The 72,089-nt window shown below is 42.8% G+C and overlaps 1 protein-coding gene and 2 pseudogenes across 2 annotated transcripts; 1 reads left to right on the top strand and 2 right to left on the bottom strand.

Annotated features, from left to right (window-relative positions):
* The first annotated feature begins 226 nt into the window (after nt 1-226).
* On the top strand, nt 227-3,341 carry LOC147429288 (pentatricopeptide repeat-containing protein At3g09040, mitochondrial-like; annotated as a pseudogene).
* Nucleotides 3,342-13,242: 9,901 nt separating this feature from the next.
* On the bottom strand, nt 13,243-27,055 carry LOC147429289 (EID1-like F-box protein 2). Of its 2 annotated transcripts, XM_086495424.1 has the most exons (5): nt 26,560-27,055; nt 26,359-26,450; nt 25,618-25,720; nt 25,307-25,377; nt 24,363-24,485 (listed from the first exon to the last, which is right to left on the bottom strand). In XM_086495424.1, exons 1-5 carry the CDS (start codon nt 26,938-26,940, stop codon nt 24,368-24,370), a joined length of 765 nt encoding a protein of 254 aa, XP_086351550.1. In that variant the 5' UTR covers nt 26,941-27,055; the 3' UTR covers nt 24,363-24,367. The 2 variants fall into 2 exon arrangements, with proteins under 2 accessions (XP_086351549.1, XP_086351550.1); XM_086495423.1 differs by lacking the exons at nt 24,363-24,485; nt 25,618-25,720; nt 26,359-26,450; nt 26,560-27,055 and adding an exon at nt 13,243-14,730 and having other exon boundaries at nt 25,307-25,607.
* On the bottom strand, nt 22,670-24,059 carry LOC147429290 (EID1-like F-box protein 2 pseudogene; annotated as a pseudogene).
* Nucleotides 27,056-72,089: the final 45,034 nt, after the last annotated feature.

Raw genomic sequence — 72,089 nt, forward strand, 5'->3', positions numbered from 1 at the left:
AGAAACTTTGGAAGCTTTCCCAATTGGGGTTAAAGAGGGATTTCCCAGTTCCTTTCCCTCAAATAAAGAGTGGAAAATTAAGGGAAAGACTCTTTTCAACGTGGGGATAAAAATCACCTCTTGGGAAAATTTTCCCTTTTGTGGGGTCAAAAAACGGTCATTCTTCCCATGAGGGAAAATTTTTAGTCTAAAGGGGGAATAAAGGGGGAATATGAGAGTAAACTTTTCCTCTGTGGTATGCCGTTCGCAGTGATTATGTCGGCTGCTCTGCGGGGTGGAGCATTACAGAGCGCACTTTCTCTTGCAGCCCAACCTTAAACGACACTAGATGCATTGCAAACACTCTGCCAGGCCTAAACTCTGCAGTGCCTATGGAGTCTCGCCTCTGCAGCACGGCAACAAGAGAGAGAGAGAGAGAGAGGCCTGTAGCACAATGCTAGGAAGACAAATAGGGCTCTGTCGAGCTACCTTGCAAGGCTCCACAGAGACAAAGAGAGAGAGAGAGAGAGAGAGAGAGAGAGATACGGCATGCCAAGCCACGCGTGCGACACCCTTCCTTTTTCCTCACACCGTGCACCATTCCCTTTTCCGTTTCAAACTAATTCCACCATTTTTTTAATTTGCTCCAGCTGGGTACCCCCTCTCAATCACCTCGTATCATCGATCATCTCCTTGATCGATGGCGAGAGCGGCCTATTTCCTCTCTTCAACAGCAAGGCCTTGATCCGACGTTGATGTCACCTCCGACCACAGCCAGTATCCTCAATCACCTTGTATCGTTCTAGAGACTTGGATATCGATCATCGCTTCGTAACAAGCGATGGCGAGATTGGCCTACTTCCTCTCTTCAGCAGCAAGGCCTTGTAATTACCATCCTCTCACTACCAGCTCTTCTGGAAGAAGCAGAATGGTTTCTGCTGTTGAAATGAAACCCTTTCTTTACAGGATCTTTTGCACTTACGCTTCTTCTGCAAGTCCTTTCAGAAGTTCTGCATTGCCCCCAGAAGCTGCTACGCACACATTATTTCACTCACCCGACTTGTTGGATAGACAAACTTCAAATTATTCCTGCCCAGAAACCTCTCTTGTGAGGATGATGATTATGGTCATGTTCATACTGTTTCATGGATGCAGATTTGCGAATCACGGCACCATCAGAGATTAATACATTGAGAGCAAGATCCTTCAGATGCCTTCTTCATCCATTGCGGATGTGGGAAAAGGGGTTGTTTTGGGCCAATACTCAGCAAAGGGATGTATGCGCGTCTTGCACTATTTGCAAAAGAGAGTGATGCCAACCCGTACATGACCAAAGAAAATCATGAGGCTGAGGATTCCCAATAAGTCGGCATCTGGTTATGAATCTCCATGTAATTCTCTCATAATAGGTTATGTCAAGAACAAGATGTTCCAGGAGGCGATCTTCTCATACGCGGCGGTGAGAAAAGATGAGTCTCATTTCCTTAGTGAACTTACTTTTATGGCGCTATTCATGGCTTGCACTCTCACTAAGGACTTGGAAATTGGTCTCCAGATCCATGCTGACACCATAAAAAGAGGTTTGCTGGAAACAAACATTTTCATTGGATGCGCGTTACTTCACATGTATGCCAAAATTGGCTTGCTTGCAGAGGTTATTGTAAACCTTTCAGATCGTAATTCAGTGTCCTGGAACACACTTATTGCAGGTTATGTTGAACATGGGCATGCTGAAAAAGCACTTCATTGCTTTGAACAAATGCAGATGTTGGGTGTAACTCCAAATGCAGTAATGTTTGTTTGTACAATTAAAGTGTATGGGAGCCATAGACAAGGGCAAAGAGATACATGCTGAAGTTGCCAGACATGGGTGTGGACAAAATCTCTTTGTTGGGAACACCTTGATTGACATGTATGCTAAATGTGGCATACTTGTAAATGCAAAAGAGGTGTTTGACAATCTTCCAAATAGAGACAGTCTCCTGGAATGCACTGATTGCAGGTTATGCTGAACATGGGCTTCATGAGGTAGCCTTGAGCTTTCTCAAGCAAATGAAAATGGAGGGTATTCTGTTATATATTTTAACTTATGCTTGTGCTTTGAAAGCATGTACTGCCTCAGGATCCATGCATAAGTGTGAAGAAATTCATTGTGATGTTGCAAAAAGAGGCTTAGAGAATGACCTTCATGTTGGCAGCATCTTGTTCATATGTATGCCTGGTGTAATTTCCTTTCAAAAGTGCAGGAAGTAATTGCTTCCAACTCAGGACATGATTTCCTGGAATGTTCTTATAGGAGGATATGCAGAACATGAATGTGGCCAGGAAGCTTTGGATCGCTTTGAACAAATGTAGCTGGAAAATGTCCTGCCTTACACCGTTACGTTTGCAGCGTCTTGAAAGCTTCTGCAATAATAAGAGCCATACACGGGGGCCAAGAATTTCATTCTAAAATCGCCAGGAAAGCATGGAGCAAGAGTGTTATATTGGCAGTTCCTTAGTTGATATGTATGCCAAGTGTGGCTTTTTGTCAAAAGCCCAGGAGCTCGTTGACAAAATTTCTGTTCGCAGCACGGCTGTATGGAGTGCACTTATTGGTGGATATGTTGAGTATGGCTTTGGTGAAAAGGCACTAGATTGTTTCCGGCAGATGCAAAGGCAGGGCATTTCTTCAAATGCAATCACATATGTTTGCATCTTGAAAGCTTCTGGCAGCACTGGTGACAGTGACAAGGTCCATGCAGACCTTGCAAGACAAGGTCTGGAAAGCGATATTCGTGGATATGTACGGCAAATGCTGCCTTCTAGCCAAAGGGCAAGAAGTTCTTGACAAGCTTCAAACCAGAAATGCAGTTACTTTGAATGCTCTAATTGCTGGGTATGCACAAGTCGGAGAGACTCAAAGTGCATTTTCCTGCTTTGACAGAGGGAGAAAATCCCAATAAAATTACATTCCTAAATCTCCTTTCTGCTTGCTGACATGCATGTCAATTAGAGAGGGTTCAAACACTCTCTGAGTGCATGAGTAAGGAATATGGCATTGGTGCGATCACGGGGCACATTACCTGCATCATTGATCTGCTTCACGGCACAGGGAATGAAACCGGCCCGTATGGTGGTAGACTTTAGCTTTCACCCGAATCTTTACTTGATAAACTTTACTTGAACTTTACGACACAGAGAAACTTTCTGAATAAACTTGTGACTTGAATTAACACTTCAAACAAAGCATGGCTTGTTAGCTCGAGTGCTTCCAAGTAGACAGCGACACCCTGTAGGCCCCAAAGATTGGCGCCCCTTTCGGTATTTCTTTATTCTTATTAAACTTGGGAGAAAACCTGCAAATTTTTAAGAGCTGAAAATGACCAACTCTAGCCCGATTTCGACAGCATAATCGCAGTAGAAGGCTCCACAAACAAAATCCCAGTGCAAAAGGTGACTTTCCAAGCGGATTCGGGCACTTTCCCAACCTGGCAAAAATATATAGCACATTGAATTCTATGTTTTTTACCCTTAAAATGCATTGGAACATATGTAAAGTGATCTCATAGCTTTCTGAAGCATTAGGGATCAATTAGGGTCAAACCCTAAACTTGCAAAAATACACAGCATGCTGTAATTCATTGTTACGGGCTCCATTTCGCTTGTCGGTCAGCAAGCGCTCTAACTCTCGCACCTGTAGGGCTATAGACGAGATTTCTCACGAGAAATCTCTCCAAATTTACATGTGCATGCGGGGGATTAGTAATTAGCTAACATAGTACCTATGCAAAAGGCTCTTGCCTCGACAAATGCGTATGAATCCACACAACTGTACATACATATGAAAAGCCCTCGACTGGGGCATCACGTTTGTGTATTCAAAGGGAGAGAGATATAAGAGAGTGGAATCATCGTGCTACAAAAGACAAGGGAGAAGGTAAGCTTTCTATTAGAGCTGCAATCCTCACACACTAGAGTTCACTTATGTGGAAAATCAGCCTCTACTCTCAATTTGGGCGCTCCCTCTTCATGCAAGTTTGGAAATTCGACCTGGTGCCATCATGCGTCCACTTTGCCTCTTTTAAGTTAATTTCCGAGTATCCACAACTTGTAAGTCTTGTGTGGGGCCTAAATGACTTCAAACTGAGCCTAGACACTCTTTTACTGCTCGGATTTCAGTGCCGACTGGCCCGACCATCTCGTGGTGACCTGCTCTTCATAGTTGCGGGTGAATCTCTCGACCATCGGCCGTTTCACACTGGCACGCAATGTGCGGCATTTGTGACTTCAAAAAGAGGGTCCCAAAAATCAAATAAAAATCAAGGGAAAGAAAGAAACCACTAAGGTTAGTGGTTGCCATAGCCGCGTGACATACCCCCCTCTTGAAATCGCAAACGTCCTCCATTGCATGCCAGATATACATGCCGTTGATGATTTACTGTGATTAGCATCCTTTTATCATCACATGTATCCGCAAGAACGATCATATAACATAGATACAAATGACGTAATGAAACCTTTATACTTTTGTCATTTCTATCTCTACAATAGAAGTGAACATTATACCTTTAGCATTTGTATAGCAGTGTACACTTTTGTTGCACTTAATCCGTATGTACATTTGATGTGCTAGCTCCATTATTACCCCTCTTTCGAACACGTTGAGTTGGGGTATACATAGGTTGTAAACCAAAGGCCTCAAGGTAAAGCTACAGTACATTCGATGACTCTAGCAATTCACACTCTTCCATCCAATTTGCATCCATAGGTGGATAGTTCCTGAACTTCACCAAATACCGTCGTGCAACTTTTTCCTTAACTTTTCTTTCCATATGTGCCAAAACTACTCAAGTACCAAGGTCTCATCAGGTTCCTCAACATTGGTCGATCCTCATCTGACACATCTACCACGAAGGGTCTTAGAAGACTTAGGTGAAACACATTATGAATATTAGGTTGCAGCAAGCTATGGGCAATCCTGCTTTGCAAGCCGAAGTTACTCAACAACTTCTTGCTTATGGGATTTCCCTTCTTCTACAAGAGGAGAGAGACTTAGGAGGTCTCTTGATGGGACTCCCAAAAAAAGACTCTCTCCCATAAGAGAGGAGGAATCCAAAGAACGAGAAAGTCTTCCAGGTATCGAACAATATCAGCCTATAAGCAACATCATTGATCTTGTTAAGTACTTGAAAAGGCCCATAGTAACGCATGCTGAGTTTGAGAAATAACATTTCCTTGCCCTTCATCTTCTTGAACCTTGCCTTTTCAAACAGTAAGAGTACCCAATGACCCGGTGAAAACAACAATTCACGTTAATGACGATCAGTAGCCCTTTTCTGCTTTGCCTAAGTCTCTTCCAAGGCAAGCTTGATTTTCTTGTACATTTCATCCATATTCTCAACATTTCGATCTGCTTCGAAAATTTTGTTCTTTGTGTGCAAAATGGGAGGAACCTTTTTGCCACCCTCAACAATCTCAAAAGGTGCCTTGTCTGTTGACGAATGCACCGTATTGTTGTACGCATCCTCAAGCATGGGTAGATATTGTTCCCACTTGCCCTTATAATCTGACACACAACATTTCAACAGATCTAAAACAATAGAATTAGCCTCTTGTGACTGTCCATCAGTTTGTGGATGAAACGAGGAGGAAAACTTGAGCGTGGTGCCCATGTTTTCAAATAAGCCTCTCCAAAAAAGGCTCGTCATACAAGGATCATGATCATTGACAATAGACTGTGGCATACCATGGTACTTGAATACATTGTACATAAACAATTGTGCCATCTGATCAAATTTTATCTTCTTCCTGACAAGAATAAAATGGGTCTGCTTGTTGAACTTGCAACTAATGGTCCATATACCATCATTCCATGTTGGCGTTCTTGGAAGGTTAAAGATAAAATCCACAAGAATACTTTCCCATGGCTTATCTGTTGGAATAGGCAGTGGTTGTAACAACCTTGTTGCCTTTTGCATGTCAAACTTGACCTTTTGGCAAATCATGCATGCTCGCACAAAGGCATCCACATAGTAGGCCAATAAACGAATATCAGGACCGCTTTCATTGTCGCATCTATATCACGATGCCCTGCATACAGTGGGACATGGCTTTCTACCATAACTTTATGTCGCAATTGCCTAGTGACACATAGTCTGCGATGCATCATCATAAAACCATCCTTGAGGAGGTTTTGCTCATGACGTTGCCCATCTTGCAACTGTTCAAAGATCTTTACAAAATCTTCATCAGTAGCATATTGTTCCTTCATATCATCAAGCTCATGATGATGAGGAATTGACACAATTGAAATTTATAGCTTTCTTGATAATGCATCAACCACAACATGCAGAATTTGAAAGTGGAACATAGAGAGAATGTTTGCCCATCGCATATGCTTTTCAGATAACATTGACTGTGTTAAGAAGTATTGCAAGGTCTAATGATCTGTCTGTACAACAAAATCGGCACCAACAGGTAGTGTTTCCAACTCGAAAGCGCAAGAATCACAGCAAATAACTCTTTCTCATAGATTTGCATAGTCTTTTTGGCCCTTGCAAGATTCTGCTCTCGTAAGCTACTACCTAATCATCTTGCATTAACACTGCCCCTATACTATTGCCACACGCATCACATTGGACCACAAATGACTTCCTAAGATCTCGTAAGACAATTATTGGATCCGAAGTCATTTTTTCCTTTTAAGAGATTAAAAGTTGAAATCTCTTTTTGTGTCCACTTGAAAGTGATCTCTTTCTTTTGCAAAGCATGTAGGGGTGAAGCAATCTTGACAAAGTTCCTCATAAACCTTATGTAGTAAGAACATAGGCCAAAGAAGCTACAAACATCATGCACACTCTTCAAATCTGGCCATGTCCCGATTGCTTCAACCTTGACAGGATTCATTCAGACACCATCCTTTATCACTATGTGGCCAAGAAAGTGGATCTCTTCCAAGAAGAATTCACTTTTCTTAGGATTGACAAGCAACCTATGACTGCGTAGCTCTTCAAACACAATGGTCAAGTGCTGCCTATGCTCCTCTTCATTATTCGAATAGACTATCATGTCATCAAAGAATCTATCATCAAACTTTTGATGTGCGCGGAAAATCAATTCTCATGCCCGACCTAGGATGGAGTTTATGCCATGATCCAGACTGCATCTAGAGGTACCTAGCAAGTAGAGCTACCCCTGAATGTATATAAATGAAAACATACTCAAAAAATGACCTAAGTAGAGGGGGAATATATGTGTACACTACAAGAATATATGTGCACACACACACACACACACACACACACACACACAGAGAGAGAGAGAGAGAGAGAGAGAGAGTAGTAAAGGGTAAAAGAGTGTATAGATGACACAAGAGAATCACAAAAAAGAATCTTTCAACGTCTCAACTAAATAAAAGAAGCAAACTAACAAAAAAAGAATTTTTTTTTCAAAACTAAACCAAGTGTTTGTTTAACTTAATAGAAGTTGGAAATGACCTTTAAAACATCATAGCATTGTACAACAAACATTCTAAAGTAGAAATAAATTTATGTACTAGATAAAAGGATGGATTTTACCCTACTAGCTGCCCTTGAAAGATAGCGAAATGTGTGAAGGTTGGAACCCATGCAGTTGATCATTCAGTGCTTGTGGACACAAAAGATACTAGAGCTTATTTGTGCATGTGTTGCATGTATGCTAATGCAGGAATATGCAAACAAAACAGAAGCAATGAGAGTGCATAATCAAGCAGGCATGGCTAATTATTTGTGATTCTCAAAAAAATTCCGAGTGAGAGGCTCATGATTGCTTTCAGGAGAGGGAGAGAGAGACATTTCAACCCCTTTTCGCATAGATAACATGTTGACAAGCATGAAAGCGTGAGCACGTGGAGATAATTCAAAACATGATTGCTATTCAACAACAGAATGTCAACATAATGTTAAAAAAAGCTAGGTTGGCGAATGATGAGTTTATCCGTTGTCATGTCATAATTTATGTGATATAACACGATGGGCAACCATTGTTTGGAATGCGTTACATTTCTCCCACTTCTAGTGCTCTCAACATCGACTTGTTGATTTACAAAGCTGTGGGATAGAAGGACAGCTCCGAGTGATGTGCAAAACGGACTACTTTGCTGAGCGAAAATGTAGCTTCTATTTGTGCCTGTATCAAGAGAGGACCCCTTTTGGCCAGTTTTTCCCATCAAATTTGCGAAACAAACAACATTTAGTGGGGCTCACCAAAAGTTGGGAATTGTGGGCTTTGCCTTATGTTGGTGTGTATCTCCTCTATCCTACCGGGATGCATATGAACCATGTGGCAACATGTGGAAAAGGAACTCAAGGGTGTGGGTACCCATGGCGGTCATTACTAGAAGGACTCATCTAGAGTTAGTTAATGGACTCCTAAAGTGGCCTGAAAGGTCACCTACGAGTTTGCAACTTGCACGGGCTGTTTTGGAGCCTTTGTATGATGTCATCAATGATGCCTGATGAGATGCCTAAGCCAACTCTATATAATGAGCCTTTAATACACACTTTCAGGTTAAATCAATTATTCTAATTTTGCACCTGCATTCTACTCTATCTCTATTGTGTAATTAACTTTGCCATTGGCATGTTAACACCATGAATGCCAGGCTTAACGATCCACCCTAACTCTACAAGTGGTATCAGAGCCTTGGTGAGATTAGCATTCTCTAATTAATCTCCCTAATTGCACATCTCTGATTAGCACTTTAATTGTGGTCTAATCCGTCAAGTTTGGGCACAATCTTGACCATTCCATAGAGCCACTACCCTTCTTGACGGATTCGGCATGATTAGTGCATGATCACATTTAATTAGGATTACTTGCACTTGAATTTTAGTGTGTGCCAACACTTGCATTAATTTGGATTCTTTATTGATTTCTTAACTTTTAGCTCTTCAATTGCTTCATCCTCGTAAACCTCTTGCTTGCATTATCTGTGTGTGGAGGTAGTTCTCTCCAAGCTCTCTATGACGAGCCCTAAGCCCCTTAATCCGACACCAATCCCACTTAATTTTATTTCTAAAAATAGGTGTGAAGCTCTGCCTGGAATAAATTATATTGCATTTATTCGGAGCATAAATCAAGCAAGGCTTATGGACTTGTTGGCTAGCTCAAATTGAGAAGGTACTCCCTGGCTCTGCGAGGTCGTGGGGTGGATTGTCCAATTTTAGCAATCGAGGAACGTGGGCGGATTTGAGGACTTGAGTAAATTGTGGCTTGTAGCGCTGACGAGTCCGCAAGGCTTCATTCACACGCGTCAACCCTTTTGTGAGTTGCTACCCGGTGCCCAGCATCTTGCCCCGCCTGCCCGCGTTGCCGATTACCTACACGTGCTACCGATGGTGATAGGCCCCTTGCCCACGTCCCGCTGCTCAAAGCCTCAACCCCACTAGGGGTGCAACATAAGAGCAAAGCCCCAAGCCATTGCAAGGTGCAGTTCTTGCACTGCAGCAGTAGCCAAGGTTTGCTCGAGCATTCAAAAGACTCAGAAGTTTTCAAAGCAATCCCAAGAGCCCCGATTACATAAAAGACCAAGGTTTTCAAATTCAAGTACTCAAAGGCATCCTCGAGCTTCAATAAAAAGGTCTCAAAGAAGGAATTGCCTAGCAAAAGCTTCGGCTCGAAGAGGGATTTAAAGCAATTTTTTCAAAGATTCAAAAGTGGCAAGCAAAGTTTTAAACACAATCTGTCTCATTAAAACGTTGTAATTCTAAAGTTAAGTTTTGTACTCATGGTATATTACAAAGCAATGTATATCTACACATCCATCATCATGGAAGCCCACAATTCTCAACAACCTTCCCCTTGGGGTTTGGAGTCTGGACTATGACAAAAGAAAAAAGCTACGCCGAACTAAGCTAACCATCATCCCCAATCAAGAGGACCATCTCCAATCCAAGAAACAATTGATAATAAACACTCCAACCCAAGAGCACAACTCCGGTCCAGGAGTGTGTCGCTCTAGTCCAAGAGTCTGCAAAAAACTTTCATTGCCACGACTTCATTGTTTGTCCTCCTCCACTCCTACTTCTTCGTCTTCTGACTTTGCTACCCGCACCATCTTGGTGCTGTTGCTGCCTTGGTCGATGCTGTAGTTTGCTCAAGAGCTTTATTGAATGAAAATGAAAGCTAAGTAACACTAATGCAAAATAGAAAAGTGATGCTAATTATCCTACCTTGAAAGGAGATCTCTCTTTTGCTCTCCCATTGGGCCTTGGAGCGACTCCATACAAGTATATAAACTCCGTCCTATGTTGGTATGTATCTCTTCTATCCTACTGGAATGCATATGTGGCACAAAACCATGTGGTAGCATGTGGAAAAGGTACTCAAGGGTGTGGGTACCCATGGGGGTCATTACTAGAGGGTGTGGACTGACCTAGAGTTAGTTAATGGACTCTTAAAAGTGGCCTGAGAGGTCACCCACGAGTTTGCAACTTGCATGGACTGATTTGGAGACTTTGTATGCTGTCATCAGTGATTCCAGATGAGATGTCTAAGCCAGCTCTAAATAATGAACCCTTTGTACACACTTTCAGGTTAAATCAATCAATCTAGTTTTGCACCTACGTTGTACTCAATCTCTATTATGTAATTAACTTCGTCATTGGCATGTTAGCACCATGAATGCTAGTCTTAACGATCCACCCTACCTCTACAACATGATGTGTATATGTAACCATCTACAAGAGCATGGGCAAGTTACTACATATGTATGATACGTCATTCTGGTTACACCCGCACCGGGTTGAACCCAAAACCTTGGACCAAATACATCCATTCTTCTTGAGAAATTGATGTTCGTCCAACAATCACTGACCACACTGGCAAAGATCAAAGCCAAACATAAAGGGGTGTGGCGCATAGTCATACAAACCATCTTGTTCTTAGCCAGTACACCAAACATGTAGTAAAACGGTAGACAATGCTCTTCACAGATGGCAAAAGAGATTGTTTCATAAAAAATAAAATGTAGTCATAATATCATACAATAAATGTGTCATGCACGGTCAATTTCCCAAGGTGGTACTTCTAACTGAAGTACAAAAGGGCAGGTCTCTCAAGATAGTCGAAGAGCATGCTGTGCAAATGCCAAGAAGACCCCACATGCCATATACACAACACAAGGCTGATTTTGTAGCTCAATACCCCCATCATTCCACAATATCATTAAAACATGCTGATAGAGAGAAGAAGAGGCAAGGCAACAACAATGAAGCAATCAAGGGCAAACAGAATAGTTTATGTTTTCATTGTGTGTGTGTGTGTCTCTGTGTGTGTGTTTTGTGTGTGAAGCTCTGCCTGGAATAGGTTATATTGCATTTATTCGGAGCATAAATCAAGCAAGGCTTATGGACTTGTTGGCTAGCTCAAATTGAGAAGGTATTCCCTGGCTCTGTGAGGTCGTGGGGTCAATTGTTCAATTTTAGCGATCGAGGAACGTGGGCGGATTTGAGGACTTGAGTAAATTGTGGCTTGTAGCGCTGACGGGTCCGCAAGGCTTCATTCACACGCGTCAACCCTTTTGTGAGCCGCTACCTGATGCTCAGCATCTTGCCTCCGCCTGCCCCCGATGCCGATTACCTACACGCGCTACCGATGGTGATAGGCCCTTTCCCACATCCCGCTGCTCAAAGCCTCGACCCCACTAGGGGTGCAACATAAGAGCAAAGCCCCAAGCCCTTGCAAGGTGCAGTTCTTGTGCTACAGTAGTAGCCAAGGTTTGCTCGAGCATTCAAAAGGCTCACAAGTTTTCTAAGCAATCCCAAGAGCCCCGATTACAAAACTCACCAAGGTTTTCAAATTCAAGCACTCAAAGGCATCCTCGAGCTTCAATAAAAAGGTCTCAAAGAAGGAATTTCCCAGCAAAAGCTTCAGCTCGAAGAGAGATTTAAAGCAATTTTTTCAAAGATTCAAAAGTGGCAAGCAAAGTTTTAAACGCAATCTCTCTGATTAAAACGTTGTAATTCTAAAGTTAAATTTTTTACTCATGGCATATTACAAAGCAATGTATATCTACACATACATCATCATGTGCGTCTATACAGAGTTTAGATATTTGCCTTCTCATAAAAACCAAGCGCTAAGACCGCTTAAAGGCACAATGGGAGAGCAAAAGAGAGATCTCCTTTCAAGGGGAGGAGAATTAGCATCACTTTTCTATTTTGCATTAGTGTTACTTAGCTTTTCATTTTCATTCAATAAAGCTCTTGAGCAAACTAGGGCATCGACCATGGCAGCAACAACACCAAGATGGTGCGGGTAGAAAAGTTTGAAGACGAAGAAGTAGGAGTGGAGGAGGACAAACAATGAAGTTGTGGCAATGAAAGTTTTTTGCAGACTCTTGGGACTAGAGATGTGTGTTGGACTCCTGGAGTGGAGTTGTGCTCTTAAGTTGGAGTGTTTATCATTAGTTGTCTCTTGGATTGGAGATGGTCCTCTTTATTGGGGATGATGGTCAGCTTAGTTTGGTGTAGCTATTTTCTTTTGTCATAGTCGAGACTCCAAACCCAAAGGGGAAGGTTGTTGAGAATTGTGTGCTTTGTGCTGTGTTGGTGTGTATCTCTTCTATCCTACTGGCATGCATATGTGGCACAAAACCATGTGTTAGCATGTGGAAAAGGCACTTAAGGGTGTGGGTACCCATGGGGGTCATTACTAGAGAGTGTGGACTGACCTAGAGTTAGTTAATGGACTCTTAAAAGTGGCCTGAGAAGTCACCCATGAGTTTGTAACTTGCATGGGCTGATTTGGAGCCTTTGTATGGTGTCATCAGTGATGCCAGATGAGATGTGTAAGTCAGCTCTATATAATGAACCCTTTGTACACACTTTCAGGTTAAATCAATCAATCTAGTTTTGCACCTACATTCTACTCTATCTCTATTATGTAATTAACTTCGTCATTGGCATGTTACATTGTTAACACCATGAATGCTAGTCTTCAAAATCCACCCTAACTCTACAACATGATGTGTATGTGTAACCATCTACAAGAGCGTGGACAAGTTTTTACATATGTATGATACGTCATTCCGGTTACATTGGCACCGGGTTGAACCCAAAACCGTGGGCTAAATAAATCCACCCTTCTTGAGAAATTGATGTTCTTCCAACAATCACTGACCACACTGACCAAGCTCTAAGCCAAACATAAAGGGGTGTGGTGCACAATCATACAAACTATCTTGTTCTCAGCCAATACACCAAACATGCAGTAGAACGGTAGACAATGCTCTTCACAAACGCCAAAAGAGATTGTTTCATAAACCACCGAATGCAGAGTCATAATATCATACATTAAATGTGTCATGCACGGTCAATTTCCCAAGGGAACTGAAGTACAAAAGGGCAGGTCTCTCAAGATAGTCGAAGAGCATGTTGTGCAAATGCCAAGAAGACCCCACATGCCATATACACAACACAAGGCTGCTTCTGTAGTTCAATACCCCCATCATTCCACAATATCATAAAAACATGCTGATAGAGAGAAGAAGAGGCAAGGCAACAACAATGAAGCAAACAAGCAGAAAACAAAAAAGATACTATGTAGTTAGTGTAGTATATGGAAAGAACACGAAAAAAACCAATAGCTTAGAAAAGGGCAGAATCGAGAAGCTTCTGCTTATCATCGCCAGATTCTTCTGATTCCGTGAGGTGTAGCAACGCGCATCTGCCTATCACATGGCCATTCAGGCAAACAGAATAGTCTATTGTTTCATTGTAAGCAGCCAACCTTGTACTTGCACTCTTGGGAGTCATCTGCGCACACTTCATGTTCCATACCCCTACTTTGCAATACGGACAGTACTCCCCCTCGCTTATGGGCACTCTCTTTATAATGAGAAGCTTCTTGGTTTCAGATTTGTCAAAGCTGCTGAATACTCCTCGGAACAAACCGACGTCCTCTGGAGTATTAGCATGTTCACATGGATCAGACACATACAGAATATCACTTCGACACTTTGGTATCAGAAAAAAACGACCTGATGTGCGCGAAAATCTGGTCTCGCGCACAGAATGACCGGCAACTGCCTGCATTGGGTGGTTGGAGGATAAAGCCGATTGTAAGCAGCGCGCACGAGATCGACAGAACTCGCGCCAAAGATGGCGATCTGAAATCGCCCTGGTCTTCTTGCATAAACATGACAACAAACAGATGGAAAAAGGGTTCCAATTGGCGTGTTTAGCAACTAATGAAAGCACACGTTCATCACACAGATCTGTGTAACAACCTTCCAAGCGAACCCTCTTCAAACCTCCAGACGCTTTACCATTGCTGCAGCCAATGCAATTATCTATCACAGGGGCCTCCATGTAGGTCTTCTTATTACCGCCATTGCAGTGATAAACAGCATTAGGGGCCTTATCCACTAAAAAATCTTGGAATATTTCTGCGATATTATGCTCCTCTCCTCTTTGCGCCAGACACGGCATAGGCACTACATCCTCCACCATTTTCATACAACACAAAGTTTGAATTCTTCTGGCTAGTGTATAAACTTCCAACCTTTTGATCTTGAGAAAAAAACTGCCAACTTTTGAAAAGCACCAACTTTTGGTGTACAATGTCATGTACACAAGGCAAGCCAAATGCAATAACCAAAGATGTTGAATTCTGATGCCAATCCTCAAAAGATATAAAATAAGGGTCGATTCTGACAGAATAAGGCCATGGCTGCTACAATTCACGGAAACTCCCACATATCAGTTCACACTAAAATATAGATACCTGCAACAACAAGAAAATATCCTTTAAGTGCTCTGCCTGGAAAGAACTCCACAGAAACACCAAGTCTACATGCACACTTTATACTATAGCAGATGGAGGCTCAATAAACAAGTCGATGATACACGCAGGCTCCGTACAAAAGCATAGATTCACTGCATAGACCTTAAAAGCAAGTTCTGAGTCATTTATGGCACATTCATCATGAATTACAACAAAGTATCTTAAGCCCACCAGTAATCCATCAGTAGATTTGTACCTAAAATAGTTAAACCTACAAAACATACTTCGCAAATATTCGTACATAGAAAAACCACAATTATACTCCTAAACGAAAGCATTTTGCACCATTAAACATTTTGCATCATATATCACGCTTCAAAAAACCCAAAAAGGATAATTTGTTATAGCAACATGAATCCACAAACGATTCATGAATCCTCAGAAACCCTAAACAAAGCAGTTTGCATCAAATCATGAGCAAAACCCCAAAAGAATGGTTTCTACTGTGGAAATGAAACCCTTTCTTTACAGGATCTTTTGCACTTACGCTTCTTCTGCACGTCCTTTCAGAAGTTCTGCATTGCCCCGAGAAGCTGCTACGCACACATTATTTCACTCACCATGCAGCTTGTTGGAGACCAACTTCAAATTATTCCTGCCCAAAAACTTCTCTTGTGAGGATGATGATTATGGTCATGTTCATACTGTTTCATGGATGCAGATTTGCGAATCACGGCATCATCAGAGATTAATACATTGAGAGCAAGATCCTTCAGATGCCTTCTTCATCCATTGCGGATGTTAGCCATATGGGAAAAGGGGTTGTTTTGGGCCAATACTCAGCAGAGTCTTGCACTTTTGCAAAAGAGAGACGCCAACCCGTACATGACCAGGAAAAATCATGAGGCTGAGGATTTCCGATAAGTCGGCATCTGGTTATGACTCTCCATGTAATTCTCTCATAATAGGTTATGTCGAGAACAAGATGTTCTAGGAGGCGATCATCTCATACGCAACAATGAGAAAAGATTTCCTTAGTGAACTTACTTTTATGGCGCTATTCATAGCTTGCACTCTCACTAAGGACCTAGAAATTGGTCTCCAGATCCATGCTCTCCATGTAATTCTCTCATAATAGGTTATGTCGAGCACAAGATGTTCGAGGAGGCGATCTTCTCATATGCAACAGTGAGAAAAGATGAGTCTCATTTCCTTCGTGAACTTACTTTTATGGAGACTTGGAAATTGGTCTCCAAATCGATGCTGACACCATAAAAAGAGGTTTGCTGGAAACAAACATTTTCATTGGATGCGCGTTACTTCACATGTATGCCAAAATTGGCTTGCTTGCACAGGTTTTTGTAAACCTTCCAGATCGTAATTCAGTGTCCTGGAACACACTTATTGCAGGTTATGTTGAACAAGGGCATGCTGAAAAAGCACTTCATTGCTTTGAACAAATGCGGATGTTGGGTGTAACTCCAAATGCAGTAACGTTTGTTTGTACAATAAAAGCATGTTGTTGTACATGCTGAAGTTGCCAGGCATGGGTTTGGACAAAATCTCTTTGCTGTGAACACCTTGATTGACGTGGCATACTTGTAAAAGCAAAAGAGGCGTTTGACAATCTTCCAAATAGAGAGACAGTCTCCTGGAATGAACTGATTGCAGGTTATGCTGAAGCCTTGTGTTTCATGAGGTAGCCTTGAGCTCTCTCAAGCAAATGAAAACAGAGGGTATTCTGTTAAACAGAGGCTTTGAAAGTATGTGCTGCCTCAGGATCCATGCATAAGTGTGAAGAAATTCATTGTGATGTTGGTAGCATCTTGGTCATGTGTATGCCTAGTGTAACTTCCTTTCAAAAATTGCTTCCAACTCGGGACACAATTTCCTGGAATGCTCTTACAGGAGGATATGCAGAACATGAATGTGGCCAGGCCTTACACCGTTATGTTTGCAGCCGTCTTGAAAGCTTCTGCAATAATAAGAGCCAAAGACAGGGGCCAAGCTAAAATTGCCAGGAAAGCGTGGAGCAAGAGTGTTATATTGGCAGTTCCTTGGTTGATATGTATGCCAAGTGTGGCTTTTTGTCAAAAGCCCAGGAGCTAGTTGACAAAATTTCTGCTGGCAGCACGGCTGTATGGAGTGCACTAATTGGTGGATATGTTGAGTATGGCAGGGCACTAGATTGTTTCCAGTAGATGCAAACGGAGGGCATTCTTAACAAACTTGGACACCCCAAGTCTAGATTTTGTTCGCGAGATTCACTTCAAATACTTCACACATAAAGAGTCGACACGGCCCGGTGTAGTTCCGTGCCAAGAGAGATTGGCCCCAAAGACTGGCGCCCCTTTCGGTATTTCTTTTTATATTAATCTTCGAGCAAAGTACGTCAACTCCCACAAGTGCTCGCTCTCAGACTCTGCATCCAGATGCTCTGAGAAGTGAGACCCTTGGGATTTATTTATTGATACAAGGGATGCTAAAAGCAAAGCCCCAAAACTCAAAAGCATAAGGCCCAAAAAGCAACTAGCGCTTCTAGCGGATTTTCGTACAGCTCTGTCAGCCCCGCAGTATCCCTGAAACCCAAAGGAATATCAGTGACTCTATTCAATCCAGGTAATCTGTGACAAAGGAGCGGACCTGACTCCCCTCTTGTGCAATCCCTCTGCACCAGATTCAACCCTACTGATCTGCGGCATCTCTCGGAGTAGACGTAGCTAAATCGAATACTTCAAGGTAAAGTTCCAAAATCTGAGGAGTATCTGCTAGGTCCTCATCCTCCATCCACTTCGCATTTAATGCCGGATAGTTCTTGAATTTAACTAAGAACTGCCAAATCACTTTACCTTTCACTTTTCTTTCCTTGTGTGCCAAAATCTGTTCAGGAAAGAGTATCTCCTCGCTCTCTTCCACTTCGGGTTGCTCATCAGGCTCCCCATCAACTAACACCTCACCTTTAAAAGGTTTCAACAGACTCACATCGAATGCATTGTGAATCTTCCAAGTATCGGGTAGCTTGAGTTGAAAGGAGACATCATTTATCTTTTCTTTAATCTGGAAAGGGCCATAATACCTCATGCTAAGCTTTGGAAAAAGCCGCTCCTTTCCCTTTTGTTTCCTTAGGCGTGCCTTCTCAAAATAAAAGAGCACACAATCATCTTGCTTTAATTTCAAGTCTCGTCGATGTCGATCTGCTGCCTTCTTATGTCGTACTTGAGACTTCTCTAAAGCCTCGCGGACCTTGGCAAAAGCAGTGTCCAAGCCTCTCGTGGATTAGTTGGCTTCAAAAATCTTGTCTTTAGTGCTGAGAAAGAGCGGAACCTTAATTATCTCAAATGGCGCCTTCCCCGTCGATGAGTGAACCGTGTTATTGTAGGCAAATTCCACCAAAGGCAAAAAAAATTCCCATTGAGTCTTCTGATCAGAGATGTAAGACTTCAATAAATCCAAAACATCTGAATTTGCGATCTCAGATTGCCTATCTGTCTGTAGGTGAGATGACGAGAACTACAACCGTGTGTCAATGTTCTCCCAAATAGCCCTCCAAAACAAACTCGTGAATCAGCCATCTCTATCGGAAACTATTGTCTCAGGCATGCCATGTAATCAAAATATTTGTGCATAAATTTCGGCAGAGTCTCCTTTGTAAAATGGCTCTGGTGTACTCAAAAAACAGACCAAAAAACAGCTCAAAAAACACTGTCTCTCTGACACTGTAAGCTGCGGGTAAACCTGTCTTGCACCTGTACTGTCTCTCACTGTCCTGTCACTGTTCTGTAAGCATAGACTGTGACAATGCCTCAACGGCAGTAAAGCAAAGATGCAATCCCAACTGTCTAACTCACAGTCATTACATCCTAGCTGCCTATCTAAGGGTGCTCGAGGGATCGCTCCAAGACCTGTATCACCGAAAGGATCTCAACATTCGAGAATCCCCCAGCTCAATAAAACCTCACTCGACCCTCAACAAAGGCTGCAGTAAATCTGACAGTACATAGACTTCTTGCTTGCGAAATCTGTCAATGACACTCCAAATGCCATCGTGCCCACTCTGTGTCTTCGGAAGATCAAAGATGAAATCTATTGCAATACTTTCTCAGGGGCGGGTTGGAATAGGTAAAGGCTGTAGTAATCCATGTGCCTTATGCCTGTCAAACTTGACCTTTTGGCATACTAAACAGCTACAGACAAAGTTGTCCACATCTTTCTTGAGTCTCGACCAAAAGAAATAACGCTCCACCTTCTTCAAGGTGGTGTCGATGCCGCGGTGACCCATAAATGGTGGACAGTGGCGCTCTGTCAAAACCCTTTCTCTCAAGGGATGTGTAACACATAACATTGTTTTCTTCATCAAGTAACCATCCCGTATGGAATATCCTGGCACTATCTCCCCATTCTGTATCCGAGTGAAAACATCGATAAAGTCCGGATGGGTGGCGTACTGGTCAACCATATCCTCGAAGCTTCTATGATGGATCGCGGAAATAGCCAAGCACTAATTTTTTCTGTCCCTGAACATAGACAATCTCAAAGTGAAACTGTGGCAAGATGTTAACCCACGGCATCTGCTTTTCCGAAAGCTGCTTCTGTGACAAGAAGTAGCGTAGACTCTGATGATCACTAAAGACCGTGAAATCGGCTCCGAGTAGATAATGTCACCACTGTGTAAGAGCATGGATCACTGCCAATAGCTCTTTCTCATAAATCTGTGCTACCAATTCTGACCTTAAAAACATTTTGCTTTCATTTTGTCGTAAGTGTGTGAAAAGCAGTCACCACGAGAAGGGACTCCTTTCCAAGTCAATAAGTGCAAAGTTGAAGCTATCTCTGCAAACTTCGGAATGAACCGCCGGTAGTACGAACACAAGCTGAAAAAGCTTATAACTTCATGAACATTCTTCAAGTCAAGCCAATCATCAATTTTGGCCAAGTCCATCTGTACTCCTACTGCTGAGACGATGTGTCCCAAGAAATGTATCTCCGGCAAGAAGAACTTACTCTCTTTGGCATTAATAACCAACCTGTGAGATCACGCAATGCATGAAAGACCTATAGCAGATGGTGTCGATGCTTTGCTTCTTCCTTGGAGAAAACTATAATATTATCAAATAAAGTGCCCACAAAAGATCGATGCCCTTGGAAAATCCTATCCATCATTCGGTTGAAAGTTGCTAGAGCATTGGTAAGTCCAAAAGGCATAAAAAAAAAATCGTATAAACCAAAGCTTGTCCGAAAGGCTGTCTTGTAGAAATCTCTCAGAGCAATTCTGATGCTAAAATCCGCTTTTCAAATCAATCCTGCTGAAACAAGAGGATCCCTGAAGTTTGTCAAGAATATCATCGATCCTTGGAATCGGGAACCTGTTCTTGATGGTGATTTTATCAAGAGCTCTCTAGTCAATGCACATCTCCAAGATCCGTCTTTCTTTAGTATCTAGGCCCGGCTAACACTGTAAGGTGGCTGGTTTGGTGATGTCGTTCCAAGAATCAGATCAATAATGTGGTCCTCAGGATGAGATGGAGATAACTCGCCTAGCAGGCCTTCTGAGAAAGAGTCAGCATGTGTGTACAAAAACATATTGGCAAGCATGAAAGCATAAGCAAGTGGAGATAATTCAAAGCATGATTGCTATTCAACAATGGAATGTCAACATAATGTTAAAAAAAGCTAGGTTGGCGACAGTTGATGAGCTCATTAATTGTCGTGTCATAATTTATGTGATATGACATGATGGGCAACCATTGTTTGGAATGTGTTACATTTCTCCACCTTCTAGTGCTCTCAACATCGAGTTGTTGATTTACAAAGTTGTGACAAAAGGACACCTGCGAATGATGTGCAAAACGGACTACATTGTTGAGCAAAAATGTAGCTCCTATTTGTGTCTGTATCAAGAGAGGCCTTCTGGCTAGTATTTCCTATCAAATTGAAGAAACATACACCATTTGGTGGGGTTCACCAAAAGGAGTTTTCTGGCCTCTAAAGGCCTTAGGTTGTCTAATTTTGGATGTTTGACAAGTGTCCCTCAAAGGAGCCTTAAAAGTCTTGAAGAGCATTGAAGAGAAAGCCTTTCACATGATCTTTCCCAACGCTACATTTAGTTTATTTTGAAAAGGGTGAAAAAAATGATTTGAAGTTTGAACATAATAAATTTTTAAAAACTTTTTTTTTAATCCACAAATCATTTTAAACTTAAGAGCAAGTCTTGCCAAAAGCATTTTTTCTTAACCAAAGAAATTAAGGGCACTTGAAAGTTTGCCGATTTTTAGGTCAAAATATTAAGGATTTGTCGGTTTTTACATTAAAACTTTTAAATATTTACAAGTTTTTGTCAAGGCCGTCTCCAAGTTTTTGCAAATCTAACCGGTTAAAAATACACTAAACCTCGGGTTTTTTCAAACACTGCTTAAGAAGTAAACTAAATTCCACAACTTTATATTAAGGACTAAATAAAAGGTTTCTTTCAAACACTACTCTCTCTCTCTCTCTCTCTCTCTCTCTCTGCTGGAGATCATTATGAGCTTTTACCTTTTTAAAATAGATTTTTAACTTTCATGACACCTCAATAATCACCTTTTTGCCTTTTGAAGGCCCCTGTGAAGACTTCACCTTGTTTGAACATAGAAAAAATGACACACAACTTTCCTTTAAAATTTGCTAGTTTTCTTAAAGACAAGCTTGGAATCTAACCAAGATTCTACAATTTTAGACAACACTCAAGCCAATTTTTTGTTGACATTGGCTTTTAACATTCATTTGTTACTTACATACATTTACCAAGTATGAAGATATGAGTCAAGTGTGAACCATACACAAAATGCCTTTTAGGAGCAAAGAGTGAGGCATACATTCAAAACTTCCTTATTTCTTTCTCTCATTGCATCGTTCTTTTCATGTGAATGGTTAAAATCTTCTCTAGGTTTTAGTTTGTGAATGGGTCTACCCATTCTTTTCAGAGCCGTATATAAGTACATGACCTGATTTCCCAATTGTTTCAAATGCTTTAGAATACCAATGTGGACTTTCACCTTGTTTTCATTCTCTTCGTGTTTGACTGCAATAATTAGTGCAATAACTTCTTTGAAGTGTGAGAGAATTTTGGGTGACGTGTTGGGAATTGTGGGCTTCGTCCTATGTTGATGTGTATCTCCTCTATCCTATTGGGTTGCACGTGTGACACAGAACCATGTGGAAAAAGTACTAAGAGTGTGGGTACTCATGGGGTCATTACTAGTGCGTGTGGACTCACCTAAAGTTAGTTAATGAACTCGTAAAGTGACTTGAAAGGCTACCCACGAGTTTGCAATTGGCATGGGCTGATTTTGGGCTGATTTGGGACCTCTGTATGCTGCCATCAACAATGCCAAATGAGATGCCTAAGCCAACTCTATGTAATAAGCAAATTGTACACACTTTCAGGTTAAATCAAGGGAAAATTACCAAAATACCTATGCAATTGGTGGAAATTCCAAAAATTATCTTGAATTTTGCCAAAATAAACAAAACACCCAAGAAACAACTTTTTTGCAACTCTTCATAAGAAGATCGGTTCTCCTAAATAGAAGATTTGAGCGTTCTTCAAATGAAATCATTCATCATTTTCGAGCACAAATGCATCTATTTGTGAGCTCATTGGTGAATAGTTTTGTCTAAGATGCTAAAATATAGATCTCCATCGTCATAAACATTAGACTTAAGTAAAAATTGGAGCAAATCCACCCAAAAATGACCAAGGGTATGATGCAAGGGTGTACTAGGAATTTTTGAAATTTGAGGGATATTTTGGGTATTTTGGTAATTTTCCCTTGAATCAATCAATCTAATTCTGCACCTACATTCTACTCTATCTCTATTGTGTAATAAACTTTTTCATTGGCATGTTGACACCATGAAGGCTAGTCTTAGCGATCCACAACATGATGTGTATATGTGACCATCTACAACAGCGGCAAGTTTTTACATATGTAGAAGGTATACGATGATACATCATTCTGGTTACACTGAAAGGAGCAAAATCATACAAACCATCTTGTTCTCAGCCAGTACGTCAACAGGCAATAAAACGGGAGACAATGCTCTTCGCAGACGGCAAAAGAGATTGTTTCATATACAGCAGAATGCAGAGTCATAATATCATACAATAAATGTGTGTGCAGTCAATTTCCCAAGGTGGTACTGCTAACTAAAGTACAAAAGGGCAGGGTCTCTCAAGATAGTCAAAGAGATGCTGTGCAAATGCCAAAAAAGACATGCTGATAGAGAGAAGAAGAGGCAAGGCAACAGCAATGAAGCAAACAAGCAGAAAACAAAAGAGATACTATGTAGTTAGTATGGTATATGAAAAGAGCAAGGAATAAAACACAAAAAACCAACAGCTCACAAAAGGGCAGAGTCGATAAGCAAACCAATAAAAAAAACTGTACTACTTATCCTCGTCAGAATCATTTGATTCCGAGAGGTGTAGCAAATCGCATCAGCCATTCGCATGGCCATTCAGGCAAACAGAATAGTCTCTGTTTTCATAGTAAGCAGCAAGCGTTGTACTTGCACTCTTGGGAATGATCTGCACACGCTTCATGTTCCATACCCCTGCTTTGCAATACGGACAGTCCTCATCCTCACTTATCGGCACTCTCTTTATAATGAGAACCTTCTTGGTATCAGATTTGTCAAGGCTTCTGAATACTCCTCGGAACAAACCAACTTCCTCTGGACTATTAACATGTTCACATGGATCAGACACATACAAAATATCTCTTCGGCACTTTGGTATCAGAAAAAAACGACCTGATGTGCGCAAAAATATGGTCTTACGCACAAATGACTGGCAACTGCCTGCATTGGGTAGTTGGAGGATAGCAGCCATCACAATAAAGGAAAAGCTTACCAAGCGCCCGCTATCCACCATCAATCTGCCTGTTTTTGGCGCCAACAACAAAGTCAGACACCATCCTCGGCGCACGAGATCGACAGAACTCGCGCCAAAGATGGCGATCTGAAATCACCCTGGTTTTCTTGCATAATCATGACAAGAAACAGATGGCAGTTGGCGTGTTTAACAACTAGTGAAAGCACACGATCATTGGCAGATCTGTGTAACAGCCTTCCAAGCGAACCCTCTCCAAACCTGCAGAAGCTTTACCATTGCTGCAGCCAATGCAATTATGTATCACAGGGGCGTCTGTGTAGGTCTTCTTATTACCGCCATTGCAGTGACAACCAGCACTAGGGGCATTGCCCGCTAAAACATCTTTATTTCTTTCTGCGATATTTTGCTCTGCTCCTCTTTGCACCAAACACGGCATAGGCATTACATCCTCCACCATTTTGATACAACACAAAGCTTGAATTCTGCTGGCTAACGATTCTTGTGTATAAACTTTCACCCTTTTGATGCAAAAGTTTTGCACTATTCTGATAAGGTCAGATCTTGAGAAAAAAACTGCCTGCAGTTTTATCAATGAAGCACCGACTTTTGGTGTACAATGTCATGTACACACGGCAAGCTAGAGTACCAAAGTGCTCAAACCTCCCATTGGCAGCAATGCCAAATGCAATAACCAAAGATGTTAAAATCTGGTGCCAATCCTCAAAAGGTATAAAATAAGGGTCCATTCTGACAGAAGAAATTCTGTTAGAGCCAAAACACCTCAGCTATCTTAACCTTTGCTATGCCATGGCTGCTACAACTTACAGAAACTCCGACGATGGCATAGATTAACACATATCGGTTTACACTAAAATATGGATACCTGCAACAAGAAGTAAATATCCTTAGTGCTCTGCCTGGAAAGAACTCCACAGAAACACCAAGTCTACATGCACAGATTTGCTCATACTTGTGAATTGACACTTTATGCTATAGCAGATGGAGGCTAAATAAACAAACCGATGACACATGCAGGCTCCATACAAAAGCATAGATTCAATAACTATAGCTCACTGCATAGACCTTAACAAGCAAGTTCTGAGTCATTTATGGCACAATCATGCATAGCTACCAGGAACGGGAAAACGGAACGGGAACGCGGAACAAAATGCCATTCCCTGTTACGGGTACTCACGTTTGAAACACGGAACGGGGATTCGGAACGGGAACTTGGAATGGGAACGGGGAACGGAGACCTAAAAACGGCCATTCCCTGTTACTATGCAATCATGATCAATTACAACAAAGTATCTTAAGCCCACCAGTAATCCATCAGTCCATTTGTACCTAAAAATAGTTTAACTTACAGAACATACTTCGCAAATGTTCGTAACATAGAAAAACGACAATCATACTCCTAAGGAAAAGCACTTTGCATCATATATTACGCTTCAAAAAACCAAAAAGATGATTTGTTATAGCAACATGAATTCACAAACGATTCTGCATCATGGAGTGCACCTCAACAAAGCAGTTTGCATCAATTCATGAGTAAAACCCCAAAATAAAAAACAGCAGCAATGCTAAACAAAAACATTCTTGAATTGACGATCGCAGGCATTTACGAGAAAACAAAAGCAGAAAACCTAAGCGAAGATAGCAGTACAAGAGCGAAAATGTGGCTAGAGGAGAATCGAGGGATACCTGCAGGGAAAGAGGCTAGTGGTGTGGCCGAGTAAAGAAAACTTCCACCCTTTTGATGCAAAAGTTTTGCACTATTGTGATAAGGTCAGATCTTGAGAAAAAAACTGCCTGCAGTTTTATCGATGAAGCGCCAACTTTTGGTGTACAATGTCATGTACACAAGGCAAGCTAGAGTACCAAAGTGCTCAAACCTCCCATTGGCAGCAATGCCAAATGCAATAACCAAAGATGTTAAATTCTGGTGCCAATCCTCAAGAGGTATAAAATAAGGGTCAATTCTGACAGAAGAAATTCTGTTAGAGCCAACACACCTCAACTATCTTAACCTTTGTTCCGCCATGGCTGCTAAAGTTCACGGAAACTCCGACGATGGCATAGATTAACACACATCGGTTTACAATAGAACATGGATACCTGCAACAACATGAAAATATCCTTTAAGTGCTCTGCCTGGAAAGAACTCCACAGAAACACCAAGTCTGCATCGACAGATTTGCTCATACTTGTGAATTGACACTTTAAACTATGGCAGATGGAGGCTAAATAAACAAATCGGTGACACATGCAGGCTTCGTACAAAAGCATAGATTCAATAGCTATAGCTTGGTGCATAGACCTTAACAAGCAAGTCTGAGTCATTTATGGCACAATCATGATTAATTACAACAAAGTATCTTAAGCCCACCAGTAATCCATCAGTACATTTGTACCTAAAAACAGTTAAACCTACAAAACATACTTCGCAAATGTTCGCAACATAGAAAAACCACAATTATACTCCTATCATATATTACGCTTCCAAACACCCAAAAAAGATGATTTGTTACAGCAACATGAATTCACAAGCGATTCTGCATCATGTAGTGCACCTGAGAAACCCTAAACAAAGCAGTTTGCATCAATTCATGAGGAAAACCCCAAAATAAAAAACTGCAGGAATGCTAAACAAAAATTGACGATCGCAGGCATTTATGAGAAAACAAAAACAGAAAACCTAAGCGAAGATAGCAGTTCAAGAGCGAAAATGTGGCGAGAGGAGAAGCGAGGGTTACCTGTAGGGAAAGCGGCAGGTGGTGTGGCCAAGTAAAGAAAACCACAAGGTCACCCTTTTGAGGCAGCCTAGCTCGCAGTCGCAGAGACGTCTCTGGACGCTTGTGCCTCAGCTTAGCCTTTAGCTGGTTCACAAACCAGATCAGCCAGTTGAAGAGAGGGGGAAAAGGAGAAAATCCGCTTGGTGGCCGAGTGAAGAAAACCATAACATCACCCTTTTGAAGCAGCCTAGCTCGCAGTCGCAGAGCCGGACGCTTCATGAAAATATCTTTCGAGCAGTGTTCGGGAAAGGTGTACCTTAGCTTCCCCTTTAGCTGGTTCACAAACCAGATCAGCCGGTTGAAGAGAGGGGGAAAAGGAGAAAATCCGCTTGGTGGCCGAGTGAAGAAAACCATAACATCACCCTTTTGAAGCAGCCTAGCTCGCAGTCGCAGAGACGGACGCTTCATGAAAATATCTTTCGAGCAGTGTTCGGGAAAGGTGTACCTTAGCTTCCCCTTTAGCTGGTTCACAAACCAGATCAGCCGGTTGAAGAGAGGGGGAAAAGGAGAAAATCCGCTAGGTGGCCGAGTGAAGAAAACCATAACATCACCCTTTTGAAGCAGCCTAGCTCGCAGTCGCAGAGACGTACGCTTCACGAAAATATCTTTCGAGCAGTGTTCGGGAAAGGTGTACCTTAGCTTCCCCTTTAGCGGGTTCACAAACTATCTAAACTATCTAATCTAACATAATATGGCGGAAGGGGGAGCCCTTTACACTTGTCAAAATTATCTAATGTAAACTAATAAACTAACATAATATGGCGAAAGGGAGAGCCCTTTACACTTGTCAAAATCTGCGACATGAAAGCTAAATTTCAAAACTGAGAGAAGCCCCTGTGCACACGATAAAGAGAGAGAGAGAAAGAGAGAGAGAGAGACCGCCAAAGGCGACCGGCCGTACAAGTCTATCTTAAAGGAAATGTTATATGTTTTTGAAATTGATTTTTTTCGACCACTGCTTTCGAGCCTCATAAGATCCTTTCGTGTCGCCTTCTACACCAGCTAACATTTGATCGTGGTCGTCCACATGTACGCCCTCCCCCGTTTCACAAAGGTTTACGTCGTGAAACAAGGTGTGGGGCCTTAGGAGCATATTTTTTTCACAAGGACTTAAGAGCTGAGTCGCACCATGGGTTAGTAGGGATAGTATTTACTAAAATAAAGGTGATCCATGTTTCTCTTATGAATGTCTGAGCAAATTCTTAGCTCTACTATCACTTTAAAAATTTTGGCTTGCCCAAAGGGGTGAGGCCTTAGTGATGCCTTCCCTTTTTGCTAATGAAAAAGGGAAGGTAAAAATGAATAATTTTTGGATTGGTGGTAGAAACAAAAGGCACTCATTGCAAAGCCAAGGAAGTCTATTCAAATACTTTTTTTTCAAAAATGCTTTGAAAAGAGAGAAGACAACACGTGTGAGTTGATGTTACAATGGAGAGTACCCCCCCGCCCCTCCCCCCTTTCTCTCTCTTGGGATAGTTTCCTACGACGTTAAAATACTCTCCTTCTCGTGTGTGTGTGTGTGTGTGTGTGTGTGTGTGTGTGTGTGTGTGTGTGTGTGTGTGCATGCACGCTAATAAAAAGAGGAAAATGGTATAACCTTTCTATCACCCAAGTGTGGTAGATTGGTTACGTCATTTCCCTCTTGAATAACAGATCTTGAGTTTAACTCTCCTCGTCGGATAGATCTTTAAGGTCTCTTGGGCTACTTTCCTATGACATTAAAATACTCTTCTTCTCGGGTGTGTGTAGACCAAGCTTGTTGAAAGAGTTTGGATGACAGACCATGAGAGTGAAGGACTGTATAGATCTGCTGACGACAGTGAGGTCAACCTTTATAGAGGTGCTCAGAGCCATACCTAGAAGAGTTGACATATTACAAGCTCTTATATGTCTATGCATACAAAATGTCAGGACAATGGTAGGACCGGGTAGCAGGCCAAGGGCCAGGGACTGAAGGCTTGGTACAGCTAGGAGCCGAGGGCCAGGCATGTGTTAAGGGGACCTACTTGCAAGGGCCAAGGGCTATAAGTAGGGAGGTTGGGAGGAGAACCACATGCCAATCTACCCTTTGCCCTTTCACTGGTATCAGAGCTCAGGGGAGGTGAGAGCTATGAAGGAAGGGGAAGGACTCTCTCTATTTTTGGCCTCTCTCTCTCTCTCTCTCTCTCTCTCTCTCTCTCTCTCTCTCCCGCTTGTCAGGCTTGGAGCAGCACGGGCATGGCCTCTTGGAACAAGCAAGGAGGGTTCGACAGAGCAGAGAAGCCCGTGGGAAGCATGGATTCCCTTGGAGGGAACCTTGGGGTCGAGAGCTGTGGGAGCAGCCGCTTGCGGGGGGGAAGACCGTCTGCATGAACCGCCCCTTGCATGCTCAAGAAGAGCAGTGGCGATGAGCACCAAATGGAGAAAGTTGGAGCTTAACGGGTGCGCACAAAGATGCTGAGGGGAAATCATTTCATGCTCGTGCTCAACCGGGCAGCGTACACGGCGCTATGAGCGACGGCCCCTTCTCTCTGCCTCTGCGTGGCGCATGCAATTCCCCATGCCTATGATGAGTTCATACTCACAAGGTCACTTAAGTGACCCTAGGGTTTATTGGCCAAGAGGCAGTTCCCATGGAGGTTTTTAGAGTTTTTTTTTTTGAAGACAACAAGGGCCTCGACAACCCCATGCAACAACGTGTACTAATGTCGGTGGCTGGTGCAGATCGAGGAAAAGCATAGAGATGGGTTGTGGTTCAAGCAAGACACATGCAAGAGGAAATATGGACTTCATCACCCCCATACAAGGCGATTCACGGTTTATGATGAGGAGTTTCGGCACCGACATCTACTCCAAGCATGTATGCCATCATGGGACAATAGCCAAGGCATGAACCTCAATAAAGAATCTCGGCAAAAGAACATTCTGGCAAAGTTTTTGAGGTCATTTAGGCGGCTCCAACCACTCTACGTGGACTTCTAAGAGTCCGTAAGCAAGTCAACTTTAACGTTTTCAAGTCTAACTTCATTGAATCTTGCATATTTCTCTACATTATAACCACGGCAAGCATAATTACTTTTTCTTGGGAGATATTGTCCTCAACATAGGCAATTTGAGCATGCTCGGGTCTTCTGTTATGGATGCCCAATTCCCAATTTTGGCTTGGAATTTTTTGGCCCTAGGCAATGTTGGCTCCTCTAGTGTAGCCAAGGCCTGTGGCATGCTAGTTGCAAACCTGCATCAAGCACGGCTTGAGTACACACAGTCTTGACTAGCAGCATGGGTAGAGCACGCTCATCAAAGGTTACATTTTGCTTCAAAGGCAAGGCCAAGGGCCAGTTTTTTAGTATCTCAAGGTGACCTCTTACTGGACTTGTTGAAGGCAGCAAGTTGCTCGGCATAGCCGACTCCTTATCACTGTTTTTTACAAGCTGACAGAGGATGCTTACCACACAATACTGGTTAATTTCAATTGCAATTGATCGCCACGGTCGATTCTTTTTGTCATGATATCTGCAGCAGCAGCCACATCTGTTGGCTCTCAGTCCCAACATATTTATGTGAAGCAAGACTTCAATTTAAGAATCTTGCATTGATTTTTTTTTTTTCCTGTTTGGGGTATGCTATGAGCACTTGCCCTTGGGGATTTCTCCATATGCCTGCAGGATATTTTAGGGCATGTATATGATATATATGCCAACTTTTTCTCACGCGACGGAGATGGTTATGATCTACATTTGAGCGAGCTTTTCCTTCGACATCTCCAAGACATCTGGTTACAGCAGGATGACTAGGTTAGACCATTTTTTCTTATTGTTTATTTTTCCCTGTTTATACATTTACATTGGAAGCTACTGCTTCTGTGCAAAGCAAAGTGCTTTGACAATTTTATATGAAGCAAGGCTTCGGGGAACTGGCAAAATAGGGAATATCACCTCACAGAATCCCTACCACTCTAAATTGTGCAAGGCACTTATGGTTTTGGTTCTCACGGTTGAGGCCATCACTCTCTGCAAGGGCTTACAATTCTGCATGCAAGGCATGCTAGTGAGGTGGATTCAATTCTACCGCTTCATGCATTACGCTTCCGCTATCACACTCGCAACTCTGTCAAGGACAGACTAAGTGATAGATTGTTTAATATGATTGTTGGTCGCGATCAACACACAACAACACTAAAAGGAACCTAAATCTAGGACTTATTTTACGGGCAAAGTGCCAATGCTAAGTTATCCTCATACAATCACGACCCCTGCATGGTAGGTGGGTCGGAATGAGTTTTCTATTTTTCTGTTACCTCTCTCGATGAGAGAGTCATACCGAAAAACTGTCGAATGCTTATACGATAAGCTGCAATTTAGGCATAAGATGCGTAAGAGCACACAGATTGGGTACACACTCTAAAAACTTAAGGAAAGTTCCTCAGTCCAGCATGCTCTTGTTCTCTCTCTCTCTCTCTTTAAGGGAGTAATGAAAATCTTCTAAGAAGATTTTGCTACATGTTTTTGCTTATGAGTCAGTTTGAGCCAAGGTGCTCTAATGATCAGCTAGAACTAGGCCAAGATGCCATTCACATTAGTCTTCATCGGTTCATCGATTGAACACTAATTGCCATAAGGGTTATGAACCACACACAGGCTGGCTAAGAAACATTGTCAGATCTCAGGTAAGACCCAACTATTGGCATTCCTTGTGTGATTGTTCTTAAGATCAAACAGATCTACCCAGTGGAGTACACAACGATGTTAATGGACAAGCAAGAGTCTTGTCATTACGGATTCTTGTCATTACGGATGCTTAGGGTGTCATTTTTGCACGACATGTTTTCAGTGCGACACTCGAGTTGAGATTTTGATAACCATAAACTCAACTCAACTGATCTCTACCACGAATTTTAGATGCAACAAACCGTTGCGACAGCATGGCTGTCCATAAGAGCTAAGCATCTCACTTGTGTGGATCTCCTGCTCTCTCTATAGCACCACCAGAGTCTATGGAAGCACAATTTTGGGGTAAGACCCAGCGGGTGATTACTCAATCACTCCATCGGCATTCAGGATCACATTTTGATCTATCCCAGTTGCACTTTCAAGGAAAGACGTTCGCAATCTACCATGGGGTAGTGAACAAATTCAACTTTTCAAGTTGATTCCAATCATTTTTATATTCGGTCGACTATGTTGGTTATCGTTACCTGCTAGTTGAGCAGTTTCTCCAAAGGGTCTTACCAAGGAGTTTGACTACGTAGATTCTACCCAACGGGTTTGGATTGCGAAGGCAACACCCAGGGTTTCCAGTGCAATGTTGCTTGGTTTTTCCACAGGTGGGAGACGTGCTCCTGTGCATTTGAATACGGGTAACTGAACTTTCAGTTCAATCCCTAGGGCCATGCCAAGGGCATGTCGGAACAAGTATTTTGGGTCGTAGTGTCCAATGTACATTATGTTGTTATGAATCCACTTGTCGGATTCGATTTGGCACATGTTGTCACATGGGATACAACATGGTCTAGGGACTCCAGGAGTTCGGTTTAGCCAGTGCAGAGCAAGGCTAATGAGGGTCCCTCTCACTCCCGCTGTAAAGTGTTTGCAATTACCTCCACACACAAGTGCATCTTGTACTTGAAGGATGTTCTTTTTTAAACATCCTTACATGAGACAAATTCCACATGTGGAGAATATGAGTCTCTGAACTGACATTGGCGCCATTATTTCAAATATGTGTCATGACAAAGTCCCTAGGTGCTGGTCAAATCTATTTTATAGACCATTTTCAGCACGACTATCAGGAGCAATTTCGGTGGCCAAAACTTGTCGGATACTTAGAATGACTTGTTCAGGTACAAGTACTGCTAAACACCATTACAGATGGTTGTTTATACATATAGCAAGGCTTTAAGTTGTTAATGAAAAAGTTTCATTGTTTGTCCCTAGAAGTAATTAATGTTTCACCTTCTATTATGGTTCAAACGGTTTAGCAAGGCTTGCAAATGATTGCAACAAAAAGAATTTAGTTTCTTTTCGGAACTATTTAGATTCCTCTTTACTATGTGCTACGCACATCACATTCGCCATAAGTATTGGCAAGGATGATCATGGATATACAGGTTCGGATCTGTTTTTTACTAAATGCATACACACTAGGTGTTATGGGCCCTAGTGTTTAGCAAAGGCTGATTTCGAGCGGCATGTATATTTCTAACATTAGTTGCTTATGAAGCATTTTACACTCTAGGTGCAGTATCTCTATGAGATTACTTTTAGTTCTACCAATCACCAATAGAGGTCATGGCTCAGTTTGGGTGCTTGTGGAATGTTGTACGATATTGTGACCCCCGTTTACCAGTCTTCTAGGAAGACTGTCTATAAACCATGGGGGAAACACACCTCAGTACTGTCAGTTATCCAAGGGGATAGGAAGATTACAAAGTGTAATCTTGGGCTAAAGGATATGCAAAGTGGGTACATTAGCACCAAGCACTCCAATTAATAAGCATTTATTGCTCTTCTTGGAGTTTACTTGCTATCAGTTAACGCATGTTTGCGACTAGGTTTAGTCTCTTTATGTATAAGTCGGGTTCTCAACCTTGAACACTCGTTAGGGTGGGGTTGTTTACTGATGATGAAATGGGGGAACAAGTCAAGGACTTAAACTTGGCTGATGAGTTATGTCAGCAAGTTACTTTCCTGGAAAGTGACAAGAGGTACTCTTTTTGGTACATCTTAGTTGTGATAAACTCGTTTACCATGCTCATGAGCGTTCTAAATGGAGTCTACACACTATGTTTGGATAGGAACCGGTACCATCAGATGGTTGCAAATGGACAACAATGTAGAAAATCAAGATGCTACTCTTGGTTTCATGGAACCTCCTACTGAACCGTGTTCCGCTCAAATGAATTGTTGGATCCATGAGGGATGTCACAGTGGAAAACATTAGTGTTCTTATGAAGATACCATCACTTGTGTTTTCGCGGACGAAAACGCTTCTCCAAGGGGGGAGTAATGTCAGGACAATGGTAGGACCGGGCAGCAGGCCAAGGGCTAGGGACTGAAGGGCTCAGTACGGCTAGGAACCGAGGGCCAGGCATGCGTTAAGGGGACCTACTTGCAAGGGCCAAGGGCTATAAGTAGGGAGGTTGGGAGGAGAACCACATGTTTCACGGAATCGACTATCAATGGAAGTCTATAGTTGTTGACAAGTATGGACGAGAATACAGAGCTGTAGAAAGCACAAATCCATGGACTGCATTAGCCGTAGGTGGATATTTGGTCAATGAAAGACCACAAATATCTCCACTAAACATGAGAATTTGAGAGTTCCAAAAAGGGAGCCACCTGGATTCCCTTCTAGAGCGATAACGAGAGATGAAATGATCACAGAGATGGCAGACTTGTCTTCTCAAGGACAAATCTCCAACAGAATGACTAATCCCTTCGAAGAAGAACCTAGGCATAGTAGAAGGCCTGAAGCGAGAGCATAATTGGGAGAGTCTATGGTTAGACTTGTAGACAATCGGCAAGTTAGACCATCCTAGATCCAGAAATGGGTAAACAGGAAATACGTCGGAGATAAAGATCCGAGAGATCACGTAGCGGCTTTCAGAAGAGTAATTAGAGCCGAGGAAGTTTTGGATTTTGTAGCACAGTTTGCGAGATTTGGACTAACTCTAGAAGATGACGTGGCTTCATGGTTCGACTCAGTGGAAAGATGTGATTTTGAGACTCTAGACAAGCTGTTTGAGGAATTCATTGAAGAATTCTCGTAGAAAGGCATAGCTCACAATATAGCCTCGCAAATTTACAAATTCAAACAAAAAGAGGGTGAATCAGTACACAAAGCGGCATTACAGCTCAAGAGATATGTCAAGTTCTATCCAAGAGCGAAACTTCCTACGCAAGCACGGTTAATGTTGATCTTTATCCAGGGAATGAGACATGTGGGTCTTCAAAAGGATCTGCATATGATAACGAGCTTGACGCTAAACAAAGACACATCCTCTCAACACAATGATTCACAGATGAGTGAGTCCATTGAGAAACCAGCGGCACATATCGATCAAGAAAAGTTTATCGACGAAATGGTCAAGAGGTTGACTCCTCTTGTAAATTCTGATCTGAGGGAGCTTAAGTGGTGTGAAATTGAGAGAAAAATGGACAAACCATACAAGAGAAGATTGTTACTATGGCATGGAATATGCTAGGGAGAGGTATGTACAACCTATTCCAGTAGCACCTACTCCACCCAGACACGTTACGAGGAATGCACCAGGTCTAGTAGGAGTTTCAACACCAGAGCCTGTCTTAGGAGAACAACCTCTGCTGCCAGGTGTTAGAATGCCTGTAGACATGAGATACATGTCGATGATGGAAGCATCTAACAAACAAGCGCTAGTACCAACTGCAATGTACTATAACAACCAAAGTGGGTATTGTCCTTCGAAGTGAGAGAAGATGAGAGAAACAAATGGAGTGGTGAGGCCGATACAACCTCCACTTCCTGCGTTTCGACCTGAAGAAAGAAGGTATGAGATGGACGAAAGGACATTGCGGTTCATTGCGAATAGAGGCTTAGCTAGGTCAGAGCCTGTTTACAGCCAAGAGGAAATGCAAGAAGAAGCTCCTCAACCAGATTGTCACGAAAGCCGTGGCAACCACTTGGTCAAACAATATCCTCAGACGAAGATCACACAAGTAAACGCCTATTGTCTTGATTGTGGAGTCATTTACTTGATCCCCGACCGTCCAAAAAATCCAAACCAAGTCAGAAAGATCATGACAATTGTCTTGGGGATTTTTTAGCTACCCAGTAGCTCGAAAATGAAAACGTCGTACGAGTTCAAGTAGTTACGAGAGCGCAAGCTCAAAAGGAATATGAGAATCTAGAGACAGAGAAAATCGACGGGAGTCTAAAGACGGGTGAACCAAGACCGACACACCTAGTCAAAAAATTAAGAGCAAACGGAATAGTTGGAAAGATAGAAAGGCTAGGATGAAAGCATGTAGGGAACGAGAGCAAGATAAGATAAAATGAGAAAATGGTTGCACCTTCTCTTACGCAGATGTCTCAACCTCCAAAAGAACCATCCACATATGAGAAATCGAGAAGTGCTAGTTCGGGAGGATCAATATTGGTCGAGAAGGTTAATGAGCCATTAGACACCCTCCTAAAAGCCTATGAAACACGGCTCAAAAACAACCAAACCCAAGAACAGATGTGGATGACATATCCATATGCGGAAATAGAAAAGGATAGGCTTGAAATGTGTTAGAAAATGATTCGAACAGTTCAAGCTTTACTAGAACCACCAGTTGGAAAACCTGAGGGTGTGATCCTTGTCCCACCTACACCAATATCCCACCAAACCAGGAACAAAAAGAGGTAGATTCCAATCACGAGCACGGACAAAAGCTCAAGGACCCTGCATTAGAGCCAAGGATATTGTTGAATACCACGGATAACTCTTCCAAGGGATTTCACATAGTTATACCTGATTGTTATAAAGAAATAGATGGTCTTGACGAATTGTGGAAACAAGTCAGACAGTCCAATGAAACAAGTGAGATAAGTAGAGGAGTAAACCAAACGGGTGATGGAAGAGAAGTGTCTCTTCCACCCATAGAGGAAATTGAGTCTGGATCTCAAATAAATCTAGAAGTAAAAATCGTATTTGGGAGACAAAGAATTGTACAGTCTATGGATAGTCAACTCCATTCGCTAAGAATACTACCATTCTATACGGGATAGCACGAGGCCAAGTCAGATGTTATTCTAGTCCCATCAGAGAGACTGTCTTCCAAGGAGTTTATTTGGATTCCCAAATGATTAAAGTATCAACTACCAAAGTCTGAATCCAATCCTCAACCAAGCATACAAGGACTGAAGCAAAGACCGTTGCTGACTCACACAAAGACAAGGTGGATCCCAAAGAAGTCTCTTCAAACACAAATGAAGCAAGGACAAGTATGGGTTCCCAAGCAAGCTGACGGGAGCAAAGCGAACTCCGAACCCCGACGGCCTCTAAAACACTGGGGACCGAATGGCGCGCCTCGAGCCTGTCATGGTAAAGCAAACAGGGGGCACCACCTAGCTTCAATGGCTAGGATGCAAACAACACACCACCATAACAAAGTTTTCATCCAAGAGAGATGGATACTTGGGAGTAATGATGAAGAGAAAAGGGAATGAGATCAAGTGAGAGTGAGAGAGAGAGAGAGAGAGAGGGGGGGTATAGCGGCTTAGTACTTAGGCACCACAAAAGGATGGCGAATCCGCACACCCTTCACACATACACAAGCTCACTCCAAACAAAACTAGGTGGCGATTCCGCACACCTCACATGGGTAAAACATTGCAAGAAAACATACTCACAAAACCTCAAGCTTTATTTAGAGAATAAGGCGATGAAATGGGGAGCTTAGGGTAGGGGAATGAGAAGGGAGAGAGTGGTAGAGCACATGGCGGATAGGTGGGAGCTGATGGCGAAGACTCGCACGAGGGTTATGGCCATCATCCTTCATTTAGATGCCCTTTATCTTCCATAGCCCAAGGGTGTAGAGGTCATGCTCAAAACGAGCATGGTGATTGCGGTGATGGTGATGGTGTGGGTGTGTGTGTGTGTGCACTAGGCACACACAATGCATAGTGTATTCTTTGGTGATGTTGTGTGTGTCTTTAGTGTGATGGTGACCCCTCTTTATATAGGGGAGGAGGGGGGAGAAATTCTAGAATTTAGAAATGAAGAAATCATTATCTACATAGGCCATGTGACTGTGGGCCCCACTTGTCTGGTTGTGTGTATATGTGCCAGAACAGCAGTCTCATGAGAGAGAGACTAAGAGAGAGAGATGGGTGGATGAAAAAAAGTGAGAGGTGACATGGAGAATAAAGTAATTACAAGAGGGGAGAGAGGGGAGTGTGTTCAGAGGTAAATCTGTGTGCAGATGTGTGTGAACACAAGAAAAATCAAGTAACCACCGGGTGGGGATGGGTCTGTGGGCACCTTTTTTAGTGAAACTGAGTGTGTGTGAGTGTGGGGGAGGTTATTTAGCTACAAGACAAGAGACATGGCGCCCTTTAGAGAGAGGGGGGGGTATTTGGGTCATGGGATATGATAGGAGAGAGAAAGGGGGGGTGGGGTATACTATTTTGGAAGATAGGGTAAGTTGCATGTGAGTTAGGGTGCATTATTGGTGAGTTAGAATGCATTATTGGTGAGAGGTGGGGTAGCTTGAGGGGAGAGAGAAAGGAGAAAGGACAAGGGGAAGAGAGAGGGGGTTGACCTTTTGAGTGGAGGAGAGGAAAAGGGACAAACGGCGGGGCAACAGTGAAGAAAAAGGAGGCAAGGTGGAGATGGGCTGCCCCGCAGGCATGAGGTGGCCTATTTTACCTTTCTCATATATTTACATAATCATACTTTAATTTTTTCTTACTTTTTCCAATGCCTTTTATCACTCCCTCCCTAAGAGGGGGTTTTCATGGGGTGGGGACGAGAGAAGAGGGGTATGGGAGCTTGGCTTGTGAAAAGCCCCCATCATTAGCCCTCCCCTTTTGGCTAGAGGCATTCATGTCTCTAGCTCATCTGTTTGATCATTATCGTCGGAGGTGGCGGCTGATGGTGTGTCCTCATCTGGAATGTCAATAGGCAGAGCCTGGTCAAATCGAAGAAAATAAGGTTTAAGTCGCCAACCATTTACCCTGGTTTTATGAAGTTTTTCATCAGCCTCCATAAGCTGGTAGCTTCCATTGGCATACTTTTTCCTGATGATGAAAGGGCCTTCCCATCGGAGCAGGAGTTTCTTATCCTTGCGCGTGTCGAAGTGATTGTCGTAGCGGAGCACCAACATTCCTTTCTTCAATTCTTTTTTCCGGAGATGCTCGTTAAAGCTAAGCCGTCTATGCTGTGCTTGTGCTGCATAATAATTTATTGCTTCTTCTCTGTCCAGCTGTAGTCTTTCCAAGTTGATGATGTGATCTCTCAAATGCATGTTGGGTTGTTGAAGTTGGCTTGCCATTACTCTGAGACTTTGTAGTTGCACTTCAATGGGTAAGATTGCTTCCTTACCAAATACTAGATGATACGGTGTGAATCCCAAGGATGTACGGAATGAAGTTCTGTAGGCCCATAAAGATGGTAGTAGATACTTATCCCAATCTCCAGGATGATTGTTTACCTGCTTGGTAATAATTTTAGAAACCATTCCATTTACCTTTTCAACTAGGCCATTACATTGAGGGTAATATAGTGAAGAGTGCCTCCTTGTAATGCCCAGTTTCTGCATTAATTCTCCTACCAAGTCTGCTCTGAAACCTGGCCCTCTATCAGAGATGATCTCTAAAGGTGTGCCAAACCTACAACATATGTGCTCGTAGATAAATTTAGCTACCTCTACTGCTGTGATTCTAGTGGTGGTTGTAGCCTTTGCCCATCTAGTCATGTAGTCGACCCCCATGATAATGTAGAATTTTCCTGAGTTGGCCCTAGGTAATGGCCCAATGGCGTCGATACCCCATTTTTCAAATGGGCCATATGAGAGAATAGGTGTCTGTGGTTCAGGCATAAGTGATCTAGTGCCGGCCTTTTGACACAACTTACATGTTTTGCACCAGTGGTGTACATCACGGTTGAGGCTAGGCCATATGAAGCCTGCTTGCAAGATTTTCCTACTTGTTATGTCTAGTGGAAAGTGACCACCACAAACCCTGTCGTGACAGCTAGCAATTACTCCCGTGATTTCCTGAGAGAGAGGGACCTTCCTGAGTATTTGGTCCTTACCCTTACAGTACAAACTGTCATTGATGAGTCGATACCTTGTGGCCTTCCGCGTCAGCCATTGCTTCTGTCCCTTTGTTAAATCTGATGGGCATTCTCCTGTTTCCAAAAAATGCATGATGTCAGGCAAGGCATCACTGCCTTGAAATAGAGGGAGCTTTAGCTTTATTGCTCCAACCACCACTTCTTGTAGTCTTTCACTTGCTAGAGCATCTGCTTCTTGGTTTTGAGCCCTTGGGATATGGTGTATTTGAACTTCTTCAAACTTACCCAACAAGGTTTTTACACCACTTAAGTGAGTCCTTAAACTAGGATTCTTGCATGTCCATGCTCCATTTACTTGCCTTACCAGAGGTAGAGCATCCCCAAATACATTAAGGCGTTGTACACCTTGTGAGACGCACCATTGTAGACCCTTGGTTAGTGCTGCATACTCAGCTTCATTGTTAGAATGTGAATCTAACAATTGGCCCAACGAAAATACCTTTGTCCTTTGTCATCAAAGACCACTATGCCTGCAGCTGCTTTGTCAGACGCTCGCTTGTAGGCTCCATCAAAGTAGAGAGAGTATGATCCTTCTACCATCGGTGGTACTGGAGGTAATCGGACTTCTCCTCCCTTAGATTGCTTCTCCTTCCCTTCAAAGACTTGGTAGGTCATGAGTCCCCCCAAACTTGCCCTTGTCGTGCTTTCTACCTGTACCGTGTAGTCAAACTCTTGCAGACGAACTAGCCATTTAGTAATTCTAGCAGACACATCCATGTGTTGTACAACATAAGGAAATATTTCATCCGTGGTTAGAATCACAAATTGCTTAGGCAGAAAATATGACCTAAACTTTGTAGTTGCAAATCTAAGAGCTAGGACTAAGTGTTCCACATGGGTGAAACCTTTCTCTCCTGCTGTCATCATTCGACTAGAGAAGTAGATTGGCCTCATGAAAGATGTCGTCGTATCCTTTTGGAGTAGCACAGCCCCCAATGAGTCATCACCAACACTTGAGGTGACATAGAATTTTTCATCCCACTTAGGTGGTGAGATAGTTGGCAGAGTGACTAGGACCTCCTTTACCTTGTTGTAGTGATGTTCGCTTTCCTCGTCCCAAGTGAAAGTTGATCTTTGAGTGAGTTGTTGCAGTGGTAGAGCAAGTTGTGATAGTAGATGTATGAATCTACTTAAGTACCTCACCTTCTGTAGAAAAGAGACCAGTTGACGTGCGGTCGTTGGTGAAGGTAGGGCTATGAGTGCGGACACCTTACTTGGGTCGGCGTTGATACCTTTTGTTGAAATTTCATGGCCTAGTAGAATGACTTTACTCTCCCCAATGTGGCATTTATCCACATTTAATTGCCCGCCTAGGCTCTGCAACCTGGCCAAACCTTCAGTTACCTTTTCTAAATGTGAAACACGGGAGCTATATATACAAAAATCATCAATGAACACTCTTATGGATGTTCCAAAGAACGGTTGAAAAACATATGTGACATATCTTTGGAATGTGGCAGGTGCATTTGTGAGACCAAATGGCATAACCCTGTATGCAAAACAACCCCATGGCGTGATAAAAGTGGTTTTTAGCTGATCTTCCAAGGCTATGCGTATTTGAAAGTATCCTGAATAACCATCACAGACGGTATAGCATTCAAAACCCGCTACTTCATTCAGAATTTCATCCAAGAAAGGGAGAGGAAAGTGGTCTCTCTTTGTAGCTGCATTTAGTGGTTTGTAGTCAACACAGACCCTCCACTTACCATTGTTTTTAGGCGTCACCACTACGGGTGACACCCATTCTGAGTTTTCTACAGGATAGATGAATCCCGCCTCCAGCAGTTTCCTTACCTCGGCCAAGAGTGCCTTTTCTTGTATGACCCCCAGTCGTCGTAGCTTTTGCACAACTGGTTTTACCCCTTCCTTCAGCTTAATATGATGTTCCACCACTGTAATGCCTGTGATTCTTTCATAGTTGTCAATGAACAGGTTAGGAAATCCCATCAAAATTTGCAAAAAACTATCTTTCTCGTTAAGTGTTAATTCCGTAGACAACATACCCTTCAACCTACTTCCTCCTAGGCCAGGTGATTTGCTCTCCTCTTCATTGGGTTGCCCTTTTGGTGATGGATCACCAGTTGTGCTTACCCTTTGTGGATCCTTCATAATGATACCCATCACATCAATGGAACTGTCACTTTCGTCGGTGGATGTGGTCTCCTCCTCAGAACTGGAAGATTCGCTAGTGGTTTCATCTGCCGATGTTTCCAGATTCATTTTCTTCTGCTTACCAATCCTCATGTCGTAGTAGATTGTCTCCCCTTTCTTACCGGTCATGCGTACAAGGCCAGTACCCTAGTCCTATTTTGCCTTCATGGCCATCAACCATGGCCTTCCCAAGATTAGTGGATAGCCCTCCCCCTTAGTAGGCATTACAAAAACATCTACCTCTACCTCAGTGTTGAAAGCTTTTATTTTCACGGCACTTACCACACCCACACACTTTACTTTTGCGTTGTTTGCCATCTTTGCCTTGCATGGAGAGGGCCTGTCAACCTCGAGCCCTAATCGAAACATCATAGCTTCGCTCATTACACAGATTTGTGCACCTCCATCAATGTAGGTGTTTCCAACCCTCTTTTCTTTTATGTTTACGTCGACAATTGGAAGGATGTCATCCATGTTGCATCCCGAAATTGCTCCGGCTACCTTTGTTTTGGAGCGTCTTGTACTTACCATTTTAGACCATTGTCGCCTTACTTTAGGTACAAGATGTAGTAGCTGTGGCCATGTAATCTTCGATCCTTGTTTTGCCACATCCAATGTTAGATCGTAGGGCTTAGATATTTCCCCTAGCTGGAAGTCGATGATGCCCAATTTCCGTCGTGGCCTGGATGGCCTCTTGCTAGTTTCTCCTCTCATGCTTCTCTCATCATTTGATTGTGTAGCTTTCTCCCTCCTAGCTCTTTTCACAGTCATGGCTTCAAGTGGTTCTAAAAAGGTTACCTTCTCCTTACCCTTGTCCCTCTCCTTTGCTCTGGGTGGATCCACTACTACGGCTTTTCCTTTCTCTTCTAGCCTTATGATGTTTACAGGGCGATCAGGTGGTGGGGCTGGTGGTAGAGGTGGAATGGATGCTTGTAGTGGTGTCTGGGGTGGACGTAGAATTTGTGTTGGTGGGGGTGGTGCTCTGAGTGGGGGTGTTCTTTCTCTAGGGGGTGACAATTGGTTCCTCCTACCTCCTCTATTATAGTTTTGTCGTGGTTTGGGACAGTAGTACATACCATGATCGTCTTCTCCGCAATTGTAGCAATGATACTCCCTGTTTTGTCTTCGTGCTCTTCGAGGGTCTTGATCTCTTTCTTGACTCCTCCCTTGCTGTATTAAGTGGACAGACAAATTCTGCAATTGGTCAGTAATATGGGCCAACATATCTTGTTGGTCATCTCTTACCCCAAGAGCCGGTGGTGGTGGTGGAATGGTGGTTGTCGTAGTTGCTGGTCGACGTGATGTTGCTGTTTCTGTTGACTCGGTTTCTTTGGCTTTCATTCGCAGCTTCTTGTCCTTAAGGTGAGCAATCTCAATGGCTAACTCGTACGTAGCCGGGAATCTACCTTTCACCTTCTCCTTGAGAAGCGGCTATAAGCCATGCGTGAACCGATCTTTTTTTAGGAAATCGGGTGCAACTTCCCCCCTTGCCAGTGACTCAACCCACCGTTCCCACAAATCCACAAATTTGGACTCATAGGTGGCATATTCTAAAAGACCCTCCTGCTTCAAGTCTCTCAACTTGTCCCACAACTTTTCTGAAGTGGTACCTCCCCCAAAGCGCCTCTTAAAAGCGGTTTTTAAGGGTTCCCAGTCATCCTTGGTTGCTTGTGGAAGTGCATTGTACCATGATCTAGCTTCTAGCTTCATGAGATGCTTAAAGATTCTAACCCGGGATTCATCTGTATCTTTGTTGCTCACTACACATGCTACTTCAAAGTCATCTAGGAAGTCTGTTACCAAATCCTCCCCCTTCTTTCCTTTAAATGTTGGAAATGCTACACTTGCCATGATTACTGAGAGAGAGCTAGAAAGACACACTGCTTAACTTGAAAAAGTTTTTTTCTTCTTTACAAGGAGGCGTGTATACCCTCTTATACTAGGACATAGATTAAAACTTCAAATGGTACATTGCCTTGTACCAAAGGTAATACAAATGGCTGATCTGATGCCAGAACCTCAAAAAATCGCTCCCCACCCAGCATGGTGTCAATGACGTGCTGGTAGTGAGCCTTCAAGTCCAGTATTACCTTGATTGAGCGTACACGTGTTGGTATGTGTGATCTGTCTTGAGGTAGGTTGTACTGATTCATGTGAAGCTTAGAGGTGCTTAGTCACTGTCCAAGCTTGTGGGAGAGGGTGGTGTTCTTTCTTGAAACAAACTCAGTAGATCCCTAGTTTCTCTAGTGAGAGTGTGAGCCAATGCTTTCGTTATCTGTGCTGCAGCATCAGGTGCGACTTGAAAACTGACTGTGATAATTACCTCGGTGACTTGAGTTACCCGATTCTCAAAGTAGAATAGTGTTGATTCTCTATTGTGCAGAGCTCCTTCCATTTTGTTGTTGTGGGTTGGTTGTAGGTTGCGGACATGGTTACGACCTTCTCCTTCTTCTTCTTGGCACTTGGCCTATGTATATCCACTGGGTTTGGCGTGTTGGTTGACTCTCCCACTGCAAATCAATTACCGTTACGCCTGGCACTCGAGCTTTGATGGAGATGCGGAGTTCGTCTAGTTGTGCTTGGAGCTCTTCTTCTTCTGTCGTCCAATTAGCAAATCCTGCTAGCCATTCATCCATTCACAATAGTTTAGGGGTTTCACTCTTGTAAACTGAAGGGTTTCATGAAAAGATCCTCAGTGGGGGCACCAAATGACGGGAGCAAAGCGAACCCCGAACCCCGACGGCCTCTAAAACACCGGGGATCGAATGGCGCGCCTCGAGCCTGTCATGGTAAAGCAAACAGGGGGCACCACCTAGCTTCAGCGGCTAGGACGCAAACAACACACCACCATAACAAAGTTTTCATCCAAGAGAGATGGATACTTGGGAGTAATGATGAAGAGGAAAGGGAATGAGATCAAGTGAGAGAGAGAGAGAGAGAGAGTGAGGGAGGGGGTATAGCGGCTTAGTACTTAGGCACCACAAAAGGATGGCGAATCCGCACACCCTTCAAACATACACAAGCTCACTCCAAACAAGACTAGGTGGCGATTCCGCACACCTCACATGGGTAAAACATTGCAAGAAAACATACTCACAAAACCTCAAGCTTTATTTAGAGAATAAGGCGATGAAATGGGGAGCTTAGGGTAGGGGAATGAGAAGGGAGAGAGTGGTAGAGCACATGGCGGATAGGTGGGAGCTGATGGCGAAGACTCGCACGAGGGTTATGGCCATCATCCTTCATTTAGATGCCCTTCATCTTCCATAGCCCAAGGGTGTAGAGGTCGTGCTCAAGACGAGCATGGTGATTGCGGTGATGGTGATGGTGTGGGTGTGTGTGTGTGTGCACTAGGCACACACAATGCATAGTGTATTCTTTGGTGATGTTGTGTGTGTCTTTAGTGTGATGGTGACCCCTCTTTATATAGGGGAGGAGGGGGGAGAAATTCTAGAATTTAGAAATGAAGAAATCATTATCTACATAGGCCATGTGACTGTGGGCCCCACTTGTCTGGTTGTGTGTATATGTGCCAGAACAACAGTCTCATGAGAGAGAGACTAAGAGAGAGAGAGATGGGTGGATGAAAAAAAGTGAGAGGTGACATGGAGAATAAATTAATTACAAGAGGGGAGAGAGGGGAGTGTGTTCAGAGGTGAATCTGTGTGCAGATGTGTGTGAACACAAGAAAAATCAGGTAACCACCGGGTGGGGATGGGTCTGTGGGCACCTTTTTTAGTGAAACTGAGTGTGTGTGAGTGTTGGGGAGGTTATTTAGCTACAAGACGAGAGACATGGCGCCCTTTAGAGAGAGGGGGGGGTATTTGGGTCATGGGATATGATAGGAGAGAGAAAGGGGGGATGGGGTATACTATTTTGGAAGATAGGGTAAGTTGCATGTGAGTTAGGGTGCATTATTGGTGAGTTAGAATGCATTATTGGTGAGAGGTGGGGTAGCTTGAGGGGAGAGAGAAAGGAGAAAGGACAAGGGGAAGAGAGAGGGGGTTGACCTTTTGAGTGGAGGAGAGGAAAAGGGACACACGGCGGGGCAACAGTGAAGAAAAAGGAGGCAAGGTGGGGATGGGCTGCCCCGCAGGCATGAGGTGGCCTATTTTACCTTTCTCATATATTTACATAATCATACTTTATTTTTTTCTTACTTTTTCCAATGCCTTTTATCACTCCCTCCCTAAGAGGGGGTTTTCATGGGGTGGGGACGAGAGAAGAGGGGTATGGGAGCTTGGCTTGTGAAAAGCCCCCATCAAAGCAACATCAACAAAACAACCATTAATCACGAAAAAGTGGGTCCCAAAGGAAACCAATAACACTGATGTCATTGCACTGTCGCTTGAATTCTTTTAATTCCTCCTATAATTACAATACAGTTAGAAGAGAACCCACTGCTGGAACAATGCCAAATACGACAACCAACCACAAGGCTAAAATGGATCCAAAGAAGCATCAATAGATAATAAGCCTTTAAAAAAAAACTCTACAACCTTCAATCAAGCAAATGACACAGGAGATTCAAAGACGAGCACATTGCTTAGAATAGGAAGCCTCGCCAGCAAATGCCAATAAGCAAATTGCTTATACCCACATCTTGCACAACATAAATTTTTCCCATACATTGACTATGTATGCATAATAGGGCTACGTTACAAGGTCTGCATAGACACAATTTTTAAATGCCCATGCACAACGCATACCCTTGGTGATACCCTGTCTCACCAAGGAGGACTCCAAATAGGAGGGGGGGAGGCATTCTAAATGCAGACCTAATATTATGAATATTAGAGGGCGAGTTTTTGTGAGCTGTATTGAATATTTGCGTTTGATTGTGATAATTTTTTGACAAAATTTAGAGTATATGCCCTCATAATAGCATTACAAGAGGAGTACAGGGACAAAAGACATATATGCGTTCCTAGGGACATGTGTACAATGTACATAGCATTTAGAACTCTGTTCGATCGATTTTTCTTTTTGTTGAGTTGATTTTTTGTTTTCTTTAGTTATTTTTAAAGATTTTCTTAAGAAAAAATAATTTTTCGTAATACAGGTGACAAACAGACTAAAGAGATGTCGAGCAGTACAAAGAGAAGTAGGTACAAGAAAATGACAAAACTTCACGAGGTATGCTTCAAAAGCCATATGCACAAGGCTAGAATGTCAGAGGTAAAAAAAGAATGCCAATCAGTCTTCAACAATAACATGGGGCCAAAAATGACTGAGAATGGTCATAAAACTCCAAGATGGCCTACAAGGACAAAGAAAGTTGGTGATGCGACTAAACGAAAGCACCCATCAAGTGTAAAGTTGCCTATCAGACACTTCATGCGACTACAAGGCCGTATACAGGAAGTATATCTTTATATTGTAAATCTTCTATCTTGTATGTGACTTGATGAAGCCTAACAAGCAAAAGGGACTAACTGTACTGACAAGAACAAAAGGGGCTGAAATGAAAATTCAGTCATCTATCGTGATAGATGCATGCAGAAGCAACCAGGGATCAAGCCAAATTCTAGTCATCATCATTGGTTCTACATGTGATTGACTGACAGATGGTGCCAGAGATGCCCATCAGTCATTTTCCAGACAAAAATCCCAAAAAGTGCCAAATACAAGTTCGAATCAAGCCAAACTTTGTCAGGAGGCTATGAATAGAGAATATAAGCTTTTAAAAAAAAAAAAAAAAAACCCCTTGCCAAAGATGCAATTTTTTCAAATTGATAGCCATCTACATACCATGTACATCATGTATATGAGTTTTGGAGACAAATGGACAATGATAGCTCATCAATGATGAATGATGTCGGATAAAGCCCTTTTGAAACAAGTTACTAACTTGGGAAATTAGCTCGGGAAATTAGATCAAGGTGCTTTAATTAAGTCATGTATCAAGTAGAAGCAGTATAATGATTTACAAAGCACACAAAAGCTAATAGTGGCAAATGTGACTTTGATCACCTTGATGCAGGAACAAAGGAGTCACCAACAAAGAAGAGCAAACACAAATGGTAAACAAACCAACCTTTGCAGGGTTACACATCTTGTCCTTGATGACACAGATCAAATGCTAGACATGGGTTTTCAACGTCAAATAAGACAAATTACCTCCCAGATTCAGCTTGACAATCAGATTTAGTATTGGAGAGAAAATTTGAAGGTTTTGCCATACAATTTTTGTAGAATTCTTACAAAGTTGCCATTGGCTCACAAGATCTGAAAGCCAATCATTCAATTCTACAGATTATAGAAATTGTTTCTGAGAATGCGACATACTAAGAATTTGGAGCAAGTGATGGATGGAGCTTTATCTATCCATGATGACAAGAGTCAAGCTGAATGAGATTGGGTTCTTTCTGTATTTAGATGTTGCAGCTCGGGGTTTGGCAATAAAGGACATAAAGTTTGTCATCAATTATGATTTTCATGGATCATAGTTCTTGTTGTGGTTTGACAAAAGTACAAGCATTGGAGAGCGAAACGCCAACAAAGACCGCACCGACATTAACAACCAGGTCATGTCAGGGACGACATGAATTCGAAGGGGGGAGTGTTGACCCCTGGGTCAACAGGGGTCAACAACACGACATAACTCAACAAAGCCTTATTTTTTGAGAGTTATGAAATGCTGCAGATTATGGTTAAAAACATCATCTGTAATGAGTAGTTAGTCTAGTTGTAAAAGCCAGGGTGCAATGGCACTTCCAGATTGTACATACAAAGCCATTCTACCCTTGGAACTCTATTTTAGGTTTAACTTATGGTAGCCTTAGTATATAAGGTACCTAGGTCATTTTGTAAAAAACAACTTTTATCATAATCAAGTTTCAAGCTGCCGTCGACTGTGTGTGAGAGAGAAAGAGAGAGAGAGCGTGAGCTTCATCCTGAAACTACTCCTCGCTCGTTCATCACATTGGAGATCCGACTGCACCATCGCGCTAGGCTCAACAAGAGCTACGCTTTGATGCTAAGCATTCCTCGCGGAACGGAGCAAACACGCTCGTGCATCTACGAGCTATTTGCAGTTGTAAGTATATCAAACGATGTCTGTTTTTGGCTTGCAAGTAATCATTAGAACTGTGGCGACATAAGCTACACATAGGTACTCATAGATTTCAGTTTCGGGCACTTCCAAAATCCAGCTCTGTCTTCGTACGCGTTTTCTGCAGATGGGTCTAGAGTGAGGGTTTTGAGTGTAGAGGCTTTGGGACAGGTGTATCCTAGTGAGGGGATGGTGTTCATTAAGTTTCGTACAATTCTGGCAAGGTTTGGTGAGTTTCCTTCCGTTTGTGTGTATGTGGGTTGGGTGGTGTAGTTGAGAGCAGTGATATTCTAGATTGTGGTTTAGTTCGCCTTCCAGAGTGTTGTATGCGTGGGATGGTCTCAGCCTAACAAGCTAAAGAGATTGCCTCCATGCACTTATCTTTGTCCTCGATTGACATTATGTTGATCTAGGTTGTGTTGCATGCACTTTATAGGTGTTGTGATTCGCTCCCGCAACAAGTAATCTTAGCTTTCACTTTTGGGTGAAAACCTTGTAGGAAACCGCACACCTTTTGATATTCATTGAGATTATCAAGTTTAATGATTACTTCTTAATAGTGGGAAATGTAATTGGTAAGGGATATGCATGAAACATGCATCCCAAGCATGCCAATTTAAATCATCTTTGTTGATGGGAAGAAACTCCTTTGGGAACATGATTTGGAGATGTTGGAAAGTTGTAGGTTTGTTATGTGGTTTCAGGGACATCCACCACTAGTAGGCATTGTCTTCTAGTGCTAAGCTCATTTCTGAAGATCTAAAGATATCTGAGGTTGCTCAAAGCTGATGGTACTTATGTAAAAATGTGTTTACGACATCTTTCTTGTGTTCTTTATCTTTGCCTCTATACACACTAGCAGATTTAAATCCTTCATCCAAGAGGAAGTCTTCAAGCTTTCTTGCCCTATTGGAAGTGACTAATGATGGTAGTCTACAATCAATGCCCCGACTTGCCGCATTATGTCCTTGTGATCTCTACTTGGCCATCTGCATCATGAAGTTATTGATGACCTCCATGAGAGTAGTCAAATTTTCATTGAAGGCTGTCAAATTGCATTATATTTGATTTATGTTGTGGAGTAGGGAATTACATTCATACATATCAATAAACTTGTGGTTGTCGTGCAACTCATCCCACTCCTAGCCCTCACATCTTCCATAGCTTCCTCCATACTTGCAATAGGTACATATTCAAAGCCAAAATGGTGAATTTTCAGCAAGCCTTGGTTGGCAGACGATATCGTTCTATAATCTTCTTCAGAATTTACAATTTAAACACAAGCTTTAGAGTTGAATTTGCTCACCACTTTCTTGCCTTGCGTTGAAGCCTTGTGATACAGTACAGTTGTCGTCGACAAAAGCTTGCACTCTCTTGTCAAGTCACAATAAAAATAATCCTTGCATTGAAATCTTGTGATACGGTACATTTGTTGACGAAAGCTTGCACTCTCTTGTCAAGTCACAAGAAAAATAAGGTTGCACGGGAATTTTCAATAAAAATCTTGACAAACCTCTTTCCGAGGAGCAAGGTCTCCTTTAACTTAATCCCTCTTGCAATTTAATTGTGCCCTTGAAGGTTGTGCTGCCTTCTTGCCCTCTGCATGGAAAAATACCCTAAAGGTATTTGCCAAAGCCCCAAAAGGCTTCTTTATTTAACCCCTAAGGGTGGCAAGTGTGAATACTCCCCAACTGTGGTGTTGTAGAGCTCACATGTAGAGTTTGGAGGAAGATGGACTCAGCTTCCTTACCTGCTTGTCTAGTTGTACCCACTTCAAACACAAAAAATAAGCAACTCCTCAAGGCAAATCTATTCAAAATCGCTCATGGCTTGCTTTGCGCAAGTTCTCCCCCTTCCCCCTTCATTGCAAGCATCTTATCACACGAGCTTGACTGTCAACTTGCCCATCACATGTGAAACTTAGTTGTTGTTGCTGTGTGTGTGTGTGTGTGTGTGTGTGTGTGTGTGTGAGAGAGAGAGAGAGAGAGAGAGAGAGAGAGAGAGAGAGAGAGAGAGAGAGAGAGAAGACACACAACATGTGGTGGAGTGTAGGATGAAAAAAAATTCTCATCCACTCTTTTTCTATCAAATGAATAAGTGAATTATGTTTGAGATGGCTTAGTGGGTGTCTGACTGAGTTGGCCTAAAATCCCAAAAAACTCCCACTTGAAGGCCAACGTAACCAAGTGTCCTATATATGTACAAACCTCTACAGTTGTGAAGCATACTTGTGTCTTTACCCTACACCCATCATCTCAATGCAATGTGCAAACCACTCTAAGGCTAGGCTCTTCATAACAGCATCCGTGAGGTTATCATCCATATGGACCTTGATTAGATCGATGCATTTGGCAGCCAATATATCTCATATCACATGATAACTAATCTCTATGTGTTTTGACTTTGAGTGAAACATGGGGTTCTTAGATAATGTTATACCACTCTTACTACTATCACAATGCAACATCAAATCTGATGAATGCCAAGATCTCCCACTAAACTAGCTAACCATATAGCTTCCTTGCTAGCACTAGAAATTGCAACATTCTCTACCTCTATGGTGATGAAGTGAAATCTTGGAGATATGACCTCCACAAAACGAATGCTATAGCAAAAAAGAATACATAACTAGATGTGGATTTTTGACTATCCACACAACCCGCATAATTTGTATCTGCATAACCCACTATGGACGCAACGTTATTCCCAAAGCGTAAGCACTTTCTCATTGTACCCTTAAGGTATCTCAAAATTTCCTTCACTGCTTCCCTGCTAACCACTCCCACTGCAAAAGCATTGTCTGGTTTGGTGGCTACCATGGCATACATAAGACTACCCAATGCTAAAGAGTATGGTGGCACCTTTGCCATTTTTTCTTTCTCAGCATCAGATTTAAGAGCATCATTCTTTGCTAAGTTTTAAATACTTCTCCCCCTGCATATTAAAACATTGCAAGACTTTTTGGATATACATCTCCTGAGGTAACTCAATATTCCACGCTTTCTGTCTCTCTTGATATGCAAACCAAGAAAGTGATTTGCATCTCCCAAATCCTTCATAGAAAACTACGTATTAAGTGATTTTTTCAAGATGGCAATCTCATTCTTAAACTTCCAGGCAATGAGCATATCATTGACATAAAGTATCAAGATGATTAGCGAACCATAGTTCAACTTCTAGGTATACAAGTGGTGGTATAATTGGCTCGTTGTATAACCTTGGGATTGCCCGTACTTGTCAAATTTATGATACCATTTTCTTGAGCCTTTCTTAAATCCATACAATGACTTTCTTAGTCTACACACCAGTTCTGCCTTGCTAGGCTTATCGGGTTTAACTTCAAAACCCTCTGGTCACTTCATGAAAACATCCTCTTCCAAATCCCCATAAAGAAATGCCATCTTCATGTCCAATTGGACAAGATCCATGTCCTTAGTGACTATTAGTCCAAGTACAAGATGTAATGTAGTCATCTTGACTACTAAAGAGAAAATCTCATTGAAATCCATGCCTTTCTTCTACTTGAAGTCTTTAGCAACCAATCTAGCCTTATAGCCTTATACTTAGGCTCATGATCTTTTGCTGTGTATTTCTTCTTATATATCCATTTGCAAACCAAGGCTTGTTTGTCCTCTGGCAATTTTGTCAGTTCCCAAGTCTCATTTGCCACAATTGAATTTTATTTTGATTGCATAGCTTGCTCGAATAGCCTCTTGGTAGCGGGTTGGCTCTTCGCAGTCAGTGGACTAATAGATAGTCTAACCCTGGCTGAAAATGCTCAGGTGCGCGAGTGACTCTCATGGATCTCCTCACTACTTGGCTGTTGAAATCTACTCTCTATGGAGAACTACTAGTGGTAGGAACATCACAAGTCGGCTGAGTTGTCGGTCTAATCTCAGTTGAGATTACATCTTCACTTTTTGATATCCCAGCTCTTTGATAGGTTTCCTATACATCTTTGATTCATTGAAGGTAACATGCAAGCTCCAAATTACTGGTCAATATTTTGGATGCCAGAGATGTTATCCCATTTCTCCATCAACACCATAACCAATGAAGATGCATTTGTGTGATTTGGGGTCTAGCTTTCTATCAAGATCGTTAGGCACATGTGAGAATGCCTTGCACCCAAATACACAGAGTATGTCTTAGTTTGGCTTCTTGCTAGTATTGTTCTATTCATACACCATGCTACATCATTCTGAGCAAGTGTGTATGGCATAGTGTACTGCCACCTAATGCCTTGCTTGCTACAAAAATCCTTGAACTTTGTGGAGACATAGTCTCCCCCATTGTTAGTGCACAAAGCCTTAAGCTTCTTGCTTGACTAGTTCTCAGCCAATGCAAGGAATTTCTAGAAAGTAGCAAAGACTTTGTCTTTCCTCTTCTCAAGAGGTAGACCCACACCTTCCTAGTAGAGTCATCTATAAATGTTAGAAAATATAGTCCCCCTGTAGAGACTTATGTGGCATATGCCGACATAGATAGTGATGTACAAAGTCTAGAGGGTTCCCTAACTCTTTACTCAATGGCAAAGAAGTAAGCTTAGTTTTCTTGCCATATATAGAATGCTCACACAAACTACACTCATAATAGTTTAACACATGTAAGTAGTCCAAATGCTGAAGTTGTTTGATTCCTTTCGGACTCACATGAACAAGTTGGTTATGCCACAACTCAATAGAAGGTAGCTCGCCAACATAGATAGAATTCTATTTCATAAAAGAGACATACAAAGAATACAATGAGCCAGACTTTTGGCCTTTCAAGATAACCAAGTACCCTTTGCGAATCATCCAAGATCCATTTCCAAAGACAATAGTGTAGCCCAAGTCATCAAGCTGACTGGTTGACACCAAACCTTTAGTCAACTTTGGCACATGTGTACACCTTGAAGCATAAACCTAGTGCCATTATGCATACACAATTTTACATCTCCCATGCCACAAATCTCAAGCTGATAGGAATCACTAAGTTTGACCAAACCATGTGTAGGAGCATATATGGAGAACCACTCCCTATGCGAAGTAATACATGAAAATTGGCACCCAAGTCAATGATCTAGTTTTGGGCATAACACTCATCTAGAGCCAAAAATACATATGGACTCAAATTAGCATTGAAAATCAACACATCTAATGGATGCGGCATGTCAGAAACAAGCTTAGTGGGTGGAGACTCAATAGCCAATGAGCTTCTCAATCTTCACACTGCTCTTTAGAGGATCATACTTCACAATGGAATTTCCTTTTTCATGCATCAAAATACAACAATTGTTTTTTAAATATCCCTTCTTGTGGAAATGATTGCATTCCACATTACACATGTCATGTCCATGACTCTTGTTATGACCGTTCTGGCGGTCTTTAGAATGATCACAACTACGACTACGACCTCTTGGCCTATGATAACCGCCACTAGCCATATACACAACTCCATGCCCATGTCTCTTTGATGAGCAAAGCACTATTAACATCACTAAATGCAAGTTTCCCACCAGTTGTGGAGTTACTAATGGATGTGATAAATGTATCCATGACGATGGTAAAGAGAATGGCAAGAAGATGGATTTCATCTCATCATCAAGTAAGCTATGTAAACAAGCTATTGAACTCATTCAGATGTGAATTGACGTTGCTACCCTCTTTCATCTTTGCATTCATAAGTTTCTTCATAAGAAACACTTTGTTTGAAGCACTTTTACCATGTTGAGCATAAAGACTCCCATAAATCCTTTGCATTGGTTTTGTCCATAATAGTAAAGAATATGGATTCATCAAGGTGCAAGCAAATAGTTTCCCTAGCATGAGCATCAAGCTCCTCCCATCGATCATCAGTGTATGCATTCTCTTGGCTCTCTTTTAACGGCACGACAAGACCCTTATTGACCAACACGTCTAAAATGCATTGTTTTCAAATCGAAAAGTTTGTGCCATCAAACTTCTTGATGTAATAATCATCTTTCTGAGAAGAATTAGCCATAATTGCTAGGAGCAAATACAAGAGAATCAAACTTCGGATTTATGGACAAATTTCTCAGATTTTTTGGCAGAGTCTCCTTTGCATGGAGAACAAAATCTCAACAATATATTAGGCAAAAGAGTGTAAAGTGGGCATAAACCATTAAATCTCACTGCCGTGATTTCCAACATGGCGTCAAAGCACCTATACGCCTCTATACATAGCCTATGGCTTGGATACCAAAATAGGGAACACTAGCAACCTATTGAACCAAAGGTATCTCAACATTTGAGAATACCTCAACTCATTAAAACCTCACATAGGACCCTCTAAAAGGCTTAAGAAGACACAAGATGCTAGACACAGTCTCAGAAAGGGCTCTTCTATATCGAGTTTCAGAAATGACAAGGTAACTATAGGGTCCACAATAACATACATAGGTAGTATCCGCACCGCAACGCACATGAGCCAAAAATTATCTGCAAAAGTGCAAGATATGTGCATAAGCAAGCCCAATAGATATCAAGAAATAAAATGGATCCCAATGGGGATGCTGCTCTCAAAAGGACTCATGTCACATAAGTAGTGCTAACATATGCATTAACCAGCACATAAACTCCCACAAGAACCAAGAACAAGTGCAAAAATTCTATCAAACTATCTGTAAATCATGTGTCTTAAATGAGCTATATATTGTAGAAATAGAGATAAAAAAAGCTCACTGATGAGCCACAGGTATATACATAAGTGCCAACAAATGCATAGGGCAATATATAAACCACTCTCAATACGTATAGAGAGCACAATACACTCGTGTATGCAAAAGTAGCTATCCCTAGAAAATAAACTTCACCTGTAAAGTTGTCGTCAAAATCTTTGCCTCGATCAGAATGGAGTCCTTTGTCAGAACTCCAACGCTAGCACCGCCTGCAATGCCAATGTAGAAAGTTTTGCTTTTGAGCAGTGTGCTCGTAAGAAATAGTCTCTTGAGAGACTCTGTGGGAGTGAAAAGTACACTCCCACTGCAAGACTTGTTGAAATGTAGAGAGAGAGAGAGAGAGAGAGAGAGAGAGAGAGAGAGAGAGAGAGAGAGAGAAGACAAAAGGCACACCATATACACTCCCAAAGACTGATTCATATTGAGGATAAGTTATATATATATATATATATATATATATATATATATATATATATATATAGGTGAGACCAAGGTAGATAGAGTGAACCATATATAGCTCCAACACCCCCACTCAAAGAAAGGTCTCTAGCTCTAGATGTAAAAACCCTTGGAGAGTACAAGAGAAAAACCCAAGCCCATATATAAATGTGAAAATCTGAACTAGAAGAAGTGATGTGAAAGTGCATTGTGTATCTATGTGCAAATATACAAGGGATCAAACGGTTGCAATGTGCAAGTGTAAAGTGTGCATGGTGCCTATAAGATTACAATTACATATGTACAAAGCTACCATAAGAGTAGAGCTCTAATGTAGAAAGAGTGAAATTGAGGCGACTCCAAGCTTTGAGCGTAAGAGAATGCCGCTAGTAGATCGCATAGATGAATGCGTGCTAGCCCAATCTACATCCGTGTAACCTAAAGGGAGTAAATGAACATAAAACACAGCTTGTTTTTGGTACAATGATATCATGATATTCAACATCATATGCTCTATTTTGATCTGCATCAAATCGGCGCTTAAAGCACATGTGAGAGGGATGATCAAATCATCCACAATAATCACAAGAAGAAGAAGAATCTTTAGATAAACGTAGTTGTTTTGTGGTAATATTGTGCTTTTTGTCATGTTGACGTGCCCAAAAATAATCTTCAGTATGACCATTTCTGTTGCAATAGGAACAATGCTTACTAGGAAATTTGAGATGAGAGAAACTACCATTGCGACGATCACCCTTTGTGGCTTGCTCATTGAAATGGACGCCTTCAAACATAAAAGGCCCATTCTAACCATTGTGATGCAGACTCCTCTTGTGAAACCATAGCTACATCGTGACTAGTATTACGCCATTCTTGGCAGTGAGAGTATTCAATTAAATATATGCATGTTTGGTCAAAATCCAAACCGTCCTTCTTAGAAAGAATTGTAACAATGTTTTCATAAGAAATCCTTTATCGTATTAAGAAGAAGTGAAATTAGCTGCTTTTGTGGAACAGGATCACCGGAAATAACAAGTTGATTGATAATAGATTGGAAGGACTCAATATGTCGCTTCATAGCAAACCAACTTTGCATTGTAACTTGGAAGATACTCCCATACATCGTGGGAAGTAGAAAGTTCATATACATCAAACAAATAGAACAAAAAGAATGTATCAATGAGATGCTTTATCACATCGCTACCAATCCATATAAGCAAGATGCCACTCTTCAAAAATATGACCTTCAGTGATAAGAATGTTGCTATGATCCAAATCAATAGCGTGAGATGCACGTCAAAAATAAAAAGTAGTCCTCAAAATAGAGATACGTAAAAGGGTGAATGCATGATCAGGTGTACCCACTTTTCGCAGTTCCCTCCTTGTCCCAAACTGAGTTACTCATTGAAGCCACCACGTAACTCGGTGAGTTACGTGGCGACTCCACGTGGCCCGCGTCACTTGCTATCTCAACTACCCACACCTGCCATGGAGGATGTGCCACGTAAAGCAGCAAGTTACATAGCGGTCCGACTCGATGGGTTCGGTTTGCCACGCCGATCCGGCTTCAAGTGCCACATCATGCCGACACGTAAATCGCATGATGTGGGGCTTGAAGCCGGATCGACGTGGCAAATCGAGCCCGCCAAATTGGACTGCCATGTAACTTGTCGAGTTGCGTGGCACGTCCTCCATGGCGATCATCTTTTGATGTGCAACTCGATGAGCTACTTAAAAATTTTAAATTATTGTTTTTTTTTAATTTTTTAAAGTAACTTGCCGAGTTGCTTTAAAAAAAATAACTTATTATTGTTTTTATTTTCTTTAAAAAATACTCGTCAAGTTACTTTTAGATTTCCTTATTCATGCTCGATTTGCCACGTCGATCCGGCTTCAAGCCCCACATCATGCAATGTACGTGTCGACATGATGTGGCACTTGAAGCCGGATCGACATGGCAAACCGAACCCACCGAGTCGGATTGCCACGTAACTCGTCGAGTTGCATGGCATGTCCTCCATGGCGATCATCTTTCAATGTGCAAGTCGATGAGCTACTTAAAATTTTTGAATTATTGTTTTTTATTTTTATTTTTTAAAGTAACTTGCCGAGTTGCTTTAAAAAAATTAAATTATTATTGTTTTTTTTAATAAAAAAGTTACTCGTCAAGTTACTTTTAGGTTTGCTTATTCATATATATAAAACACAGAATCTTTGGCTTTTTATCTAAAGAGGTAACTCTAGAGTTACCTCTTTAGCTTGCGTGTCTACATTTGAAACTATTCATTAATTTGTTTTGAAGATTCCATTTTATATAAACTTTCCTAAAGCTTTCACACTGCCCAAGGGGTTGTTTCCACCACTCACTGTCCACCCTCACCTCAACACCCAACATCTACCGCCTACGGTGTTGGCTCTGAGCACTACACCCTTCACGACATCAATTGCAAGCTCTAGCCATCGCCATCCGCCCCCACCTCGACACCCAACATGTGCCGCCTACGCTTGGCTTGGAGAACTACAGCCTTTAGGACGTCAATTGCAAGCTCTAGCCCAAAATCTTAGATTAACTTTCTGGCCTGACAATTTCTTCTGCTTTGGCCATTTTGATCTAAAAAACGTACAATACTACCTAGAGGTTCACACACACACACACACACACACACACACACACACACACACACACACACACAGAGAGAGAGAGAGAGAGAGAGAGAGAGAGAGATTCAATGCTGAACGCAATGCCCATCCCATGCTTTGTCTCCTCGAACACTTGTCAGTCTTTGCCTTCTTTCCCTTTCCCTCTCTCATGTGTCACTTGTCAAAGCCCCCGTTGCCCTTGTCGCCCCTGCTCGTGATAGCTATTCCTCTTTCTTTGGCTTTGCCTTTCATTTTTGTTAAGTCTCCTATAGAATCTTGCATTATTCTCGCCAATGAGACCCGTTCTAGAAATTGGATAGACATACTCCTTGGGAATTTGTAAATTCAAATGGAAAATTGCTCTCGTTGTTGCCATTGTTTGCATCCCCCCCCCCTCATCGGTCTGTAGCAGGGAGCACTGAGCTGATGGCATCCCTCCCTTGCATTGTGATCACTCTCTCCCACTTGGCCTTCTTCTCCGCATGTCTTGTCTCTCTATTTCTTGCCTTGCTCTCCGATCACTCTCTCCCACATCGGTCCTTCTCCCCTGCTTCCGCTTGTGCATGCTTCATGTGTTGACTGAAACACACAAACACACGCACGTGCACGCATGTTCACACATACACACACACACACACACGCACACACACACAAAATCTATGCACAAAGGGCATTCTCTCATCTTTAGAGCTCAAAAGTTTTGTACAATCCCATAAGCTCCAAAATTGCAAGGCTGCTTTGAGTGTCGACCGTCCCTCATCATGCTATGCTACATGGTCCTCGACAATAGAACAAAGACATATATATCGCTCTCCTCTCCTATCATGATGCACAATATTTCCCCCTCTCCTCTCCTCTCCCCCTCCCCTCCACGTGGCATCTTCTCGTTTTTTCTTCCTTCAACCTAACTAAGCATCTTGCTAGATTCTTCTTAATGAAGCACATCACACAAACTTTGGACCACTTTTGGCTCTACTTCATAGATACAATCTTGCAAGATTCAATTTCTTCAACGGAGTGTCTCACTTACTTTGTAAAAAGGAGAGTTTTCAAACCAGGATATTGAACCCTTGCAGATTCATATTGGGGTACAGGCGTCTGTGCCTTGTCTGACCGCCCAGGCTATGGGCGCTCGCCCACTGACACCACCTTATTCTTGTACATATACCAAGAATAAGGAGCTCCTCACTTTGAGGTTGACTCCACCCACACACTGTCTACTCTCTCCTTCTCCCGTTCACACATGCACACCACGCATGCACGTATTTGCACACACACACACACACACACACACACACTCTTCAACTCGTATCAGAGCGAGGGTGTAGTAAGACGGTTTAGTCGACGGCTCCACAACGACAAGGGCATTGACGACAGCAAGACAAGAGAAGCACATATTGAAGATCTGAGCTTATGCATGTATACTCAACTTGTATAGAGCTTGTGTAGCAAGCCATTGATGAATTTTGTAGAGAAACAACAGGAACAAGAAGTGTTGTAGCCCGTTTTTGTCGTTTTAGGCTCCCGAAACATCGTTTTTTGCATGTTTCCGTCACACGGAGTCGGATGGATATGATCTAGGAGTCTAGGTTGGGATTTTGGTACATTTCGGATGCGATGGTGATGTCTATTTTTTGAAATTATGATTAAAATTATAGCAGGTGCAACAACAAAGGGTTTATGCTCCATTTTTGGGCCGATGTTTTTGACATGTCATTCACACCTAGACTCGGATATATGTGATCCAAGAGTCTACCTTGGGGTTTTGGCATGTTTTGAAGGCGCTATTTATATAGTAATTTTAAAATTTTGAGTGCTGAATTTTTTGAAGCAACCTGTCAACAATCTTGACATATCAAAGTTTTGCAGTTTGATTCCTACATGGTAGAGAGTGATGCGGTTTGCATCTTTGGCTATGTATGGCACACTGTGGTGCTATTTTAGAGAGAATTCACGTTGTTTTTGCGTATGCAAGTGATGCTTTGGAATGTGACTTTTGGATCGTTACACATCTGGATGCGGTTTTATGCGCATTGTATGATTGTGGGGGGCAGTCCCCCGGGTAGTCCAGAGAGCAGTTTCTAGCACGGTTTTGTGCAGTTTCATGCTATATATGCATTTGTGGATTAAAACTTGAGCTAGGTATAACTCGCAAGTGTCAGCTTCACAGATTTACAATATTTCTGGACAAGCATAGGTCCATATAGCCACTCATTCAAGAGTGAGCAAGTTTGCCAGGGTTTTGGCAGTGCATGTATGCCATTTGTGGATCTGTTTACTGAGACACTGAGTGTCTATTTTGGTGCAATTTTTGGTGAGATTTTTTGAGATTTTGCTCAAAATACAGAGAAAACTTTGTCCTTTTGTCCCCAGATTCTTGTCATGTGTTGCATGTATTCGCAATCTACTCTCTGATGGTTTAGTGGTCGATTTTGACTCCCATTTTTGACAGTGATCGAGTGTTCACTCTCACTTTGACAGGTTTGGTCAGTTTGGACACAGTTTAGTGTTCTTGTATCCACTCTCGCAGGAGTGAGTATTGAGTAAGCTTGTGTGGCTACAGACAGACAGTCACAAATTTCACATGTTCTTTTACAAATTTTTGCAGGTAGTTTCTATTGTGGGATTTTTTTTGAGCTAGTTTGCTCTCTACTTACTTATATGGTTATGCGCTTTAGCTCAGTTGAGCAGTTTATCCTAGATTGCATGCTTGCAAAGTTTGCAGATTGTGGAGTTGGTTTTACACATATGTGAGCATCGGGTTTGATGCAGTTTGATCACGGTTTCATGATTGTATAGTGGGCGATTTATTCCCACTTTGACAATGATCAAGTGTTTACTCTCACTTTGATGCTTGGACACAAGTTTAGTGTTCTTGTACCCACTCTTGCAGGAGTCCATTTATGGTATGCTCGTAGTGGTTACAAGTTTCCTTTGATTTTGCCTCATGTTCTCACATCAACGCATATTCTGAGCGTGAGACTACAACATGCAGGTTAAAGGTCTTCGTGGTCGAGTGATCTCCCACTTTTGATGCATATGAATTGACATGATGTGTGACACAGTTGAGTCTACAATGATGTCTCACATGAGAGACAATGGTCTCGATTTTCCCGACATATGCGATGTTGGTATTGTGGTCACACAAGGCACATTAGACACTATTGTTTTAGAGGCATGAGACAACAGTGGAGACATATGTGTGATGAACAGATAGTTATGACAGAGACTAGAGAGATGACTACATATGCCAGTGATAGTGATGTCACACTTACCTCTAGTCTCCACCCACGATACATGTCTGACAGAGATGGCACTTGCTCTCTATGGCTACTAGATGAGTTTGCAACGTTTCATGTCACACCATGCCGTGACTGGTTTAGCATATTTTGTAAGGTGTGAGCTTTGTCCTAGTGTCTTAGAGAATGAGTCAAGGAGAGAAGAGTGGAATTATCCCACATGCAATGGTGCAATGCTGTAGAGCTACTTAAAGCTCATATCATGAATGAATAAACACAAGTCTATTTTGCATTCAAGATCGTGTTTATGAGTCCAAGTTAATTGATCTTGGAACCTAATTTTCCTGAGTGATAATCTATCCACACACACTCACTTGTGTGCATGATGTTTCTCTTTAATCCACCCTAGCTAGCAAGATCCCATTCCCATCAAGTGGTATCAGAGCTCGGGTATGCTAGCTAGGTTTTCCATTATGCATTTGCATGTTATTACAATTAGCATTACTTAATCATCATTAGCTAGATCCATTAGATGCTCTTCTATTGCATATTGCATGCCCAATTAGTATTGCATTGGCTAGCATGAGCACATTCTTTAGTTAAAGGCTCTTGGGCCACTTCTCACTAGCTAATTGGAAGCTTAATTAGCATCAGAGTCAATTAATTTGTCATTAAGAACTTGCATTTGCATTCAATAGTTGCTCCTTATTTTAGCAAAATTGGCATTTGCAATTGATGTGTGTGCCTAGCCTGTCTCAAGAGTTTCCCGTCAAGACAATCCATGCTCAAATCGCCTTTCATTTGCACAGTTTAGAGCATGATTAAATTTGCACACTCTCACTCTCTGGATTTTCTGCAAAACAGTGCTTCATAAGTTTTTTTGTGTGTGTGTGTGTGTGTGTGTGTGTGTGTATGGTGTGGAGCGTTTAATGAGAAGAGCATTTATAGGAAACAAGAGCTTTTTTGTTTTCTTTTTCAAACCCCATCACATGGGAACCTCCTAAGAAGGTAAAGCCAAGTCAAACCCCAAAAGGGGGTGCTCACATGCTATTGGCAGACTTGAGCAAAGACGTGCTCAACACCTTTTGATGAAGAAGTTGGATCCGTAAAGTGGAAAATTTCTCTCGCCCCTCTTTTGCTCATCACATCGAGCTCACCTATACTTGCCTGAGCCATCCGGCCGTGCTCGTTGATCATCAACTTGTCCCTTTTGCTCGACATCATCATCCTCACTACCAGAATGATGCCTACCCTAAGCATATGAACTCGTCATCACCTGCTTGATATCATTTGCAGATCGTCCTCTAGCCACTTGGGTTAATTTGTCTACTCTAGCTTAGCTTCGCATCTCGGACTTCGGTTACTTGCTGGAGCCATCGCCGGCTAGGTCGCCTACACACCTCCCTCACCCTCGTCGGTTTACCTTGCGACGCTCTGACTTCCAGTCTCTACTGCGCTCAAAACTTGCCTTAGCATGAAACTCGAGGCCTAGAATTTAGCGCCCTACTCACCCGCCGCCCCTCGACACCCAACCCCCCAGCTCAACCCCGCCTCTCACAACTCAAGCCCGCTGCCCTACCCCCTTGCCTCGGCATCATCGAGTGGCCCCACAGCCTGGCTTTCTCGTGGTCTAGCTTGTCGGTGGCTCGCACCATCACCCTCGGCTACTGCATCCGTCAACAGGTTGCTTTATTATTATTTTTTTTAAAAATTGAAATTTTAAAAACCCACTTGGCTTGGAACACAATCCCACGAGGCACTGACTTCAAAAGAGCCACCGTTCCCCCCTTTAAGCCTAGATCCCACGGACAACCCCTAAAAAACCCCATCGACAAGAAGGTCTCACATGGTGTGGTGGTATAAAAGGATTGCTCGAGCATTCAAAACCCTTCAAACTTGAAAACTTTAACAAAGCTACTTAAAGGTAACTTCAAGACAAGGTCTCAAATACTTCAAAGAAGAAAATAAAGGCTTCCATACATCGAACTTCAAGGATTTCACAAAACAAAAAAAAGAGGAGCTTCAAAATTTTAAAGATTTTTCCGCATACAAAACAAAGGGACCTCCTGTGAAGAGGAGCTTCACAATAGGATCTCTCTCTCTCTCTCTCTCTCTCTCACACACACACACACACACACACACAAACACACACACACACACACACACACACACACACATTAAACTTCAAAAGTTCGCATCCAAGCACAACAATTTTGCAATGTATGTCACTACATCCATAAATAAGGAGGATAATGTCATTGTGCTATTGTACGGAGTCTACACACTGGCCTTGGAGAGTCTCCAAGTGCAAAGACCGCTCCAAAGCACCATGGGAAATTCGACAACAACATCATTAGCATTAGCAGCACTTTTACTTTAGTATTTTTGCATTGCACTTGTTTTTTCAATAAAGCCTGATTGCACAACACAAGTGGGGAAGAAGCACTTGTTTGAGGGGAGGATATGAAGATAAAAACTGTCATAATAATCAATATCTAATTCTCCTAAATGATTTTCTCATGTTAAACTGATCATTTAATATGGGGAAGTGCCAGGGGAGAAAAAGCTAGAATATTGGTTAAGCTAGCAGACCGGCCACAGTAGGGATCCAAAGGAGGGAAAATAGGGATCCAAAGGGGGGCCATCTGCAAAAGAGCCATGTGCAACAATGGGCTAAAGAGACCCTAAGGTTCAACCCATTAAGACTTCCAAAATGCTAAGGTTCCAAAATTCAAAGGTTGTGTCCAAAGGCCAACCATAGGGGAATTGGATTCTTTGTGTGTGTCCAAAAAAGTCTTTACACATCCCTACTTAGGAGCGGGCGAGCCTTGCTTGTAGGGGATGAGAGAGAAAGCCACACACACACACACACACAGACAAGCTCCCTTTACACAAAGGGAATGAGGGACACATGTAAGCTCCCTAGCCCAGATGCCCACAAGGTGTACCCAATTCCTATTGGATGGCCTTGGAGGTGGACCAATGAGAATTAAGCTAGAGTAAATTTAAAAACACTTAATAAAAGAACCAATGAGAATTAAGTCCTCTGGAAGACTATTGGACAGTCTCCCAAGGGGTCCAATGAGCATTCAACAGCCCAATGGCTTGCTTGATTCCTATTGGCCAGGAGGCAAAGGGGTCCAATGAGAGTTTAGTTGAATTATTAAATTACCTAAAGCTCTCACAAAAGGGGAAAGGGGGACACATGTCAGAAGGCTATCACTTATGCTGCTTAATTGTCATTGGCTAGCCCTAGGGAGGTCCAATGAGAGGATAGCAAGAGCAAATAGCAAGGGGGGTCGCCCAAGAGAGAGAGGGGGCTGATTTTTGCAAGGCGTTATCACACACACACTCACACAATCTCATGTGTGAAGTAAAGAAGACTCTCTCTCTCCTTCTCAAGCTTTAATGGAAAGCTTACCACCTACTCCAAGCTTGTGAGAAGGGAGGCCTACACCAACAACTCTTGGCTTTGTGATGCAAATCCAACCAAGAGCCAAGCTTCAATGCATGCTCATCTCCTCTACCATGCTAATTACTAAGCTAAGCTATGCTAATATGAGTGATTATGTGAGGAGATGTACATCTTTCTCGTAAGAATACTCCTACTTCCTCTCAATCTACTCTCATACCCTGCTAGCTCTCACCATCTTTGAAGGTGTGTGAGGTCTTGGGTCTGAGACCGGGGATAATTGATGTTGTGTTTGCTAAGTGTTTTGCTTAGTGCATGAAGCTTTCATCTTCATTGCACTAGCTAGTCTTGAAGGAACACAAAGAATTGTATTGTACAATGTCTCTCTTGATGGGACAAACCATAATACAAAGCCTTTTGGAGGGGGGACCGGATCCATGCAAATCTGGTCCTCAACTGTTGTCCATAGCTTAATTTCTCTCCCTTTTGAAAGTATTGTTCATGCTATCTAACTAGGTGTTATGCTTTTTGTTGCTCTCTCCACCCAAGCACTCTTGTAATTCTCATTAGGAATCTATTCTAATGAAATGCCCACTATGTTCATGCTAATTTCCGCTACACACAAGTTTTTAGGCCATTAAATGTTACAAAAACCATGAATCAATTGAAGACAAAGCTTTGGAGAAGATGAAGGTGCTCTTGAATTAGAGCGAAGGAGACATTTTTCAAGATTTTGATCTTGGATTAGAGCGTTGTTTTTGCTCCTAGATTGGAGTGTTGTCTTTCTTCATCAAGTTATAGCCCAAAGTTCAACGGGAGGATTCCTATTGTATTGACATCCTTAGTGGATAAAGAATCTTCCATGTATTCCTCCTAGTCCAAACCTCAAGGGGAGGATTGTAAGGTGTGAGCTTTGTCCTAGTGTCCTAGACAATGAGTCAAGGAGAGAAGAGTGGAATTATCCCACATGCAGTGGTGCAGGCTGTAGAGCTACTAAAGGCTCATTTCATGAATGAATAAACACAAGTCTATTTTGCATTACATCTCCCTTGTTTATGGTGAGCTTGTGATAGCTTAGCAAATACTCAAGATCATGTTTATCAGTCCAAGTTAATTGATCTTGGAACCTAATTTGCTTGAGTGATAATCTAGCCACACACACTCACTTGTGTGTACGATGTTTCTCTTTAATCCACCCTAGCTAGCATGATCCCATTCCCATCATATTTGCTAGTTGGAGTTATGGTCGTTGGTACAACCAAAGTTGGTCGAAGCTAGGAGGTGGTCTATAGGTATGCTTAAAGCGGCTTTTTAAGCCAAAAGTGCTATGGGATGGTCCAGATGGGATGGTAGATAAACGTGTCTGAAATGAAAAATCAATGTCCTAAAATGTAGTGTTCAGCATGCTCTAGAAGCCGGTCCAGACGGCTCGTCAAACAGAGCCCCGGTGCTCGAGATATTGCAGTTCAAAGTTAGAAGGTGTTGCAGATCGCAAATCAGAGCCCTGGATAACAAGTTATATGCATTAGAGGTTTTCGAGGGGGCGTGGTCTGAGCCCATTTGACCGCATGGGAGGATGTGCCCTCTGGCATTTTCTAGGCATCGACAGGGTTCCAACAGGTAGAGAATGCCAAGTGGAGTCAACGAGAAGTCACGGCACGTGATTCCGAGCTTCAGACACCGAGTTACGACCTGGGGAAACCTAGGGCTGTTGAAGATAAAGTGTTTGCACATGATTTTTCAAATTTTTGGTCACCTTGGATCGCGGACCCGAGTAAGTTGAAATTCGACTAGCATGAGGGGGGGTGAAAGTTGAAGACTGAGACTATCGGATCGAAATTCTACTCCGATCACTGGGATACTGAACAATATAAAGCATGTACTCAGAAGATGGTGGAGAAAAATGGTGTCAAGTGAATTTTTGGGCTAAAGTGGAGGACCCATGGGGGTGCAGTAAAATGAGGGGCTGCCACGTGCCATGGAAAAGTCCCACATGGGCATTCGATGCGCACGAAGGGAGGGGATATGACCTGGGCCGTGAGCCCTCTATTGAACACAAAGGGGAAGAGAGAGGGGAGCTTTCCCTCTCGCTGGCTATGGCGGGCCCTTGCGGGCACTGTGTTGGTGGTGGCGGCGGCCCTGCAGAGTGGCGCATGACGGGTTTTTGGCCGAGCGTGGCGGCGCAGGTGGCGCGCCCGCATGAGAAAGGAGGCCGTTGGCCAGTGATGATGATGTGGCAAACCCGGTTAAGGGTGGCATCCGACGGCCCATGGGTCCCCAATTTTTGAGATAGAAAGGGGTTAGTCCCAAAGAGGTTAGTCCCACAGAGGGGAAGCAAGGGCCGGGTTGGCCGAGGGGTTAGGTGCAAAGGGAGGGATTCCCGCAGTGGGACAATGAGCATAAAGAGAGAGAGAGAGAGAGAGAGAGAGAGAGAGAGAGAGAGAGAGAGAGAGAGAGAGAGAGAGAGAGAGAGAGAGAGAGAGAGAGAGAGAGAGAGCCCGAGGGCAGCAAGGAGCCCATTTCAAGGGCCTTCCGAGCAAAGCAAAGGACAAGCCAAGGCAGAGGGCAAGGTGGAAGCCAGACCAAAGGAGGAGAGAGAAAAGAAGAGAGAGGTGACAGAGGAGTCGGATAGAGAGAGGGAAAGAGTCAAATTCAAGCAAATAGAGCAATGCAAGGCTGAGCCCACAAAGGGGGTAAAAAATGAAAGATAAAAATAAAGAATAAAAATGCCTAGGGGGCAATAGTGACATCGCTAATGCCCCCCCCCCCCCCCCCCCCTCCCCCCAAGTGCAAAAGAGAGAAGAAAAGAGCAAATAGAGCAAGGCGGTGCCCCCTCCCAAAAAATGCCAAATCAAGATGCCAAATGAACCAATGAAAGGGAAGTTTTCCAAAATTAAAGGCCCCCCCTATAAAAGTCAAACTTGGATCAAATTAGGGCCTTTTTGGCCTGGTCTTTTGGGTGCCGTTTGAAGCCTGCAAAGTGGAGTTCTCTAGCAAGCTAGCCCCTTTGTAACCTTGATTGAAAATGGCCATGGTGATGGCAGTGCAAGCCCGTGTACATGTTTTTTGAAGTGCAATCAAGCCACCGTTGCCGCCTCTTGCTGTTGTTTCCTCTTCCCCCCTTCTCTTTCTCCTGCTTTCATGTTTCCCCTCGGTGCCGGCTGTGTGGATGTGTGTACCCCCCCGGACCGACGGTGTTTTGTGTGAGAGAGTGAGATTGAGTGGTTGTGAGTGTGTGTAAGGGTGGAGACAGGCCATGGCAGTAGGTGTGCGTTGTGTGGTGGATTTGTGGATTGTGTGAACAGTGGAAATTGAGCAGGCGGTGGTCTGCTAGTGTAAAGCGTTTCTTTGAAGGTGTTTTCTAAGAGGATAGGGGTGTTGTGGATACCTTGAGCTATAGAGAGGCCCTTGTGTTTGTGTCGGGCGTGTTCCCCCATTCCCCCTCTCCATCTTCTGGTGCCCCCACTGAGGAGCACACTGATTGCTCCCAGTTAATCGAAAAGAAGCGGTTTTTCGCGTTGGAGGTCATGGCAGCTAGAAGCTATGGACCGATTTTCACAGGCGAAGAGAGCCCTGACGAGTGGATGTCGGATTTCGAGTTGTATATGCTATCGTTGCGTATGCCGAACGAGGATACCAAAATGTATACTTTTCCTTTGGTGATGCGTGGTAGAGCTAAAGCATGGTACGAAGCGTTAGAAGGCGAGCCAAAGCAAGCATGGCTAGCTCTACGGGCAAGATTTCTTCACAACTTTCGCAAGGAGACTTTCGCAGTCGAGATGGATGCAAAGCTGAAGGCGCTTAAGCAAGATGTAAGTGAAGAGTTCAATCTGTTTTTGGGTCATTTTGAAGAGTGTTGGGCAGGGCTAGCGGCAACCATGCAATTGGCTAATGGAGACTACTTCAAGCTGGATAAGTTCATGGCGCGTCTTCATCCTAAAGTGAGAGAGAAATTCGATTTTGAGAGCCCAGAGAATTACAATGGTGCGATAGCAATTGCCAGATCAAAGAGCAGAAAGATAAAGAAGAAGATAGAGCAAGGTGTGTCAGGCTATGAGACGATGGCCCATGTTCAACCGCAGAGTCCGAGGGAGTCTATACAAGAGGAAAATCATGGAAACCGAGGTGTAGCTATTGTGCCGCAAAATTGGGTGCGCACGGTGCAAGATTTATTCAAGCAAATGCAGGAGTTGCGGTTCCGTTTGATGGATAGAGGACAACCAAGAGGAGCAAGGGGCAGGGCAAGGCCACTGCCTGCTGGTAGGTGTTACAATTGCGGAGAAGAAGGGCACTATGCACCTGATTGTCCTCAACCACAGAGAGAGAGAGGAGGTATCTACCCTCGAGGGCAAGGACAATACAATGGTCCAAGAGAGCAAGCGGTGGAGAATCCTGTGCAGCCACCTTCGCAAAACGGAGGTGAGGTCCCAAGAGTAAACATCATAGGGGTGGATAAGCAGGATGTCGAAGTTTTGGCCAATAAGAGAGCAAGAGCTGAGAGGGAGACAGAGACAGAGTGGGAAACTAGAGCTCGCAAAGGCAAAGAGAAGGTGTACGAAGGTAGAGAGCAGCCCGAGCCTAGCAAAAGAAGGAGGCGTCGCAAAATCAAGCAACTAGGGCGTGGCTATCCCGAGTACAATATGGTGAGTGATGTTCAAAATCAAAAGGCAAATATTACTTTTGGTCAGCTATTAGCTTTAAATCCAAAGTTAAGGAGGCAGTGGTCTACAAGTGTTAGCACCAGGCTGCCAAGAGTTAAGGGGAATGTGCAAGCAGTACAAAACATGGCTTTGAGGGTAGGTAGTCCCACTGATGTTCTTCTGTTGGTGGATGCGATTATAGAGAAGAGGATGCAGGTACAAGCCTACATAGACGGTGGAGCGCAGGTTTGTGTCATGACGGAAGCAGCCATGAAAGAGACGGGAGTCAAGGCAGTAGTCAAGTCAAATGTGCGCATGAGGATGGCCAACCATACCAAAGCCAGGTGTCTGGGTGTGGCTCAGGATGTGAAGGTCAAGGTGATGGGTATAGAGTGCCTGATAGACTTTTTTGTGATGAAAGCAGGGGATTATGCTTATCCAATCATTTTGGGTAGGCCTTGGCTTTTGGCGATAGGAGCAACGCAGGATTGGGAGAGCAAAGTATTCACTTTGCTTGAGAAAGAGAAAGGCAGACAAATTGTGCTTGATTTGAAGACCAAGGAGAGCAGTTCTCGTCCTATGGTAGTTAAAGATGAGGGCGAGACGACGAGCTACGAGTACGAGACAGAGACGGGCTATGATGAAGGCTATACCAGCACAGAGGAAGAGAAGAGCGAGGATGACATGCTGAAGATAGATGCAGACTTATTCGGAGTCACCATAGACGACTCCCCACCTAAAGAAGAAGGTATGCAGCCTCAAGCTCATGGTTTAAGCATAGAGGAGGTTTCAAGCATGATAAGTGAAGATTTAACCAAAGGTGAAAAGGAAGGTTATATTCAACTGTGTGAGTCCTATCCAAATCTATTTGCGACGAAGTACAAGCATTTGCGAGGTGCAAAAGGGGTGGAGCACAAGATTGTTCTTAAGGAGGGGCATAAGCCTAAAGCACAAAAGCTAAGAAGACTAGGAGAAATCCAAAAGGAAGCCCTTTGGCAGGAGATCAATAAGTTGCTGGAGGCAGGCATCATATATCCTGCGAAAGAGTCAGAGTGGGTCTCGCCAGTGGTCATAACCCCTAAGAAGAATGGGAAATGGAGAGTGTGTGTCGACTACAAGCCATTGAATGCTGCGACCAAGAGGAATCACTATCCATTGCCATTTCAAATCGATATCGTAAACCAGGTGGCTGGGCATGAGAGATACACGATTATGGATGGCTTTTCGGGATACTTTCAAATAGGGATTGCGCTTGAAGACCAATTGAAGACCACATTCATATCTCCATGGGGCTGCTTTGTTTACCGCCGCAGGATGCCATTCGGATTAGTAAATGCATATGCCACCTTCCAAGGTTGGATGAACAGGGTATTTGGTCCATACCTGGGCAGTTTTATCAGGGTCTTTATGGATGATATAGGCTGCTACAGTTCAAGATTGGAGCACCTATCGAAGCTCCAGTTATGCTTTCAAAGGCTTGATGAAGAAGGAGGTCAGCTGAATCCCAAGAAGTGCAAGCTAGCATAGCGTCGAGCACATCTGTTAGGTCATGTGGTGTTGCAAAACGGTATAGAGGCCGATCCCGAGAAGGTGAAGGCGTTGGTATTGATGGAGCCGCCATCAGATGCTCAAGGTTTGTCTTCATTTGTTCATAAGCTGAAGTATTTATCACGTTTCTTTTGGATGCTGTCGCAATATGTGCATCCTCTTCAAAAGAGGGCTCAACAAGTGCATGGTTATGAGTGGGATGGGGAAGCTCAGGAGGCTTTTGATAGAGTCAAGGAGATTTTGTGTCAGTTGCCAGCGGTGTGTCCTCCCAATCAAGAGGATGACTTTTATGTGTCTATGATGGTGGGCACAGTTGCTATTGGAGCGATTCTACTGCAAAAGGTAGGGAGAAGCTACAAGCTGATATACTTCGAGAGCAGGGTGATTAGCCCAGGAGAGGCTACCTACACCGAGGCGGAGCAGTGGCTGATGGCTCTGGTCTTCGCTTGCAGGAAGTTCAAGGTGCATTTGATTGTGCGTAAGTTTTTTGTGTTGACGGATAATAATCTATTGCCAGAGGTAGTGCTACATTTATAGCCAGGAAGGAGGATTATGAAGTGGGTGTTGGAGCTACAAGAGTTCGAGTTCGAGTTCGAGTTCAAAGTAGATCACATGAGTCGGTGTCACCTGGCAGACATTCTTGTCAGCAAGGCCATCGATTTGATGGCCTATCCAAGAGTGGTACGAGATGAAGCTAAGGAGGAACCTGACTTGGAGGATGCTTTTACAATGTGGTTCGATGGAGCATATCAAAGGGTAGTGCAGAAGGTAGGAGGAGGTGTGGTGATACACGACCCACATGGCAAAGCTATATTTTTGAAGGCATATGATCTGGAGGATGTCCACACTAATAATGAGGCGGAGTATCTCACTCTGCATTTGGGTCTAAAACAGTGTATAGAGTTTCGCATTTCAAGGTTGGTGGTGAAAGGAGATGCACTGCTAGTCATCAAGCAACTTTTAGGCCAATGGCAGGTAAAGCGCAATTCTTTGAAGCATTGGTTTTGTTCCATCAAGAAGATGTTGAAATATTTTGAAGAGATCCAATTCAAGCATGTGAGGAGAGAGCAGAACTAAGAGGCGGATCGGGTAGCA

Source organism: Adiantum capillus-veneris, chromosome 22, assembly GCF_014529385.1.
Source record: "Adiantum capillus-veneris isolate H3 chromosome 22, ASM1452938v2, whole genome shotgun sequence".
Taxonomy (NCBI): Eukaryota; Viridiplantae; Streptophyta; class Polypodiopsida; order Polypodiales; family Pteridaceae; genus Adiantum; species Adiantum capillus-veneris.

Bases quoted from the DNA above. Each gene is read 5' to 3' on its own strand.
- LOC147429289 (XM_086495423.1), bottom strand. From the start codon at position 14,573: ATGACATTGTACACCAAAAGTTGGTGCTTTTCAAAAGTTGGCAGTTTT.